This window comes from Plecotus auritus (genome assembly GCF_963455305.1).
Source record: "Plecotus auritus genome assembly, chromosome: 1".
Classification (NCBI taxonomy): domain Eukaryota; kingdom Metazoa; phylum Chordata; class Mammalia; order Chiroptera; family Vespertilionidae; genus Plecotus; species Plecotus auritus.
The window spans coordinates 7,863,157-7,935,245 of NC_137770.1; positions in this window are offsets into that span (position 1 = coordinate 7,863,157).

The window sequence follows — 72,089 nt, forward strand, 5'->3', positions numbered from 1 at the left end:
GAAGTTGTGCTGGGAGTATAGAGATTAAACAAATGTTGCCCCTGGCAGGACGCAGGCATGGGAAGGCTAGAAGGGAGGCCCCGCAGCGACCGGAGGGGAGCCCAGAGGAAGGCAGGGCTTTTGTGGGAGGGTGAAGATAAGCCATCTGTACCACAGGGTGAAGATGCATTTGCCATGTGGTGACCATCTTTCTTGAATCAAAAATCGGGATAGATGATTTGACACCAGGCCTGTCGATGGGACCGAATATTTAAAATCAAGGCTGTCCGGGGAAACCCAGGACATATGGCCACCATAACCGATCATTATCATGCATAGATCAGGCCTGGTTTGATCCACAGAAAAACCAAAGCCAGGATCCGGGCAGATAATTTACATAAATGCTTAGCTACAACTGTGTAAGACCTGCACTTCCTGACCTTATCCATCCGATGAGGCAAAGGCTAGGGTCCTAAGTAGCTCATAGTAATCCTGCTCAAAGCCAGGCACACCAGGATGATGGGATGTCCAGGCTGGAAAGACTCTTAGTGACCACCTGGCCTAAACTTCACCTTGCCACTCTGAGTGGAGAAACTGAGGCTCAGCCCTCCAAAGCACGTGGGGCTGTGATGGGATGGAATTGGGGCTGGGTGTTGTCTGAAGCTCAACTGATGTTTCTCCTCTGGCTACATTTGGAGATATGCCAGAAAAGCCATGAATTATGAGAAACCCAAATACACTGGCCTTAGCCCCACGAAGGTGACATTCAGTAGACCCTTCCTTACCTTACAACTAGGGTGCCATACTTGATGGCCTTGAGTTGAGACATTGCCAGGGTATTGAAGAGGCTCTCAAGATGAAAATGAGAGTGCCAAGCCATTTAAGATGCAGATGAGGTGGTGATGACAACGTTGGCAAAGCCAAAGAGTGCCAAGGACCCTAGTCGTCTTATATTTTGCTGATAATTCTCCACTGGTGGTAAGACTGTGCCCAAAAGGAAAAGACAATAGCAAAGAAGCAGGGGATTTACACATAAGCATTCAGGATTCAGAGCTCGGTCACAGCGGGACAAGTAGAAAATCAAAGGTCCACATGTTGTGACTTTCTCCAAGTTGGCACCAAGGACAGATAGGAACACATCTGATGACTAAGTCCACTGATCTCCAATCCCCAGCCTTTCCAACTCAGGGGACACTGAGTTCTAGCAGTGTATGTGGCAAGTCACACTGAGTACCTTCCCAGCCCCCCAAAAGCGCAAGACACCTGCTCAGCCATGAGGAAGGCAGACCAAACGTGGCTTTCCCTCTGGGTTGCCATCTATAAGCCCAGAGCTCTGAGATTATAATGGGGATGACACTCTCCTCTTGGGGTGTGTCTGGGCTTGGTCTGCATGCCCTTCTGGAATCCCGCAGCAAGCCCACCTTGAGGATCAGAGCTGTTTGTGAGTTTGCTGTCCAGGCTGGAGACCACCAGTGCATTTTCTCTTCCCTCTCTGCTTCCCTTCAGTTCACTTCCCTCTTCACTTCCCCTCTCTGGGCTGACATAAATAGTGCCTTGAATTAAATATAAATTGTTCTTTGCCTAGATGCTGTTGGGATCTGAGACACTCTCTAGATATATTGATCATTCATAGGCATCCATCCATATGTCCACCCATCCAACCATTTGCCCATCCATCTCTCTTACCATCCACCCAGCCAGGCATTTATCCATTCTTCCCTTCAGTTCATATCAGCAGGCATTTCCCGAATCACATATAAGTGCCAAGGATCTATGCAATAGACTCTGGCAATGAAGATAAATATGACCTAGACCTTGAATTAGAGGTATCACTCATCATCTAGAAGGCAGACTTGTAGTTATGTCCTGATAAGTGCCGTGGGGTTTGCTAAGTGCTTGAGAAGGGCAGCACCCAAGGTGCCTACTGTGCAGTCTTTCCATGAGCAGAAGCTGGCCGTTTGCAGGGGCAGGTAGGCAGGAAACATGAAGATGGGAGCTGGTAAGGCAAAAAGCATAGAGATAAGAAGACCTGCCAATGGTTGGAGTTTCTAGAAGGGGAAGTGTGAGGTGGTCAGTGGCAGAGCCAAGCCTGGGGATCTCAGGAGGGTCCATGTCAGAGAGGAAAAGAGGAGCTACCAGCAAGTGTAGATCCTCTCACATGCCTGGGGTCACCAGCCTTCTTGGTCTGCCTGGAACTGAAGGGGTGTCCAGGGTATGGGACTTACTCTCAGGAAAACCAGGATGGACCAGTCACACTATAAATGTGCCAACCTGTGTGGTCAGAACAAAGATGCCAAAGATGTCCACATCCCAATCCCCTGAACCTGGCCATCTGTAACCTTCTGTGGAAAAGGGGACTTTGCAGATGGGTGGATGGGTGGACTCGGTCCTGGACTTCCCAGGGGGTTCCCTGTAATTACCAGGGGAAAAGAAGAAGGGTCAGAGTCGGAGAAGACATCCTGACAGAAGCACAGGTGAGGGTGATGCGGTTGCTGGAAGGGGCCACAGGCCAAGGGGGCCATGTGGTCCTGTAAGTGCTGTGCAGGAGAGGTGCGGGGAGCTCTGGGAGCACTGAGCATGGTCAGGTCCTCAGCCTGAGCAGATCAGACGATGTTTTCTGCAGCTTCCCTTGAGGCATGTGAACTGGAGTTTAAAAGACGGGAAGTTGAAAAGTTATGTCCACATAAAAACCTGCACACAAATGTTTATAGCAGCTTTATTGACAACTACTCATTGAAAAGCAACCAAGATGCCCTTTAATAGGCCAATGAATAAACTGTGGTGCATCCATACAAAGGAATATTATTCAGCAATAAAAAGAAATGAGCTGTCAAGCAAGGAAAAGACGTGGAGGAACCTTAAACACATACTACTCTGTGGAAGTAGCCAAGACGAAAAGGCTACAGCCTGGGTGTTTCCAACTGCATGACAATTTAGAAATGGCAAAACATGACAGTCGGAAGATCAGTGGTTGCCAAGGTTTGATGGCAGAAAGCGAAGAATAACAAATGAACAAACAAATTATCCCGACATCCAATGCTCTTTTTGCATCGATTTGAACCTGTTCCAAACTTGGTATTTCACCTCTCCTCACCAGATCTGAACTCTGCCAGCCTCTGCCAATGGGGTCATGTCTTGGCACACTTGATATCCTTAGAGAGAGAAACAATTAGCAGCCAATACACTGAGCATGAGGTCACTACACTTTTAAAGACTTCTGCCTCCGTATTTTCACGACAGTGTAGATCATTGTTAACCATTTGCGCTCCTTTCCAAGGGCTGCCTTAGAAAAATGCCACCGACTGGGGAGCTTAAAACAAGAGAAACTTATTCTCTCTCAGTCTAGAAGGCCAGAGGTCTGGACAGTATGATACCGACACCCCTGTGTTCATCGCAGCATTATTCACAGTGACCAAGATGGGAAATAATTGTAGAATCCTTCTACAGATGACTGGATCAAGAGGACTTGGTACATATATACCATGCAATGCTTCTCAGCCCCAAGAAAAGACGAAATACTGCCATTTATGACAACGTGGATGGATCTGGAGAATATCATGCAAAGTGAAATGTCAGCCAGAAAAATGCTAAGAACCGTATCATGTCACTCAGATGTGGGCTATAGAGCTGAACATCATGGACACAGGCAGCAGAGTGGTGGCTGCAGAGGGAAGGGTGGGCTGGAGGGGCCTGCTATATGGTGACGGAAGACAGTCTGGCTTTGGGTGGCGGGCACACGGTGCAATCAATATACAGATCTTGTGTCTAAAATCAAGCAGTTCATTAGGCTATGGACTGTCTACACCTGAGCACAGAGACAACCCCCCACCCCCCAGATCCCAGGGACTATTTCTTGTGCTGTGTTCACAGGTGGGGTTTTAACGAGATGAGTAATGAGATCTTGCCTCCAAATCCCTTTTCCCTGGTGAATCCACGGGATGGGGTGGGGGTGCTGGTCTGAGGAAAGCGCCTGTGGCCTGTGTTTATCTCCTGATGCTGAAACCATGCTGTCTCCCTGCTCTACCCTGCCCCCCCCCCCCGCATCCCCCATTCCCCCACAGCCCCCTACACAGAAAGAGCCACCAGGAACCTGCCTTTCCCTGTCTCACTAAAGACCTTGTGACTAATGGCTCAGCTCCAATCCTCCCTGGTCCTCAGACACCCTGAGCCCAGACTGCCACATGGCCAGGCCTCTGTGCTTTGTTGTCCTGCACGTGTAGAGAACTACAGTTACTCTTTAACTTCCATGTAAATTCCTGCTTCTCTCCTCTCACCCAGTAAACAGTGTTTGGTCTCCAGGACTCAGTTTTCTGATGAAAATTACAAGTGAGGGAACCACACCTTCTGCTTTGGGGACATGACCCTCTCCTGGGTGGACACCTGCCTCCCCCACAGCTGCTCCACCTGGCTCCTCCGGGGAGGAAATGGCGAGTCCCCAGGTGTGGAGCGTCTGGCTCCGGAGGCAGAAGAAAACCCTGAGGATGGGCATGATAGGAAAGGTGTGGATTTCTTTTTCTTCTTCAATTTATTTGTAGAATTTTAATGACTAGATGGTAGGGTTCCCTTCCATTTATCTACTTTTTATCCTCTTCTCTGAGGATACACATGGGCCATGAGCTGGGTCATTCCTCCTGTTGTTTCTTTATCATCCAGGGAAATGGCGTACCACCCTTAGACTGGCCTTGTAAGCGGGCTCCCTCATCGTTTTGCAGTGGGTTCCTCTTCTCTGCATGGAGTATGTTAACATGAAAAAGGGGTTCTCTGAGCCCACTCCAGCCTTTAAACTCTGGAAAGTTCTCAGAATATAAATACGGGGGCATACCACTCAACAATTGTGAAAAATAAGACGCTCCCCCCGCCCCCCCATGGTGTGGGTTCCTAATGCAATTGGGCATCAGGATTTCTACAGTGGCTTGCACTGGCTGGATGGTATGGCTCAGTGGTTGAGAGTCGACGTATGCACCAGGAGGTCATGGTTCAATTCCCAGACAGGCCATATGCCCGGGTTGCAGGCTCCATGCCCAGTCATGGGGTGTGCAGGAGGCAGCTGATCAATGATTCTCATCATTGATGTTTCTATCTCTCTCTCCCTCTCCCTTCCTCTCTGAAATCAATAAAACTATATAAAGTGGCTTGCACTATTTAGCATCATACGACAACTGTTGCTTTAGGCACCATTCTTAGGTGTTTTTCGAGGGGCTTCAACCCCTCCCTTGTGAGACAACTCCAGTGCTGACAGATTCTATCATGTCTACAGTCACATGGTCTGTACGCTTTCTTACGCTTTCTTCCCCACCCTTGTCTGCTACACAGCTTCATGGTTTATTCCTTTCTTTGCTTGTGTCCTCACACCAAACCTTCCTCATGTTCTGTGCGAGGTGAGGCTCTGTGGATCAGACAGGCAATGGCTTGAACTCCCCACCTTCTGCTGGAGCTGAGAGAGAAGCAGGCATGGGCCTCTGGAGACCAGGTGGCCCAGGCCCAGGTGATCACGGTCCAGGCGAGACCAGAAAGGGCAGAAGGTGATGGGCTAATGGGCTCCCACCATCCGCCCACGGAGAGCCCAGGGGGCTGGAGGCTCAGCATTGTTAGCCAGGCTAAAAGAGCATTTTAACTCTCCCAGGGGGATGATGGTTAGCCTGGACAATTAGGCCACTTAAACTGACCATATTTTGTGTTAGAAACAAGGGAATTCCTGGCGCAGCCAACCTCAGCTTTCTTAAGCTCGCTGGGTGAAGAGGCTGATGATAGCACAGGAGTCTGCACTTGGCCTTGGTGAGCAGAAAAGGTGCCTGCGAGGAGCTCCCTTGAGAGTCCTGTGTAAGACCTACACTCACCAGAGGGGCCGTGTGTGTGGAGGGGTGCACGGGGCAGGTGACAGCCATTGATTCCAAAATGATGAGGTTATAATAAAGCTCAAGAAGGAAAGAGGCACATTCTAGGGGAGGGGTGAGACTGTCAACCCCAGGACAGGGCAAAGTTCAGGCCACTCTGGGGGACCCACCTTGGCTGGGGAGGAGAGGAGTTGGGGTGAGGGCGGTGGGAAGATGGCCCTTCACTGAGGCTGGAGGGTGCCAAGGAGCAGAGCTGGGCTGAGTTTTTAGGAAGAGGGGCCATAAGGCTTGGGGCAGTGATCTCTTAAATCATAATTTGCATATAATTTATAATTAAAATTACATTTAAATGTAAGGAAGAATGCCTTTGTGCATTTTCAGGTAGACTTTTTAGACCCTTCATGACCCAGGTTTAAATCACACTTCCTCCAAGAAGTCTTCTATGATGTTCCCACATCCATCTGTCTTCTCCACGTCTTAGCATTCTCTGGACACTGACAAAGCTGCATGCTAATTTCTATCTGGGCGCTCTCTGATGTGGGGAAGACAGCTGGGGTTTCACTGTGAGCTCTGGGGGACAGTATTCTTGCTGTGGAATTCCTCTGAATACCCACCAGTCCCTGCTCCTAACACTCCCAGCTAAATGTAGAGTCAGCAGGTTTCCTGCTCTAAGAAAATGAAAACAACACAAATAAAACTTTGCCATGATATATCTGAAATCTCATTTTTTTCTTGATGCAATGTTCTCTCCAATTGCAGGTATTTAGAAGTTGCCTCCATAGCAATGTGTAACAACCCTAAACCTTCAGGTACAAAGCCTTTTTTTTCTTGGATTTCTGATTTATTTATATAGCACTTTTAAGTATACAGAAAACTTCTGGAGACAATTTCACTTTCTTATTCACAAAAAATAGGTGTATTTTCTACCCATTCGACAGATGAAGAAGCTGAGGCATATGAGAAAAGCCAAGGGTGATCCAAATAAACCACAGGAGAGGAGATGGACCCAAGCTATCAACCATCGAATTTTATGCTCATTTTTCTATGATACACTGGCTTTTCTCTTGCCAATCTTACTTTAAAAACACATACAGATGCATTTGCCTAAGAACACTAACTGAGAACCCAGTGAGGTGGGGAAGGACAGACACCACTGGGGCTGAGTGACAGATGGCAAAGGTGTGTTGTCTCCGTGGAATAAGGCGTAGATGCATTCTCACCCTTTCTCCTCGTTTAAGAAATACAATTGGGTAGCAAGGTGTTGTGCTTCTTTCAAGGCCAGTTCAATCTGTTGCAAAGAGCTATTCAGGAAGGAGCAGGGGTGGCAGTGCCCCTGTAATTTTAAATCAAGAGGTGTTCACTACCGCCCTACCTGGTTTGGCTCAGTGGATAGAGTATTGGCCTGCGGACTGAAGGGTCCTGGGTTCAATTCCAGTCAAGGGCACATGCCCGGGTTGCAGGCTCGATCCCCAGCAGGGGGCATGCAGGAGACAGTCAATCAATGATTCTCTCTCATCACTGATGTTTCTAATGTCTCTCTCTCTCTCTCTCCCTTCCTCTCTGAAATCAATAAAAATATATTTTTAAAAAAGGTGTTCGCTATCCAATGTTCCAACGGGAAACCAAAATAACTATTGAGAGCATGATGCTTTCAAGTAAAGCAGGAAGATGGGAAGAAAACTCAACAGACACTTCATCAACAGTTGGTGCTTACGTTTCAGTGTAATTGACCAGCTCAAAAGGACAATGGGATTTGAGGCGAATGCATGCGGAGCTAGAGGTGAAGGCCCTGCCCAGGGACGGGGTGCCTTCCGGGGGAGGAAGGAGCCCTGGGAACTCCTGAACCAGAAGGGCATCCCCTCTGGCTGTGCAATTTTGTGGCGACTGCACCTGGGCTGTGATGTGCAGATCTGGGCTGCATGGTAGGAGAAAGATGCATGCAGACCCGAAGGCATTCAGCCAAGGAATCCAAAAATAATCACAAGAAGAGTGAGATTACCTTTCATGGGCACATACAAAGACCAACTGTATGTACTTACCCTAAATGACAACAGAAGGAGACCAGAAAGGTAATTGAAGGATCGTGACGATCAAAGGGCTGGGGGATTTGCTCTCTCTGGCACAAGGGTCTAAAATTGCAAAAGTCAGAACAAATGTAGGATGCTCAAATGCATGTTCCTTGACAAAACACCATTTTTTCAAAACAGAAAATTATTTTCCCTAGGAAGAGCTCAGTGTGGGGACCCTTCAAAATCTACTCTTCGAAACTATAAAAAAAAATGCATTTGGAAGGGAGGAACCATGTGTGCTCAGTAAAAGAGTAGCTTAGAGGCTCTGCCAGGACAGTTCATCTTACCTCCTGTGGCAACGTGACCTAAAATCATCAGCTCTGTGTGTGTTGATCGATCTTTTACGCATCTCCAAGCAGAGCTTTGGGAATAGACACTGGACCCCTGAGAGTCTTACATCTGGGAGAGAACAGAGAGTATCTCATTGGGAGAAGTTCTGGCATAAACCTCATCGAGAACATGGGTACATTTCTGAAAGTGTGAACTCAGGGACATCCAGAGAGGGAAAACAAGGAGTCAGATCAGAGACGCCAAGTCCTGCCAAGTTAATTCTGGAGTTGATCTCAAGAAAAAGGGAGACCATTCAGAATTGGTTCACAGATACATATTTCCATTATTTCATGCGTTCATTCATGGCACTTGCGATTTAGCAGTAGGCAAGACAGGAGAAACTCTTGAAGAAGTAAACTGCAGGGTGATGTGTGAAGGTTGAGGAGGAATTGAATAAGGTTGGGAAGAGCAGCACATGAGACAGCTGAGACCCAGAGGGAACAGAGCGCAGTGCAGAATCAAGGGGGGTGCACAGGGGCTGCAAGGCCCAGGGGTGCAAGACAAGCAAACTCAGACTTCGAATTCAGGCTGAGATCTGTGTGAACAGTGAGAGGCTTCTGGACATTGTCCTCAAACCAAGGAGGGGACCATTGAAAAATATCCAATCAAAAATGGCATGAAAAAGCGTGCATTTGAGAGCAATCATTCTGGCTATTGAGTGGAGAATAGTAGTCAAGGCGCATCTCAGAATAGTCACTTACACGTGTGTTCCTCCATGATACCATGAGCTGCTGACAGGAGGAAGCTAAGTCTTCTACCTCTGGATCCCGACTGTGGGGGTGGCTCACAGACGTACACGCAGACACGAGTGGCGACTGTTTGCCGGGCATTTTATTGGACCCTGGGCCTCCAGTAGTGATGGGAATCACTTTTGTATATTCTCCCTGATTTGTGTTGCACCCGTTGTTTAATTTTAATCACCTTTTCCTGGCGCAGAAGGTAGTATCCTCATCCCTGTTTCTGTGAATGTAGAGACGAGGAATCTAAGACCTGCCTCAGTTCACAGGGCTTGCTAAGTGGTAGACAGGGAATTGAACCCACAATGTCTAACCCTTCATCCTAAGTGATATGCAAACAGATCATGCAGCTCCCAAGAGGAATAGGGTCCTAATTCACGCCCTTAGGAAAGTGCTGGTCTCAGAGAGGTGGCCTCCGAAAATAAGCAGGTATGTGCCCCCTTTCTCTCTTGCTTGGGGTATATCTGTGAGTTCAAGTCAAGGGGCCCCGCTTTTGAAAGGACATAGCTACCTGCTCAGGAAGGAAAAGCAAAAAAGCCCGAGAAGCGGTGAAGTCATCAAGCAGGTGACTACTTCTTTGATGGTCAATGGTTTCCAGAGTGTTTACTTGTCTTTCACCACAGCCATGAAGACAGAGGCTCCCCCTCCCAGCTGGGATGGTCTGGGAGATCCCCGCGCCGTGTGACGTCCTGGCCACAAGGCTGCCAGGGAGTGGGTAGGAATTAAGCAGTGAAAACTGCCAGTGTGGATCATCACCATAATTGCTTTCTGGAAAACAACACATTTGATTCCCAGGAAAATGTCCTTAGAATTTGCCAGGTCCTCTGATGGGAAAAATAAAATGCCCTTCCTAGAAATTCCTGGTGCTCTGTGGTTTCTAGAAGATTCCGAAGACTCGGCAGAGAAACCTAACTTGGTGAAACGATTTTGGAATCTATGTTAAATTCCCTGCTTCATCAAATGTGTGTGGACTCATTTAAGACAGACAGTAAAACTCAAAGTCTGCACTGATTTCTTAAAATCCTATATAATAAAAGGCTGATATGCAAATTGTTCCCTTGACCAGGAGTTCCATTAGGGAGCAGGGCCAGCTGGCCAACCTCCCGCATCCTCTCCCCCTGGTGGGCCCAGCCCGATTGGCCCTGATTGAGGCGGGCTAGCCGGACCCCACCCGTGAACGAATTCGGGTACCGGGCCTCTAGTATTTCTATAAAACAATGGCTCTAGGGTCACTTGGCCTGGGTTTAGTCTTGCCACTTATTTAAGGTCAAAAAGCCCAGATTTTGTTGTATCTAAAATGGGCCTAATCCTACTACTTCCTCCTAGGTTTGTCAGGTGCTTTATATGTGAGTCCAGGGTTGCCACTTGGCCTTGAGCTTGGCACCATGCTTGTCAGTAATGATCCTGATTATAGCACGTGTGTCAATTCTCTGTAAAGCGTGTTACCACTGAGCTGTTTACGTAGGCGTCTCTCCTCTCTCTGTGCCGGCGCTTCCTTCCTGAATTGATTGACTTGCTGTGCATTCAGGAGAATTCCCTCCAAAGGCTGTTTTGTGCCCACAGACCCCACCAATGGCTCAGGGGTCACCTCCAGTGCCAGGGAAATGGCCGAGGCCCTGGACTTTTTGGGAAGAGGACCGGCGAGCTGAACGGTTGGGGGTTGGTGTGAATGGAAAGATGGCAAGACAACTCAACTCCTGTCTTTTTTTAAAAATATATTTCATTGATTTTTTACAGAGAGGAAGGGAGAGGGATAGAGAGTTAGAAACATCAATGAGAGAGAAACATCAATCAGCTGCCTCCTGCACACTCCCTACTGGGTATGTGCCTGCAGCCAAGGTACATGCCCTTGACCGGAATCAAACCTGGGACCCTTCAGTCCGCAGGCCGACGCTCTATCCACTGAGCCAAACCGGTTAGGGCTCAACTCCTTTCTTGCAATAATTGAAATCATTGCAATCCATTGCCTTCGTGGTTGGGCAGAAACATGTTTTCAATAGTGAGCAAATCTTCAGGAAACCCATTGACCTGAGCAGTCATATAATGCGTGAAGTTAATGGACAAAAATGATATTCATCTTCCGTTTATAATAGCATTTTCTTCTGCGGCACCTAAACTTCGGGGTGCCCAGGACGCTATTGTGGCGACAATGGGACCATTGGCAGACGTGTGACCTTTGTTGTATTTAACAATCATTGGATCTGTGGTGAAATAAAATAAAAACCAACACAGGTTTTGACACTAAGATAATAAATTATAAATTATGAAGTCTCCGCCAACAAGGAGCTTGTAAACAACAGGCTGGTCTCTTAGCAACAGAGCAAGGCAAGCAGGTTGTGGAGAGGAATGGGGGCGACCAGGGTGTTCTGCAGAGACTGCCAGGGAGGACCAGGAACAGAGTGGAGCCCCTGCCGAGGCCCCCTCTCCGCCCATCCCTCATTTCCCCAGCGGCCACCCTGGGCCCTGGGCCAAAAGGTGGCCTAGGATTCAAGAGCCTCTTCACTACGAACCCAGGAGCCCAAGCCAAAGATAGATAAAAAGAGATACGGACATGAGAGTCGGGGGTGGGGAGGGGAGGGCCCCCCACATGCACGTGAGAGAATGAGAATCTGAATAAACGCACTGTGACTTGACATTGTCTGAAACTGAAACTCCCAGCAGGGCTCTCTTTCTCCCTGCCCCCAACTCCTTGGCTTTCACAATCTCTCTTAGGGTGGTTGTCATGAAGGCATTTACACAAGACTCTGACAATGTGCCAACAGGGTTTATTTTTAAATGTTGTTCCCCAAAGCACCAGAATATTAAGTTGGAGCAAATGTTGCTTGGATGCGTAGAGGGGTTGTGGTCATGCGGACATCGAAGAAAGGGTGGTGAGGTCCAAGGTTGGTAGACTATATTTTTAAGTATGTTTTTATTGATTTCTTAGCGAGAAAGGGAGAGAGAGATAGAAGCATTAGTGATGGGAGACAATCATTGATCAGTTAAAAAAAAAATCATTGAGCGGCTGCCTCCTCCATGCCCCCCACTGACGATCAAGCCCCAAACCCGGGCATGTGCCCTGACCAGGAATTGAACAGAGACCTCCTTGTTCATTGGTCAACACTCAACCAATGAGCCACACCGGCCAGGCCAAGGTTGGTAGATTTTAATTAACCAAGGCAGTTGGACTAGAGGACACAGAGGCCTGGAAGCACACGTGTGTGTGTGTGTGTGTGTGTGTGTGACTGTGTGTGTGTGTGTGTGTATGTGTGTGGGTGTGTCTGTGTGTGTGTCCATGTTTGAGTGTGTGTGTGTGTATGTGTCTGTGTGTGTCTCTCTGTGTGTGTTTGTGTGTGTGTCTGTGTGTGTGTCTCTGTGTGTGTCTGTGTGTGTGTCTGTGTGTGTGCCTGTGTGTGTGTCTGTGAGTGTCTGTGTATGTGTGTGTGTGAATGGTGGCATTTTCAGGCTTTGGGAGCAGAAAGAGGTTTTCCTTAATCACTTGGATGTTTACCTCAAGCATCTTCCCTCTGTGGTTTAGATAATCACCTGTCCACATGTCAGGAATGAGAGTCAATAATGTCTCTTAGAGGAGAATTTTTCTTAAAAACAAACAAACAAACAAACAAAAAACTCCCTGGCCTCTTAGCAGCGAAAGGCCTCTCTTTCTGTGAGAGAACTGGCCAGCCCTGCGTTATCCAAACCACAAGGCAAGCGCGAGCCGGGCCCACTTGGAAGGTTAAGAGAATACCAGCCCGGCGGTGCAGGGTCACACGCCTGCATCTCCCTCCACAACCCGGCGCCATGTGCTTTATTGTTTCGGAATACAGGCAGCTGGATAGAGTGTGAGGACTCTCGATTCATTTGGCAGGTCATCTTAAACTTCCCGTGTATAAATTGACTGTTCACAAAGAAAGCGGGGTTTCCCTGCTCTCTCACGGCCTCGTCTCCCTGCGGGCGCCTCTGATGCCATGCGAGGTGGCTCGGTGACTTCCGACGTGATTAGCTCCCGGCCAGAGGTTTTGGGGATAAATGTGTGCTTAGACACTGTCTGCAGGGATGGAATTCTATCTGGGGTAGGGCCCTGGCCCCAGTGGAGAGGGGCTCTGGATCTGTAAGACACCCATCAGGGCCCCCTGGGCATGAGCCCCTCACATGGGCATGTCTAGTGCCCAGAGCATCTCCTGCAGTGAAGACTCCAGGCCCGCTCTATAGGGGGTGCAGAAGGCGCCACCAACTTCAGCTAAGGTTCCCAGCTCAGTGCCAGAGCCCAGCATCCCTGAGCCCATGAGAGACGTCCAGGTCCCTGCTGTCTGCACTGCAGTGGCCTGTCTGGGGGACAGGTCATAGGTCATTGCCAGGTTCCCTTCTCCCTGCTGGCTTGCTTTTTCTTATTTATTTATTAATTGTTTATCTTTAAGTATGTTTTTTATTGATTTCAGAGAGGAAGGGAGAATGGGGGAGAGAGAGAAACCTCAATGATGACAGAGAGAGAGAGAGACATTGATCAGCTGCCTCCTGCACGTCCCACACTGGAAATGAAGCCCACAACCCAGGCATGTGCCCTGACTGTGAATCAAACCGTGACCTCCTGGTTCATGGATTGAGGTTCAACCACTGAGCCACACCAGTCAGGTTCTTTTATTTTGGGTACAAAAGAAATACATCATCCTATAATATCATGAAAAGTCAACAATACAGAACATCTAAAGTCATAAGGAAAATCTCTCCTCGTCACCTATGCTAGCCCCCAAAAACACATTGCTCCTCCTCACCAAAATATCAGAGCAGGTCATGTTAGAGCTGACTTTCCACTCTCTGCAGGGAGTGTTTCTATAGAGGAAGAGCAAACTCACTCTTCCCCTTTAATTTGCTTATAGCGGGTGCATTTTGGAGAAATAAAAAGTAGCCCCTGCCTTTGAGGTGCTTCCCAGGCCTCACAACATCTCGTGAAGAACACTGAGCCCTCTGAACCGCGCCCCCCATGCTCTCTCTGACCCCGAGTCACCCAGGTGCATCTGTCCAGCGCCCCTGACCTTGAATCCTTGGACACTGGGGTCCGAATTCTTAACTGAGCACTGAGCAGTCCTAGTGAGTCTGATCTTGGCCAAAGGAAACTCCCCCTTTCTCCATAAGAGCAGAGTCTGAATATTCACTCCCTTCCCGAGGGGTGTGTTTGCGCCCCAGGGTTTGAGAAACGCAGCTCGGGACTCCCTTCTGCAGAGAGAGGACCCAGGACAATGGACAGGCATGGCGAGCAGCTCCCACTTGCAGTTGAGACTCCTGGAATGTACTAGAAAGGCAGCCTTGGGCGGCTGTCAGCCCGGCCCCAGTAGCTGAAGGAAAGTTGAAAATTCCGAAGAGGCCCGATTTTCACTAAATTCCAGCAAAACCTTTGGGACAACTTCCCACCTGGCGCCTTGGACCCCCACGCACCTCCAAGGTGGCCTGATGGATGGGCCTTGCCCCAGGTGAGGGGGGAGAGCCGGCTGGGCCCAGGTCAGGGCAAGACGGAGCTGGCTCCCTGTTTTCCTCGGGGTGCGGGGTCCAGTGCTGTGCCCCGCCTGGCCCTGCACGAGCACCTTTGCAGGCAGCACCTCCGGGTTCCCGGCCCCACAATGCAGCGCTCGGCTGGCAGGGTTCAGCTGAACACTAAACGCTTGGCTCCGTTTCAACACGGCTGCCAGGACTTGGCAACCAGAGAGCTGCAGGCAAGCAGCGGGCTGCTAAACCCTTTCCCATTTGTAATTAGATCCACACACCCATGTCTTTGAGCTATCATAAACACACAGATGACACGGAGGGCAGGATCCGGGGCTCGGCACATACAGGGAGCCCACCCTCCGCCGTGGTAGCTGCCTCACTGAAACAGTGTCCCTGGCGTGCCTGTGGGGCCGGCGAGGACTGGGGAGGGCCCTGCCATCGGCGAAGGGAAACCGGCGTCTGCGGAAGACTCTGCCCAGGCTCTGGGAACAGGCAGGTCTCGGGCCACCTTGCTGGCATGCTGGGCTGAGAGAGCATGGCCAGAAGAGGGCATTCTTGGCAGTGGCTGGGTCATCGCAGGGAGTGTCTGAGGAGCCATCTCCCCACTATGAGAGTCTCCCCGCTATGCTCACAGATCGCCTGACCAGCCCCCAGAGTGGAAGGTGGGCGCTCTGTCCTGCAAGCAGCTGCTGCTTTGGTCCAAGTTGCTTTGAAACATCTGTCTCTTTAGCTCTCTCTGCCTTGTCTTAGGGTGTCCTTCCTGTGACATACATGACTGCTGCCTCTTATTTCTTCTAAACCTCTTTCCACAACCAACTCTCAGCTTCTCCCTCTCAGACCCAGTCCCTCCACTCCCCACCCCCGCTGTCCCCTGTCCCTCTCCTCAGCTCCTGAGTGGTTCCTAGGGAGCAGGGGTGCAAATTCAAGCGTGTCCCTTGGGTTCCTGCATCGGAGAGGTCCGGAAATAGTTGTGACCTCACAGATTGGCTCTGGGGGCTACATGATGTCATGGGTGCCAGGATCCATCCAGCCAGCCCCCCACACCCAGGGCTTCCTGTTACTGGGAGATGCAGAGGCCCAGCTGACAGATAGCAGCGGCCACGGCTGCTTCTCCTAAAAATGCTGTCCCCGCCCTGTCCCTACTCGCTTTTGCCACGAAGATGCCTGTGCCTCTCAGAGAGCGCCTCTGGGGAGCCGAGCCCACTGCGGCCCGGGCCTGTGCGCTGCTGTGCACGGCCTCAGTCTGAGAGGTATGATCGGAAGGAAATGAAACACTTGAAATGCCAGGAAAGAAGACTCTCAGCTTGTCCCATCTGAGAACACCGAGTTTATAAATAGAAGCATCGCCAGCACCAAACGCGTCGCTGCACACAGCCCTCAAATGTGCAGGCGTGGCCGCGTGGCCTGTTTGTGACAAACCCCTGCACACCGCTGTCCCCCCGGGAAACCACAGGCCCGGGGGGATTGGCAGCATCAGGCCTCTCCCTGTGCTTCTCTGATTCACTCTTTCCCAGGCGGCTCGAGAATAGACCACGTTTTACCATGACAACATGTCTTTTACATTTTACCTGCAGACAGGACAGTGGGCTGATCTGGGAGGCCTGGGTCCAGTGCCAAGGGCAGGAATCATTCTAAGCGGCATCAGGCAGGGGCTGGCCACCCAGGCATCCCCAGTGTCCCCTGCCGTCCCTTCTACTCCCCAATCCCTCACCCCCTTGTCCCCCCACACCTCCAGCGAGGGGGAATTCTCTTTAGTTAGGAGGAGAGCAAGGACGTGAGCTGCACACACACACATGCACACACACACACACATACATGCACACACACATGCACATATGCACACACATACACACATGCATACACACATATACATACACGCACACATACACACACACACACACAGACACACACACACCTAGAAAGAAGAGGACCATGGTGATCACAGGGCCTGGAAGCCAGGCTGAGCCCTAGGTACCTCCAAGGTCCTAGCCAGGCTCCTGCGGGGAGAATCCGGCTCCTTATTCCTGGGTATGTACACAAGAAGCAGCTCACTTCCATGAGAGTGAAACAGTGTAGAATCCGGATAAGGCCCTCCCCGGGGCAAAAGACATCAGGCTGAGGGCTTCCTGCTTTCTGAGATGTCACTGGCTGCCACCTGCATCCCCCGCCACCCCCCGCCACGCACTGAGGGGCCTGCAACCCTGGCCCTTCCTGCGCCTCCGTGGGGCAGGGCCTGGGGAGCGGGAGGGGATGCATGCATTTCAGGTACCGAAGGCTGTCTTGTCTGCTCGGCTGCTGCAGCACAGTACCGGGGACTGTGCTTAAACACAGACATTTTCTTCCTAACCGTTCTGGAGGCCAGAAGGCCGAGGGCAAGGTTCTGGCGTACATGGCTTCTGTTGCGCGGTCTCTTCCTGGTTTGTAGAGAACCCCTATCTCCCTGTCTACTAAAACAAGGCCTTTTCTCGGGTGCATGCGTGAGTGAGGTGAGGCGGTGGGAGAGAGACTTTGAGATTGAGATAGAAAGAGAGAGGGTCTCAGGGAGAGAGAGAGAGAGAGAGAGAGAGAGAGAGAGAGAGAGAGAGAGAGAGAGAGCGCTCTGGAGTTTTGTCTTAAAAGGACACTACTTCTGAGGGATCAGGGATCCACCCTTATGAGCTCATTAACCTTCATTGCTTCCTTACAGTTAGGTCACATCCCAGCCACACTGGGTCTCGGGCTTCCACAGTTCAATGTCAGGAGGTTGCTAACGTTTAGTGCCTCACAAGGCAGCCCCCGCACTATTGGAAGGAGATGGAATCAGACCGGGGCTCTGCGCTCCCCTCTGCTGCCTCCCGGCTGTGCGGCCTGGTGCGAACTAACCCCTTCTCTGAGGCTTGTCGTCCACATTTGAACACGGGAACTAAAAATGCGCTTCCCCGAGAGTGGAAGTGTGAAACACACATGAGCTCCTGCCTGCAGAATGCCAGCCCAGGGAGGTGCTTAAAAAACGGAGGCGTGGGGATGGCTGCTGATATTATTTCTTTTTTTTTAAAAAAAATATATTTTATTGATTTTCTACAGAGAGGAAGGGAGAGGGATAGAAAGCCAGAAACATGGATGAGAGAGAAACATCGATCAGCTGCCTCCTGCACACCTCCCACTGGGGATGTGCCCGCAACCAAGGTACATGCCCTTGACAGGAATCGAACCTGGGACCCTTCAGTCCGCAGGCCAACGCTCTATCCACTGAGCCAAACCGGTTAGGGCAATTTCTTATTTGAGATTATTATTTATTAACAACACCCAGAGAGCCCTGTCCAAAGGCTACCTCCATGCTCTGCTCCACCAGCGTTCCCCGCTGCATCTCCCGCGCTCTGTCCCCAGTGCTCACGGGCATCGCTGAGGAAGTCGGACGTGTAAGAGCACGTGGCAGTGTCCTCCGCCGGGCCCAGGGGACTTGAGCGTGCCCCGTCCCAGGCGAGTGACTCCACGCCTGCAGCCACTTCCCGCTGGAGAATTGACGGTCGCGGCTGACACCCTTGTGAATGAACATGCTCACGGCCACCTGGTCAGGAAGCTTTCAGAGAAGCCAGCGTCCTGCGGGGAAAAGACACACATGCACGCTCTGCGGGGGGAGCCTGAGGTTAAGATCATGCTGCCGAGAAGTGGCGGAACCCGGGTTCAACAGCTACTCGGTCCCAGGGGGTGCGCTCAGAGCATCCGGAGCCTGCCTTAGTCGCAGTGGCGATGACAATGCTGCAACACGAATGCCCAGCTCAGGGCCGGAGCAGGAGCCTGTCCCCTCCTCGCTGGGCTGGGCCCAGGTTCCCACGGGTTCTGCGGACCTGGACTCGGGCCACTCCACTGCGCCTCGTGCTGCGAGCTGCTGGGCGTGCTTTGGGCCTGCAGATCGGCCTCCTGGCCACTCACCATGTGTGTGTTCTGGGTCCCGGGCTGAAGTGGGGTGGCCACCCGAGGCCCAGGAGGACACGCATCCAGAGCACAGAGGGTGCGCCTGATTGTGTCCCACCCGCTGGCGTGGCAGCGGCTCAGCCAAGTCAGGACCAGGCCCGGGAATGAGGAGGCGGCTCTGAGCACAGCAGGGGAGAGAGTGAGGTTCAGCTGAACCATGAGCAAACCATCAGGATGCCCTGCTAGCAAGGACGGTCGGCAAACCAGAAGAGCAGCAAGCGCTCCGCCTCTGCTGTCAGCAGGTCTTTCTAGTGGTTTCCAGCCACAATCCCTTCTGATTGGTCCATCCCAGTTCTGACTGACTGACCGTCACCCTGGTGATCAGTGTCCAAAAGGACCAGAAAGCACCTGCTCCCTAGGCCTGCGGCCGCCAGCACCCATGAGCCTCCACCCAGACCCTCTCCATCTAGGCTGAGCCCGGCCCCATGTCAGCTGTGACATGGATATAGTTTCCGAGTCAGGGACCCTGGCGTGAGAATCACATCTCTGAGCCTTCCCGAATACGTGACCTTGGGCAAGCGACGTGACCTCTCTGAACCTCAGGTCTTCAGGAGGATGGCTCCTGGGCTGTTTGGAAGTGTTCGCTATGGGATGAGTCCAAATCAGCCAAGCCAGGGCCTCATTACAGTCAGTTCTCACTGACTCATCGCTCTCTGCCTCTTGTGTTACCATCAGAACGAGCTTGTCATCTGTCAACACAGGCTGGGCTCCTGGGAATACTGCAGACCTTACTGAGACTAGATAGCAACAGGCAACACAGAGGCCATGCCCCGGGCAGGGGGTTGGGGAAGCTTAACCGCCTTGGCGACCCATCAGGCCACCCGTCACCCTCCTATTTTTGCTCCAGGCCAATCCTGAGGTTAGGACGAGAGGAGGGAATACTAGACGAATGAGGAGCAGAATTCCCGGCTGTCTAGACCCTCCCAGGGCAGACTTTAAAACCGAACCAGAGAGGTTTTCCAGGAAGCTCCCCGCATTCCTGGAGCAAGCAGTCTCAATTTCCCACACTGGAGCTATAGCAGCCAGAAAGTCAGCTATCATCCGCCCCCGGGCACCACACACCTAAGATGTGAGCATGGGCAGTGTCTGGGGAGATTCGGGGAGAAAGTCAGAGAGACAGCGATGACTATTATACATAATATTTCTTTCGTGAAGAGTTGTCACTTCCCCCTCCAGCACAGGAGGAAGGACACAGGGTCAGCATGATCTCCTCTCTTGGACAGAGCAAAGCATCCGACAAGTATTTCCTGAGCACCTACTCTGCACCAAGCAATGAATCAGACACAAGGGCCAGCCAGGTGACACAGGCCAGGTTTCTCTCTCCCAAGAGCCTCATTCACTGTCTGCACCTGAGCAGAGAGAAAGGCAAGAGTGATTCCATCCATCACGCTAACTGGCCCCGTGGATCCTGTCTTTATTTTAAAAATACAGTTTTGTTCATCATGGATTTCTCCCTCCCCCCAATAATTTTGAGTTCCAAAAGTATTGAGTTGTTCAGGAAACATTGTACAACATCCATAGCTGCCAGAGGGAACTTGGACAGTCTCCCATCTTTTAAGAGGACCCAGGGTCCACTCGTTTGACACAACACTATAGGATCCTGTTGTGGTCCATGAGCGCTGGCATCAGCTTTGCTGTCATTCCATTAGAGATGCTCAGCATCGTGTACGGAAAAGGCACCTACCGGTGTCTAAGTTAACGCCAGGTTAGTTATTTCTGTCAGTTTTATGGTGTTTGATTGCTAATATTTCTCTAGTGAAGAGTTGTCACTTATACCTGTCTGCCTCCTGGAAATAACATCCCGAGGCAAAGCCGCTCCTGGACTAAGTGTCATGAGTACAGACCCAGTCACAGCTCCATGTCTGTGGAGAGGCTGAGCACTCGAAACACCAACTGAGGCTAGAATGCAGGAGGGGATGTATTTCACTACCAACAATGCTTCGGACCTATTCAGAAAATACAGAGCTTTTAAAAGCATCACAACCCTAGTTATTTTTTTCCTTAGAATCTGCAAATATACACTCAAAAACGACACTGATCCTTCCTCCACTTGCTGCCAATAGAAAGCTCATTTACTTATCAGTGTCCCACACAAGTGGCTGGAAATTGAGAAATTCCTAAAGAATCTTAATTCTGATCTTACTTCAGAAGAGTCTTCCGTTAGGAACCCTTGAGGCTACATACATCCTCGTCCCTTCTGAGTCTCCTCCTTCGCTTGCCATTGGCCAAATACCCCACCATTACTGACCCCTTAACCTGAACCCAAAAAGGCGTTTGAAATACCAGCCAGTCCTCCTCCCAGATTAATTGTTGACAGCCACAAAGCGTCCTTTGATGTTCCTAGAAAAAGAAGATGGAAGAAGGCGTAATGAGTTGGTATTTTAATGTGTGTGGTATTTCCCACTTTCTCTAATTCTTTTTGAGCTAAGGTTTGAATTGTTGAGTCAAAGAAGCCTTTGGCAGGAGGAGTGATTATATGTTTCAGAGGTCAGAAGCGTGACCTTATGCTGTGAAAGTGCCTGAAGGTGAAATCGAGCCAAGTTCAAAGGGAAGTCTAATGGACTGCTCTTGATCTAACTTCCTTGAGAATTAGTGCCCTTGGACTATCAAGCTGCCACCTTGGGGTGTCCAGAATGGCCCTCAAGAGATGGTCTTTATTTTATTTTTTAAATAAATTTATTGGGGTGACATTGGTTAATAGGTTCACATAGGTTTCAAGTGACAAAACGGCACCATTCTTCTTGGGCAAGATGGCTTCCTCCCTGAACCCAGCTCAATTATTTATTCAACAACATATGTTTATCGGGCATCTACTCACTGTGTGCTAAGCAGCATTCTTCCATGGGAGTTGTGTTTAGATTGTTTAGTCATGGGACTAATGCTGCCTAACATTAGAAGAAGCTGTTTATTCTTTCCACTGTGTTAATGCCAATCAAAGAACATGTCTTTGCCAAACCAATGCCAGATCATTTATGTAAATCATTATTAGGGCCCCATCAAACACCAGGATCTTTCTTTATTTTACTCCCATTGAGTTGTGCTAAATACCCTTACCCCTAATGATGCTAAAATTTCCCTCTGTTCCTTTCTCCTCTCCATTTGCTTATGTTTCTGTGTTGAACATTCTGTCCTATTTGCTCTATTTTGAGGGCCCAGGAGAGGGTATTGAACATTCATTGCTTCTTCCCTTGGAAAAGTCCCAAAAGTGGACCAAAGAAAGACATCATGTGCTAAGACCCATGTTTCTCATTTCAATTTCAACATCCCCCCCTCACCCATTATGTAGATGATCAGAAATATGGACAAAACAAATCTGATTACGTTTTGCCTACTTGACTAATAAAGATAGGGGGTTATCATGACTGAAAGATAGGAAGGCCCTAGTGAGTTTATAGGATGCCACCTCTGTCTCAGGTAGACCTACATGCAAACTCTCTTAATAGGAAGGAGGTGGCAAGTGACACAGGTTGTCAGTGTAGCCATTCATACAAACAACTCTAATAAATTAATCCCTTGGGATAGCAGGACACATGTCACTCCCACTTTCATTTCATTGGCCAAAGTATGTCATGTGGCTAAAACTGGTCTCAATGGGAATAGGGCCCATATGTTCTCATGAGATAAGGGACTGAACAATCTACAGTGACAGACAGGGATAGAGAAGGACAGCAAGTATATGAACGCATCATTACAGTTTAGCACATTGGCGCATCACAGGTGCTCAGGAAATGCTATTTCACTGGAGAAAACTTATATCTGAAACGCATAATCAAATATGGGCGACGGTATTACTAAAGACATTGCTCCCTTAACTGCAAAATGTACCTTTAATGAAGAACTGCTAATGTGAGTTTTCTTAGCTCTAAGTACCCTATCCCTTATTTCATTGGCTACTAGGAAGCTCAGGCCTAAATGAAGACTCCCCTTGGGCAATTACTCAGAAATGTATGGAAACCTTTCCCAGCATTGACCTCATGTGTGGCATCATCATATTTTACTCCATTCTTATTTGCTCAGCTGTACTTTCAGTGTGCTGTCTTTTCCATAAACGACTTTAAAAAATGTGGATTATAAACAAATGAGCTTATCTCCCATTCACCCTTTGAGGCTGTTTGAAGCTCGTCTGCCCACTGGACTTCACTGTGCTTGTGTGTAATGTTTTAGCTGTGCCTTTAAGAAGTAAACGAAAACACATGTGCAAGACAAATCACTCCTTGTCCTCCCAAATGCGCCATGAACTGCCTGATCAAAGGGAAATGAGAGAAGCCACTTTTCAAACAGGGCCCCAGGGTCCCTGAGCCAAACCAGTCTCTCTGGGGCCATGGAGGACAGATCTCCCAGGTCTGCTCTGGCTCGCCAAGGCGCCTGCCGGACCCAGCACCTTTGCCCTCGTCGTCAAGGGGAGGAACCTAGATACAGTCCTTTCTGCCGCTGGCACCGTGGGAAATAATGTCACACACAAGCCCTGCACCCCCAGGAGACACCTCCTCAGACAGCAGGGAAACAGATAAATTGCTGGTACCCTGGGGGTATGTCTCTAACACAGCCTGTCTGATTTTGTGGATTCAGGGCCTGTCTGCTCTCCAAACATAATTTTAGAGCAATTTCATCCTCATGTGTGGGTCCCAAAGAGATCACTCCAGAAGGCCAGGGTGACCATTTCACACACCTTTTTGAGTTCCATGAGTGTCCCTTTCCTGTGACTCGGATAAAGGCAGAATCACTGACCTTGATTTAGGTGTTTCCGTACACTGGCTCAGGCCTGCTCCTCATTCTCCACGTCTTGCTCTTCTCTCCTCCTGCCCATTATCAACCAACATCATCAGTGTGTTTTTTGGCTCCTTAAACTTCGCATGCTATTGTGGAAGCCCACGCCTTTTCAGTTGCTGTTTTCTTGGCCAAGGATGCCTTTTAAATTGATGATGATAGTGATGATGATGATGGTGATGGTGATGGTGATGGTGATGGTGATGGTGATGATGATGGTGATGATGATGATGATGATGATGATGATGATGGTGATGGTGATGATGGTGATGGTTATGATGATGATGGTGATGATGATGATGATGGTGATGGTGATGATGGTGGTGATGATGATGATGATGATGATGGTGATGGTGATGGTGATGATGGTGATGATGGTGATGATGATGATGATGATGATGGTGATGGTGATGGTGATGATGGTGATGATGATGATGACGGTGATGGTGATGATGGTGGTGGTGATGATGATGATGGTGGTGATGATGATGGTGATGATGATGATGGTGATGGTTCTGGTGATGGTGATGATGGTGGTGGTGATGATGATGATGGTGGTGATGATGATGGTGATGATGATGATGGTGATGGTGCTGGTGATGGTGATGTTGATGTTGATGATGAATATCATATGCTCTAGCTAAGTCCTATTTATTCTCTATACCCAACACGTCACCTGGGATCTTTTCTGTTTACCCCTGGGGATGGAGTGAGTGGCCCTCTGTGTGAACTCAACTGATGCCTCCATCTGTTAGAACATTGTGCTTATGAGTCTGGTTACTTAACTAGTCCACAGCTCCCCAAGCCTAACTTTCATATCAAGCTCACCGTTCCTCCCCTGACCACTGGCTGAATAGCTGGTATGCATGAGGTGCAGAATAAGTGCTTGCCAAATGAGTAAGCGGGTAAGTTAATCAGCCCCCAGACAGTTAAAATGGTTCAGTGAGTCACAAACAACAAACCAGCATGGAGATGGCCACAGGGAACAGAACAGGAAGAGGAAACCGCTGTGTGAACTGACAGTGTTTACACCAACTCAGGCCCAGGTGAGGGATACGTATTTTACTTTGCAAAATGTCCTCCAGTTCAGCCATGGTGTTGCAAATGGTAGAATTTCCTCTTTTTTTAATGGCTGCATAGGATTCTGTTGTACAGATAGACCACATCTTCTCATGCATTCATCTGTCTGTGGACATTTAGCTGCTTCTGTGTCTTGGCTATTGTAAATAAGGCTGCAATGAACACAGGGTATCTCCTTGAGATCCTGATTTCAACTCCTTTGGATACAAACCCAGATGTGGGATTGTTGGATCATATGGAAGCTCTATTTATAATTTTTTGACAGACCCTCCATACTGTTTTCCATAAGGATAGCTACTATGTGTTATTAATTATATACAAAACCTAAAATAGTCAAACTCCATACAAGCAGAGAGTGAAATGATGGTTGCTAGGCACTCTGGAGGAGGGAGAAAAAGGAAGGTATTAGTCAAAGGGTACAAAGATTCAGTCAGTTATACACGATGAGTCATCCCTAGAGACCTACTGGACTGCACAGCATGCCCTAGAGTTACCAATACTGTGTTGCATGCTTCAGATGTTTCTAAGGACTGCATCTTATGTTAAGTGTACTCATCACAAATAACAGTAATAATAATAAATAAATAAATCCTATATAATAAAAGCCTAAGTGGCACAATGTCATCACAAGATGGTCACCACAAGATGGCCACTCTCACATAGTTACAAGATGGCCACCACAAGATGGCCACCACCAGATGGCTGGCAGGGGAGGGCAGTTGGGAGGGACCAGGTCTGTAGGGGAGGGCAGTTAGGGGTGACCAGACTGGCAGGGGAGGGCAGCTGGGGGCAATCAGGGAAGCAGTTAGGGTATCATCAGGCTGGCAGGCAGAAGTGGTTAGAAGCAATCAGGCAGGCAGGCAGGCAGGCAGGTGAGTGCTTAAGAGCCAGCAGTCCCAGATTGTGAGAGGGATGTCCGACAGCCAGTTTAGGCCCGATCCCACAGGGGTCCCATCTCCAATATCGGACATCTCCTAAGGGATCCCATATTGGAGATAGTGCAGGCCAGTCTGAGGGACAACCCTCCCCCCCTTCCCATGCATGAATTTTGTGCACCAGGCCTCTAGTAAATAAATAAGAGGGCAGAAGGAATGTATGGAGGCAATAGATAAGTTTATAGATTGGAATTATGGTTTTGTGGATGTACACTTATATCTAAACTCATCAACTTAATTATGTACAGATTTTTGTATGTTAAAAAAAAATCAAGTAGAGGGGCAAGCACTCCCTTCTTCACAGAGTTGGAGGGAAAAGAACGAAGCTGGCTCCAGACTGTAACTTTTAAGCCCACAACTTCAGAGTGTGACATTTAGCTCACGACCTTTGGCCTTGGGATGCCTCAGGAGAATCTCCCGCCTGGCCTCCAATTGGTCAGGGTGAGGACACACCTGAGATGACAAGGAAGGCTATGTAGGAGCAACACCCTGCATGGGCATGCTTTATCAGGGAGAGAACCAATCAGAATACAGTTTCCCCAACAGCCTTAACCGCTAAGCAAACTCTTATTACCATGGGTAGGAAAGTGTGTGTGTGGGGAGTGAACCTGAGACAGTGCGGCCAGCTGCCCAGGAAAAAGCAGACTGGGCTACGTTTCCTCATCATAGAGCAAAGAGAGAGAAGAAGAGATGCTGTCCACTATAGATATCATAAGATAAGCAGTTTAAACTTTTCTATTTACCACATTTTAAAAGAACAAAATATAACATGTGACATTGTCTAATAATGTATTTTATTTAACCCAATTTTTCCAAAATATCATTTCAAACCGTAAAACATCTAACGTTATCAATGAGACATCTTCCTTTCTGGTCTGCGTGCTGTGTTCCGACTCCGGGGTGCATTTCACACTCCCACGCACACCTTCCTGCAGACCAGCCTTATTTCGAATGATGCACAGTCCCATGGGCTCGTGGCCACAGTGAGCGCAGTCCTGGGGAGCGTTGGGTTCAGCAGTGTGGTTTTGTGTTGGGCCATGTCCGTGTGTAACTGACTTGGAGGAAATGGGACATTCTCTTCATGGCAAGAAAGAGACCTCGAGGAGAACCAGAGGTTAGAGGGGTGAGACTTCTGTTCTGGGGTCTCAGGGGCCATAATGAGGGTGCCATGGGATCTCAGGTGAGCCCTGCCCCTCTCAGTTTGTAGTCTAAGTCAGAACCTGCCAAGTGCACAGTGTGGACCAGGTCCTGATGGTCTCTTCTTGAAGATACCTCTATGTGTCTCTTATAACCCTCATAACCACTGGGGAGTTGGGTGGATGGAGACCCTGAGGCCCAGGTATGTCGGACATGGTATCAAGGACCATGTTCCAGCAGGCCTCGGAGTCCAGGGGTTAGGCCCGGTCTGTGTCCAAACCCACTGTCTTGTGAGCCATGCTTAAAGGCCACCCTTTGCTTGTTACTCAATGAAAAGATGCTGGAGCTTTGAAGTGTGTCGACATAACAGATCTTACTGGCAGAACCGCTGCAAGTGGCCACCTTGCCAGCTAGATGCCTCTGTCCCGCACCACTTCCTGCCTTCTCAATTAACAACTGCGCGGGTGCCTTTCATCCTATTTAGGGCAGAATAGAAACACACTTCAAACAGGCTTCTTCCCTCTGCCTCTCTCTGCGCAGGCTGATGTGGGCTCTCGGGCATTCACAGAGAAGCTCCTTGTCATTTTCTAAGAAGAGGAAAAGGGGAAAAATATCAAAACACCAGGCAGGTTGTTATTGCAGCCTCAGAAATAGCAACAGGAGCTGACTTAAATTGCTGGCTCCCCAGAAGCGGGAGCACACCTCTAATGCATTCTCAAGCTGCCCTGCTCCCTGCAGGTCCCTCTCCAATCCGCTCCACCCTTTGGGTCCCCAATCACCTCTCCTGCTGTCCTCAGACTACTGAGGTGGAGAAGGCCCATGCACCAGGGCTCTGGTCCCAGGTGGGAACTAGAGGAACTGTTTAAAGTATGGATATTGTTCTCACAGGCACCTAGGTTCAAATCCAGGTTCCCCACGTATCATGGGACTTTGAGATTGTCTTTTATTATGTCTTCGTCTCAGTTTTCTCTCCCTAAGTGGCATATTAATAATCATACTTCTCCCCAGGGATGCTGTGAGTATTAAATGAACTGTGCAAGGAGTGAACCTAGCAGAACCTAGTGCAAGAGGCATGCTCACTGAAGTCGAGTTATCCTGGCCATTGTGGTGGGAAAAATACAGATATGGGGGTGTCCCAAGAGACACCTTAAAGCCATGTGAAAATGCTTATCACATCTTCCTCAAAAGGGCCAACTTACCACAGATTAAAAAGAAATGGTAAGCCTGGCTGGTGTGGCTCAGTGGTTGAGCAGCGACTTATGAACCAGGAAGTCATGGTTTGATTCCCGGTCTGGGCATATTGCCAGGGTTGTGGGCTCGATCACCAGTAGGAGGCGTGCAGGAGGCAACCGATCAATGATTCTCTCTCATCATTGATGTTTCTCTCTCTCTCCCACCACAAAGCCCTCCTTTGAACCTTCTATTCTCCAGAGATTTCCTCACCTCCTGTCCACTTGTCTTTGCCATCGTCTCCTTTTCTATGGTCTCTGCGAGCTCCACTCTGCCCTGGCTCTCAACTCAGTCCCATTTGGAATATCAGCATGCCAGGTGGTGTCTCTCGACCATAGAGAGCTTCTGGGCACCGAACAGGACCCACCGACCTGCTCATCATGATTATGGATACATGGTTCCTGACCCCAAGGAATTGGAAGTGTAGAAGGGAACACGGACAGGCAAAGATATGAGTGACTAGGAACAAGGAGAGAGCTTTGCTAAGCAAAGCATACAGCCACAGTCCAAATAAGGCATGGCCTTTGCAGCCTGAAGATGTCAAACTGAGCTTGATAGGGAATGGACATCTGAGCCATCAAATGATGTATGTGAAGGAATATCTCCAACTGAAAAACGAGGTATTCTAAACAAACCAGGATATGCCAGGGCATAGACTTGTGGAAGGGGGAGGGATGTTCTCAAAATTCAAATTGTTCAGGACTGTTTTTGAGCATCTGGTCTTTCCTGGGAGGAGAGGATGAGAGATGGTGGGAGTGGGAGATGAAACTTAAGGAAAGGCTTGGTTGAGCATGTTTATGAATTTGAACTTAATCTTGAAGGTAATGAGAGGAAACTGAGGCATTTCAGACCAAGGGATTGTATCTTTATTTCTATTTTTAAAAAAATATAAATCTGGCTGCTGCGTTGGTGAAGAAATGATGAGATTATAGGAAGAGACAAGACTTTGTAAGCAATTTGGGGGATACAGGTGAGAGAAGGATGGAATGCCATCCGTCTCAGAAACCCAGCAAGTGAGATAAGAGAGCTGGAGCAACGGGAAGGTAATACTAGTACATGCACTTCACTTGTGAGCAGAGAGATGCCAGTATCACAGCTGTGAGCACCATGTGGACCATGTGGCTTACCCAATGCTATGACAAGATGTCGCCCAACAGACACATGCTTCTGTGATGGCTGGGATGTGGACCTTCCACACAGGCTTCCTGGGGGTATGACCAAGTGCTACTGGGTTCCTGTTAGACACCAAAGTCATCGTTCTCTCCAGGGTAACCCTGACTTCCAGTGAGGGCTCTGAATTCTCAACGGAGCCCAGTAATGTGACCAGCCATTTTTCCTCTGGGTTTTTCACTTCCTTTTCTTCTGATCTTTCTCATCTGTCTACTAAGGAACCAAGGTAGGCAGGTGGGGGAGGGGATGCTGAACTTGACTTCTTCTGTGATTAGCAGCACCAGGTTCAAATTTATGAGTCCCAGGAGCAGAAGGCTAATGAGTTAAACGCCCTGATTTAATTAAGCCACCTAATGGTTTTGGCTTACATAAATTCTCACCTGATCAGTCCAGCATCTCTTAAATACATTATCACTGGCACTGTGCAGGAAGACAGTGCGTTAGACCCCAAAACGTGAAGCAGATCCTGGTCTTTAAGCACTCAGCTGAGAGCTAGAGAAGAGAACAAATCCGAGGGGTCTCAATAGCTGAATCTTCGATGGTCTCGATGTGACAGTCTGGCAAAGACAATCAATGTCTCCAGGGTCTGGCTGCCTTCTGGGGGTGGGAGACTCAGACTCTCTGATCCATTACTCTGCTTTCTACAAACCCGTCTTTTACCCAAAGATGAAGTCAAGTGCAGTGAACTGAATCATGGTTTGGGTGTCAGAAACATGGGATTGAGTTACTTACTAGTTATGTCAACTCAAGAAGTCACTTTACCTCTTGGCTTTCTGGGTTTTTAACAGCAAAATATGCCCTACAGTACGAACATCACCACAGTGCCAGCATCACCACATGGCTGTGAGGGTTAAAGAAGGTAACAGGCATAAAATGCCTGTCTTCATAATGCATGATCATTATTGTAATTCTCCAAGGTACAGGAAGCAGAAGATGCGCCTGAACTCCTAAGATGGTTGCTGCAATATATTCAGAGGAGGAAAGATCCTGTGTAATTTGACAGTGGAGGCATGCTGGCAGCTTGTAAATCAATCCAACTAATCTCTCCAGCAATGATGCTAAAGGGACATTTGGTGACCAGAGGGTTGAGGTTATTTGCCCAGCCTCGTAACTGGGCAAATAGGTCTCCATTTAAGAATTCCAACTTTGGACTCTACACATAACTCTTCTCCTCTCTTCTTCTTTTTTTCCACTCCCAAGCCCAGGGGAATTAAAAATAAAAACAAATTTTAAAAAGTATTCTACATAGACAAGTAGGCAGGACCTTGGGGGTCATAAGGTGAGGTCAGGAAGTGGAGAAGGTAGAATATTATGCAAAGCGGATTTAAAAAGTCTGCAGTGTGGAGCTGTTTAGTAAAGAGAACAAACAGCGCTCCTCACTACATTCTCTTTTGTGAGAGATGTTTCTGTGCTCCTAAGAGTAACCCTGAATCAGGCCTCATTGGGGTCATGTATAGGAGCCTTACTTCCAAAAGACAAAATATAGAATGGCTAGAGCCCATTCTAGAAAGTTGCTGTTGTTAACTTCATCAAAATGATGGCATGACAGATTGGGAGCTTCCAGGGACAGTTCTCTGTGGCTCAGTGTGTGGCGCTGTGTTGGTTGCATTAATGAAGACTACAAGACGCAACGAGCAATGTCGGAGCTCTAGCCCAAGAATTCCAGGGAAAGGGGTCGGGGTGACTGGACACTGGAGGCTTGTTGGCCACTGCCATGTGGGTCTCCTTACCCTTGCTCTGAGATCAGCATACAGGATTTTGTAGGCACAGGCCCGGGAGCATGCTCACTGTGCATGATGGGGCAGGAAAGGGAGCATTCTTCGATTCTGCTGAGGAGGGAGTCTCTCATTCTTTGAATCCCTAAGGAAATGTTCTAGCGATGACACTGTGTTTGGAAACATTTGAAGTACCTTTCAGAGGTCTCTCGAGGAAGACACCAAGATATGTCAGTAAGGAATGAAGACCCTCAGACAAGGCTTGAACTCTTGGCAGATCAAATGTCAGTTATAGGGGTCTTTCTGGAAGTCTGTGGATGGAAATCAAAGGCAGGTTCTGTTCGAGTGGCATTCAGCAAGCATACCTCAAGCGCTCAGCATGTGCTTGGCACAGCGCCTGTGCCCCCATGGGGAACCAGAGGAAGGACATGGAAGGCAAGATGCCCTGAGAGCTGTGGGGAGCATGGCAAGTGAGCTGGTGATGGACCGAGTGCCTCTACGTGACAGCGCAGCTCTTTGTCAGTTCCATCCTCACAGTGCCACAGTAAGTTTAGGTTAGCATCCCAGTTTTACAGAAAAGGAAACTGAGGCTGAGAGAGGTTACACAATTTGCTTCTGTGTGACTGACAATGACAGAATAAAATAATAATCATGGAAAGCATCATATATGCCACTTGACTGCTCATTGCCCTGAAATGCCAATAGTGTTATGAGTATTTATACTCGGTTAGGACATTCTTGTCTCTGATGCTGAGTACTGTACTATACCCTCATTCTGAAAACGTGATTGTTTTATGCAAACAATCAGCCAGTAACAAGAAATATAGAAAAATAGATAGATAGATAGATAGATAGATAGATAGATAGATAGATAGATAGACAGACATGCTTGTCACATCAAACTTGAGCCCATTCCCCAAGCCAGGTCATTTTGAAAGGCTGAGAAACCACCTCCCTATCCCATGAGGTCAGGACATATTCTCCTGTCCAGGTTTCTAGACCCCTACAGGCAAATTCCCTATCAAACCCTGATGCTTAAAGTCTGGGTGGATTTTGCCCCCTCCAGATACCATCTGTTCATTAAAGTCATCATTACTTCTCCTTGTTCCAAAGAGCCCCGGGCAATCCTCAAATTGTCCTGAACTAGAGAAAAAGCTGCCATAAGTTGAAAGAACAAAGCGTGTTCATCTTCTAGAAAGGGAGGGCAGGGGGAGGAGAAAGGGAAGGAAGGGAAGAGAGGACGAAGGAAGGAGGGAAGGGGAGGAAAGGGAGGGGGTGGAAAGAAGGAAAGAGGAAGGAAAAGGGAAAGAAGAATAGCCAAAGCAGGAGTTCTCTCTCTTCACATGGACTGTGAATTCGGATTCAGGACTGATTTTGCAGAAACTCTACCGCGTGCTTGCTGTCTTGTGCATTGGCATTGGGGGCAGGTTATTAATTTGCTCCCTGAGAGGACGGTCTTTATCATGGAATTGCTGTGATGCTGTCTAGAATGAGTCTTGTCTTTTCTTCCTCTTTCTATCTTTTTTTTTTTTTTTTTTTTGGTGTGAACATTCAGAAACAGAGACTGGCACCTTTCAGCATCCTGCCATGTATTTTTTAGAATAGCTTTATTTAACTGGAAAAGTGAGCGAGGTATTTTTATCCATTGCAGAGGAAAGCTAGGCTTAGGCAATCACTGACAAACTGTGTATTTAGTTACTGCTGAAATCTGTGGGCCTCATGGGGCTTCCTTCCTCCCTCCCTCTTCACAGTGAAATATACACACTCCCTCTCCCCTTCCCACCACTGCCGGCTGCAGCAGGAAGCATAGCTGGTCCTCTCATCCATCCAGGGACCCTGTCCTGCCAGGGACCCTGACACACCTAAGGGCCATGCTGGGAGACCACAGCTGTATGAAGACAGGAAACAAGAGTACCCTTGGGGTAGGAGCCATTGTGAAGTTAAGTTGTCATCTAAGTGTCTTGGTGTTTTTATGTTCATCACATGCTTTCCTGGAAGGAGGTGAGCACACTCCTTAAATAGCAAGCTCAGAAAACGCCAAGAGTAGGCTTTTTAAAAATTCTAGGTGACATTTCAATGGCAGAGTGTACAACACTCAGGATATTAAGATCTTTTTTCCCAGGCAAATCAGAGCAACATGACTCATTGATAGAAACCTAAGCTGAGGAGCTAATAGAGATGGCTTATCTATCTATTTATCTATCTATCTACCTATCTATCTATCATCTATCTATCTACCTATCATTTATATATTTATCATCTATCCATAATCTATCTCTCTGTCTATCTATGTATGATGAACCTATGTATTTATCCATGGATCATCTATTTATGTATGTATCTATTTTTTCCATCCATCCATCCATCCATCCATCCATCCATCCATCCATTATTGATTTATTTATCATCTATCTATGTATCATCTATGTGTCATGCACCTATGTATCTATTTGTGTACCATCTATCTATGTACTAGTATGTATCTCTCTATCCATTCATCTATCTATCCATCTATCTGTCTATCTATCTATCTGGGCTGGGGCATATAAGCAGTTTGAGGAAAGGTACCTGGAACCCTCTGTGGTGGGGCTAGAAATCCAGTGGCCTGCAGACAGGCAGGTAACACAGTGGAAGCCTTGAGTCCTGTGAGACTTGGGAAGGCTATGAATGCACTCCAGGTTAAGGGGAGCAGCCACTGTGCACACAGCCCTGTCAAAGGTGACATTAAGAATCCATGGGGTTCTAGGCTGCATCGCCCCTCTAATTTTTAAAGAAAAATTTCATGTAGGTTCATATCAAAACTAACAACAACATTTTGGTTGGCCTGGGACCAGCCGTGTTCATGGCCATGTTCAGATAATAATAATAATAACAATAATAATAATAACCATTATCATCAATGACTATGTAGAGTCATCTTGGGAGGAAGCGTTGAGTGGCACATGGATGTTCAGACTGGCAGATGCCGTGTGAGTTACGGCCTTTACAGCTCACCGGCCATTTTCACCTGTTCTCTCTGTGCCTCTACACCGAGCAAAAACACCCCCAGACTTCTCAGGTCGTGCTAGGGACTGCAGGTGATTACACGGGAAGCGCCTGGCCAAGGACATGAGACAGAACGTTCTGCACGGTCCCTGGATGTCAGCTGTTAGTGTCAGTGTGGTGGTGGCCACTTCCATGAGAAGATCACCCATAGGACCTTCCAGGAGACTGAGACCCGTAAGCCCCATGGGCTTATCCAGTAGTGAGAGCCAATGATATGGTCTAACCCCTCTGTGCATCATGATTGCTCAGCACGAGCACGCGCGCGCGCACACAAACACACACCAGCACTGTCACAGTTTTTGTAAACCGGTTCTTGTTCATTCAGAAGTCTATCAAGTGTGTTTTTATCTCCACGTTATTATTTCTCCTGTTAAATAATTAATTTAAATAAACCAACATCAAAATATGTTGGAGATAAGACCCCTCCCACAGTCAGCATCCTTTCATGAAGCACTTGCTACTAAGCGGCCACAGATTTCAGCATTTTCTAAATAGAAATAATTCTATATATTGTTTTGCCCAATCTCCTATTCTTCCAAATTGGGAAACTGAAATCGTTTGTCTCTGCTTTGCAGAGACAAAAATTCCTGAAGCAGCCCTAGCCGGCTTGGCTCAGTGGATAGAGCATCTGCCTGCGGACTGAAGGGTCGTGGGTTCGATTCCAGTCAAGGGCATATGCCTGGGTTGCAGGCTCAATCCCCAGTAGGGGGCGTGCAGGAGGCAGCTGATCAATGATTCTCTCTCATCATTGATGTTTCTATCGCTCTCTCCCTCTCCTTTCCTCTCTGAAATCAATAAAAATATATTTAAAAATTTCTGAAGCAAATAGTCAAATCAAATTCACTGCAATATGAATGAATTTATGCTGATTTTGATATTTCTAATTGTTATCTGAAGATAATTTAATCATCTATAAAGAAATTATTGAGATTGTCAGCTTCTTATCACAACAGCTTAGAGGACTTGCTGTGTGACCATCAGGAAATCTGTTCATCTCTCAGTATATCATCCAAAAATTAAGGTTTGATACCCTGGCTGGGTATGGCTAGAGCATCATTCCAATATGCCAAGGTTGCGGGTCAGGGCACATACAAGAAGCAACCAATGAATGCATAAATAATGGAACAACAAATGGATGATCTCTCTCTCTCTCTCTCTTTCTCTCTCTCCCTCCATCTCCCTTCCCATCTTTTTAAAATTCAAATTAAAAACAATTAAGGTTTGTGATCAAAGCCTCCTCCTCCCGCGCCCCCCCCCCCCCCAGCACCTTGAGTTTCACCGCCACCATTTGTACTTCTGCAGTAACCTGGAGTCCAGCACTTTGACCTTGTGACCCACGTGACCTCCAGAGTGGACTGCCAATCAAACACCTGCCAGGGTCACTGCCTAGATGAGCGCACAGAAATATGTTCATCTTGTAAAATCTGTTTTGTTATTGTGGCTATTTTTCCTCAATTATTTCCTGTCGCTCCGAGAAGCTGAAGGGCATCGAGTGTCAGGAAAAGCTCCAGGAAGACACTGTGTAGGTGAGAAAAGGCTTCTTCTCCACAAATGACATTTTCTTTAGGAGTCCCATGTTAGTTTACATTTGGTAATGAAAGACTTGGATCTACACTTACACAAGTAGCACACACTTACATTGGCTGGTGCACACATACCCACATCCACCCTGATTGCCATGTTCAAGGCCCGACTAAGACACCAATGCCACCCCCATGCTGCCTTCCCTGGGGCCCATCTAGAAGCATTTCTGCTCCCCTGCCTGGGCTCCTCAAACTCTCCGGAGCTCTACCTTGGTCTTTCTCATTGATCGATGTCTAATTCGATATGTAGTTAGAAAGTAGTGCGGTGTACTTCAAAGTCTGTGGACATTGATCATTCTGATCTGTTTTCAATCATGGTTTTGTCATGTAATGTGGCATCAGGTACTTACTGAAGGTAATTAAATGCGGTTCTCACCAGGAGAATGGGCGACATGGCATCTGTCTTTCATAGTCTTGTGGAGATCTAAAAGGCCGAGAGAGCCTAACCCATCAGAGCCTTAAATATATATATATATGTTGGTATATATATATATATATATATATATATATATATATATATATATGTTGGTATATATATATATATATATATATATATATATATATATATTCCAGCCTGACTGGCATGGCTCAGTGGTTAGTATCATCCTATGAACCAAGAACTCAGGGTTCAATTCCTGTTCAGGGCACATGCCCGGGTTGTGGGCTCGATCCCTGGTGTGGGGCGTGCAGGAGGCAACCAATCAATGATTCTTTCTCATCATTGATGTTTCTATCTCTCTCTCCCTCTCTCTCCCTCTCTGAAAACCATGAAAATATATATATCCCCCATCATCCTTACCCTAGTGCAGGCTCCTTGGTGGTGAAGTCAATGTCACACCCATTTTTAATCCCTGCAGCACTATGTTGTAGAGAAAAGGAGAAATACTTCATAAATGTTTGTTGAATGAATGTGTAACTCTATTGCTATTCATTTCTAATTTCATATTCACTAACTTTTGAATCAAATTGAGTTTTCAAGGTTCTACCCACCACTATCTGTGATGTGGGCAGTAAAATAAATTGAATGTAACAATATGGGGAAATTAGTCAGAAGGCCTTATGTTACTCGGAAATGAAATGAATCAGATCAAATTTTCAAGACTCTACCCATGAATTATCTGTGATGTGGGTAGTAAAATAAATTGAATGTTAAATTATGGGGGAATTAGGAAAAAGACCTGAAATGGCTCAGTAATGAAAATGGATCCTTTCGTACATGAGCGTATAAACGATGGCTAGACCTGAAGGCCATGTGCTGTTTGCTTTCTCAGTTGTGTTATTCTTAACCTTTCTCCCAACGTCTTATTGGATTCTTGAAAGTCATTCTTTGTGCGCTTACACAATTTCAAAACATCTCCTGCCTTGGGGTTCAAGCTGTGCATTAGGGCTCCGAGAATGTGCAGAGAGATTTCTGAGCAGGTCTCCCATCTGAATAACGTGGTGGGAAAAGCAGTAGAAGCCTGCTCTTCTATGAGAATGCTACAGCCATCCTGAAGGGTTGGCAACCCAATTCCTTTACAATTGCCTTGTTGTGCTGTTTCCTACCAAACTGTCCTTTTGTGATGTACATCTCGTTAAGGGACACGATGGTCCGTCTGAGCCAAGGGATCCAAAGTAGACACTTCCAGCCTTTCATGTTCAGTGGAGATGCCTTCTTTCCAGCTGGGAACCACGCACTGCAGTGGCTGAAATTGTCCCATAGTCTGGGAAGCCCCCATGTCTATCCTGAGTCCTATCCCATCACACTCGGCGCTCAGGGCTCAGGCTCAGAGCCCCTGCCCAGTCCAATCCACACATCGTCTTTGTGATGCATGCCCACTTGGCTTTGGACTCCTGCCCTCCTGATTACGATGCCCCGATGCCCCTCCGCAGTGCGTTAGCGCCCTGCTTCTCTTCCATGAAATCCGCTATCAATTTACAGCCACCTCCGTGTGACCTGGAAAATCTCATTCTCGGCTCCCCTGGGCAGGCTTCCAACTTCCCTGGAGCCTGTTGACCTTGTCCTCCCGGTTCCTCCTGAGTCCTGACAGCATGAACCAGAGAGAAATTAAGAGCTTCCTTTAAACACTATCACTAATGGTGGATATAAATAACACGGCTTGAATTAAAATGAATCTTAGGGTGAAACTGGAATATTTTATGTGACATTCACAAGTGCTAAAAATTTGGGAAACTTCCTGCCTTCCATGTAGCAGTCATAAGACTTACTCAAACCTAGTGGTGCAATGGGGAGCAGAAGCAAACAGAGAAACACCACAGGCCAGATGAGGGCCATGAGCTTGACCTCTAACCTCAGCCTTTCCCCTGAGCAGTTCTGCTTTGGGCAATCCATGATGTTGGGGAGTTCTTGTCCACAGTCCATGGTGAAGGCATTCTAGTCTTTCTTCTGAACTAAACCCCAGTGTGATCATTCTTAACAATGTTTTCCTATTGCCTGGCTGGCATGGCTCAGTGGTTGAGCGTTGACCTATGAACCAGGTGGTCATGGTTCGATTCCCAGTCAGGGCACAGTTTGATTCCCAGTCTGGGTTACAAGCTCAATCCCCAGTGTGGGGTGTGCAGGAGGCAGCTGATCAATGATTCTCTCATCACTGATGTTTCTATCTCCCTCTCCCTTCCTCTCTGAAATCAATAAAAATATATTTAAAAAACAATAGTAATATTTACCTGTCAAAGGAGAAAAATGGAAACCCAGGGAACCTCAGAGACAAAAATAATCACCTTGGTGGTGGAAGCAGCCCCCACCACCATGGATCTCTTTGGAGGCTGTTGGGAGCGGGAATAAAGCCAGAGATGAGATGCAGTGGGTGCCTGGGATCAGGGTTGTCGCTACTTCAGGAGCGTAAAGGTCCCCTCTGTCTTTCACTTTGGAATCCAGCTCCTTGTTTGAAACAATGGGAGTTGTTCAGTAAAGTTAGGGAATTATTATTCATCACAACCGCGTCATATTCTCTGCATGTCTGCATAAGTTCAGCCAAATGTAGAATGGGCGAAGGATGAAAGGGACACAGAGGGTGTCCAGGTATATGACTAGAGTCAACCTTTGCCCCTGGGACTAGGGTGTCAGCATACATCACACAAGACCATCAGCCCCAAAGTGTTCCACGTTCTCTTCCAGCCAAAATGACTCGGTCCACGATCTTGATGCCACGTGGAATGGAATCCCCAGAGTAAACGGACCCACAGCTTGCCCTAGAATGCTGTGCAAGAGCAACAAATGTGGAAAAGAAATTTCCGTTTCCTGAAAGCAAACCTTTGAAAGTCTTCTTCTGCCCCACCTCCGGCAGGTCTGCCTGTCCCACCGCCTTCCTCCCAACCCGGAGGGTAGGTCTCTCGCTGATGTGCTAAGAGCTTCAAACTGGGTGAAAAGACCGCACCCCCTCTGGGTCTACATGTAATTTACACATTAAATAAAACTGCACATGGCCTTGTTTCATAGCATATTTGTTTAATTAACCACCTTTGAAAATGCTTTTTTCTTCAGTTAATTTTCAATATTTAAAAGAAGAACAAAGGTGTCAGTTTATCTGCACACCTGATCATTATATAGTGTGAGGAATAATGACATTACCTAATAGTGGAAATTTGTCCGCCTCCCATAACTAACATTCAGCAGGCGTTGTCCTCACTTTCTCCTCCTCTAGGTGGGTCTCCCTTCCTTCCTAAGGGAAGGGGGTTGGGTTGAGGGGCCGTTCAATGTCACTGTCTCTTCTGCACACTGATGGGCCTAGCTTTACCCTGAGAAAGTCCTCCAAGTGGGTCTGCCTGGGAGGCCCGATTTCTGATTTCTGCTTAAATTCACATTTGTTTCCAGACGCGGAGTAGTTGGCTCATGTAAGAAACAATGGAAACACCCAAGGATCCCGATGAATTTTTACGCTCCTATTTTTAAAGCTGTCTGCTGGCTCTGGGTGGGCCACTCCGCCATGAGTCACAATGACTGTTAAGAACAACAACAATCACAAGCTGAGTGCTCACTTTGCAGAGGGCACGGCAGTGACCTTTCACGGGCTTTGTGGTTCCTTTGCGATGTCGAAGTCGGGCTCATAGCCGCTCTCATGCTGAAGTCTTCCACATCCCCTCCGCGCCTCTCTCATGCTGAAGTCTTCCACATCCCTCCGCGCCTCTCACCGGTGACCTGGGTGAAGGCCGAAGTTTCTGCCCGGGGCCCAAGCAGGGAGGAACAAAGCCTTTTGAATAAAAAAAAAAATATTGCAAAAAGCAGGTTTAAAAGGACAAGGGAAAAAGAGAAGCATTTGTAAAATGCACATCCCATGTTTTAGGCTTGGGGATTTTTAAAACTGGAACATGGTGCGCATACACTCTGATAGTCTTTCATTGGACTTGCCTGGACATCCATGAGCTAAATCTGCAAGGTCATCAGTCATTCTTTAAAGATGTGTTTTTTATTGATTTCAGAGATAGGAAGGGAGAAGGAGAGAGAGTAACATCCACCATGAGAGAGAGTCATCCAGCTGCTGCCTCCTGCATGCCCCTTACCAGGATTGAGCCCAAACCCCGCCCTGCGCCCTGACTGGGAATCAAACCCAGGCCACGCGGTGCGCTGGCTGACACTTACCACCGAGGCACACCTGCCAGGGCAGTTAGGCTAATTTTAAATATGACCAAACTGGGTCTTCTTTTCTTCCCCGTTTCCAAGATGGCGACAGCAAGGCTCAGAGAGGACCACACCACCTCCCCATGTTTCTATTGCTTCACACTCTCTCTGTACCAGTGTCCCCAGGTGTGAGCCTTGACGTGTCCATTTCACCTTTGGGGTACATAAAATCAGGGTGGGTGTGTCACCCTAAATGAGACAGCCAAGGGCGCTGTGTCAGTTCTCTGGGGAGTGGGAGACATACAGAAGATCTTTTCAAGTGACTGAGGACAAACCAACAACGCCCACCTTTGGAGTTGCCCCAGACCAACTCTGCTGGGCAAGGCCATGGCCACGAGGCTGTTTCCCTGGCTGTTGCTACAGGTTTCTGCCCACCACCAGCAGCAGCCTGTGCTTCCCAGGGGTGGGGGGGAGAGTGGGGTTCTGCAGCTGGAGCGCCAGGTGTGCTGTCCTGTTCATACTGCAGCTTAGCTCCATGGGTGACTGGGCCCTGGAGACCCACCTCAGTGGCAGGGGAAGAAAAGAGGCCCAGGAGAAATGAGTGCAAAGATGGAGAGAGTCCAAGCTAAAAGATGATACATCTGGGAATTATTTTTCTCTTATAACAAGAATTTTCCTACCTACAGAGAATTCTGGAAGTAGGCTGGTGCGGGGCTGATTCAGAGGTTCATCAAGGCCCTTCAGGGCCCTGGGTGTTCCCACCTTTCTGCTCCACCATACAGAGCATGTACTGGTAGACAGGATTTCCCTCCTGCTCCCAAGGTGGCTGCAGCGGCTCCGAATATCACATCCTCTTGCAGCAAGGTGCAAAAGCAATAAGAGACAGTCTCTCTCTCTCGCTCTTTCTCTTTCTTTTCGAATATGTGATAGGCATTCATTTAAGGTCATTACCTATAGCATTTATTCCATCAATTCTCCTGAAAACTTGCCTTTTTTCCTAAAGATAAGATGAATGAATCCATCAATTTTACCATTCATCCATCTATTCATCCATCTATCTATCCATCCATCATCCATCCACTCAAACAACCATTATCTCAATAACACATTTCTACTAGATTTGGGGTTAGACCTTATATCTTTTTTAAAATATATTTTTATTAATTTCAGAGAAGAAGGGGGAGAGAGAGACAAAGAGAGAGGAGAGGGAAATATCAATGATCACAGAGATCCATTGATTGGCTGCCTCCTGCATGCCTCCGACTGGCTATGTACCCTGACCAGGAATTGAACCGTGACATCCTGGTTCATAGGTTGGATGCTCAGCCACTGAGCCACGCCGTCTGGGAGACCGTAAGGATCTTGAGATGACTCAGGTAGGTTTCCTCTTGCTCTTCTGGACCTCATGCTCCTGGGGGAGATGCACATGGAAATATCACCTAGTGCGACATTGTGTGTGCTGTCATATGTGTTGGTCCACTAAGCTGCCGGAAGCCAGAGGGACAGGGCTGGGTCTCTCAGCTCCAAGAACAATGTTACTAAGATGGTGACTCTATCCTAGAGCAGGTGGCTTACTGTTTCAGAATTGCACAGTAAGACCCTTTCTTCAAGTCCAATCTTAAAGAAGCATGGCACCGAGCAAGCTGGGGATTCCCTTACAGGTGTCTAAAGCTAACATTCAAGTCATTCTCCCAGGCTCTCATTCTAAACTAAAGATAGGAGCTTGCCACTGTCAACCCACCTCAATTTCAGAGAGACACAATTTCTCCTGGAGTCACACACTTTCTCTGCAAATGGCCCACTTTAAAGGGCAAGGCGATGCTCGGGGTATGAGGGATTGTGTTTTCTTCTTACCTTTGGGGAGAAGAGGGCAGAGAACACCCATTAACACCCCGTGGATAAGGCTTATCTAGAAACAAAGAGAAGCACCTGGGACTCCCTGTCTGGAGGTGAATAAGACTCTGTTTGGGGGAGAGGCATTTAGAGAAAGTCTGCAGGGAAACCAGATTCATGGCTGTTTCATTGTGTGACTAATAGGATTTGCAGATTTCACTCTTCAATGTGTGACTACCTCCACTCCACTGCTCTCAACAAATTAAAATTAAAGAGTAAATGCCCTAAATGCCTACTTCCAGTTGATTTGTTCTTAGCAACATATCAGTGAAAATTGTATTTTAATTTTGACTTTTCTTAAGAATAAATAGTCCAACTGCTTTATCTCTTCAGCTCCTCCATTAAAAGTCCATCTAAATGCAATCAGCTTTATTAGCTCGCACAAATATTAAATTTATTCCAAAGGTGAGTTATCATTGTGTAATTCCATGGCCTAGCACTTGCTGTAGATTCAAAATGCCTCAAAAGTTCAGCTTAGAAATACATTCTCAACAGTTCCAAGGCTAGTTCTGAGCTCTAGTCTTTTTTTTTTCTTTCTGAACAAGCATCTTCTGGCATAGTACTGTATTCATTCCTTAATTCATTCACTAATTTGTTTGTTCCATTCATTTATTCTGCAGGCGTTTACTTAATCTGTATTTTATAGCCACCCTCCTCCCCTACACACACACACACACACACACACACACACACACACACACACACAAGGGCAGACGTTTGAATGAAGCAGCGTGCACAAAGCTGGACCAGCCTGGCTTGATTTAGTTCATCCCTCCTCAAAAAAAACTAAACAAACAAAAAATCAGGACATGAAAACCATGTCGCATCATCATCCGGGATAGATCACACAGATCTGCCTTTACCCAGAAGGCCTAGCTCTACCAAGGGCTGCAAATTTAGAGACGGATGGGCAGCCTTGGCCCTTGGCCACGTCTTGCTGATGCTAAGTGTCCTGGAAACCCCGTGCTCCAGCTTCGAGAGAAGCATGTCTCCTCTGGATGCCCCCACCGCTCCCCAAGTCCAGGAGGAGACCTGGAGACGACTGTGAGCTGTGATCTCATTTTCAATTGCAGGATTGCTGTCTGGGGCTCACCATGAGGGCATTTCTCCAAAGTCTTACGTACTTACAAGTCTTTCTTCCCCTCTTAATTTGCCTGGAGCCAGGCTTTCATCTCGACTTTTAGCCAAGAGGCACCTGCTGAAATATTCATCGGCAGAAACTGTGCCATGGGTGCTTTTCCCTATTTGTCCACTTGTACATCATTAGACCGAGGGTGAGGCGAGTGGAAATGGAGTTTGACACCAGACAGTGGAATCCACTCAACTCTGGGTAAGAGGCAATTAACCCTTTTAAACAAAGGAAGTACTGAGAACAGACCTTTGCAGACATTATCTACCCATCCAGGCATCAGTTATTCCTGGAAACTGTTCATTCTTTCCATATACTTTACTGAATGTCTACTGGGCGTGAATCCCAATGCTGGACACTTGGCAAATCCAGATGAATCAGATTTAGTCCCTGCTCATTAATCCCTCAGACAATCCCTAAGACAACAGCACAAGAGGACATGTGTGGTTATGAAGTTGGGTGCAAAGGCGCATTGAGCATGACTCCCATTTAAGAAGGGGCAAGGGTGATGGGTGCAGCCTTCTGGAAGCGAAGAGTATGTAAGCTGATTCTTGAAGGCTAATGCATGGTTTTCATTTGAAGAGGAAGTGGGTGGCAGGGTGGAGGTTTGGGAGATGTTTAGAGGAAGGGACAGACTCCAGGTAGAATCAACAGCAGAAGCAAAGACAGAGATGCCAGAAGAGGCGTCTCTATCCGTGTGACTAAGAGCAGCCCAGGGTTGATGAAGGACAAGGTATCATTAGGGGATGAGAGACCTACCAGGAACAGCAGCCGGGTTCAGGTCATGGCCTAGCCCGCACACCAAGGAGCTTGAACTCTGTCCTTTATTTCTTGGGGGCAAAGGGGCAGAATTGATGTGCTGTAAGCAGAGGGAGATGGTGGTTATATTATGCTTTGGAAATATTATTTCCCCTTCAGTGGGAGCAGATGTTGCCAACAGAAGATGAATCAGGAGGCTGTTAAAAGAGTCAGGGAATAACAAGGTTATGAATGATGGTAGAGATAGTGTGGATGAACTGAAGGACAGAAGTTCAATCACACTTAGAACTTTTAAAATTCATTGCAACAGCCAGTCACTGAGCCCCTGAACCTATTCTAGGTAAGAGCAGGGAATAATCTATTAGGGACAGAGTCTATTTTCTTTCACACAATTTAACTTCCTAAGTGGATTCAGTGATCCTGCCTAGCTTTTCAGAAGAATCAGATGGTGATCACTGGGTTCAGAAGAAAAGAGATGAAAGAATAATATTGGTCATTCACCAAAGGCAAGAGGGTTGAAAAGCAGAGAACGGATCCTTTAAAGTTTCATGGATGTGGGCTCCATGAATGTGGATACAGTCTCTACCCAGCTCTCATATGTCATTTCTGGTTTGTCTTGCGCTGGTAAGAATCACATGAGTTTTTCAAATCTCCTCGGATGAAGGCATGACTGAATCAACTCAGACCAGAGCAGCAGCCCAGAGGGTCCAAGGCAGAGATGGCTGTCCCGTTTGATGTCCATGGCCCTATCGAAGAAGGCCAGCTCACATGCCAGGTGGCTTTTTAACAAAGCAAATCTCTGATTACTGGCTCCATGAGGCTGGCATTTATGCGGGAGGAACTATTTATTTTTCACATTTCCTCTGTAATGTGGATGATATAGGCCCCATTGCCGGTGAGCCCCATAGGCAGTCTCCGTTTTTGTGCTCGTGCCCACGTAGATATAAAAGCACATCTGAATTTTGCTTGGAGTTAAATCACTGTGAATGTTCCTGGCTGGATGCGGTTGGATGGGAATCTGGTACCAGGGAAAGCTGGCATGGTAAACAAGAGTTTGGAAGTTACTTCTGCAAAATTGAATCACGTGTATATGTATGTGCATGCTGTATGTATGTAAGTACATGATCCCTACACACACAGGGATACCTGAGGTGGAAAGGGAAGTCGCTGTCACTTTGGGGTTGCTGGTACAAGTTCACAGGGGCCATGTATTTCTGACCCCGTGTCCTCATCTGTAGAACAAGGGTGATTATGTTTATGAATAAAACACTAGGAGCTCTTGGCATGAGAGGAATACATGGTTGGAAGGGAGCAATTTTATGACGAGCCACAGACAATGTGCAATCCCTGGCCACCCGGGCGGTGCTCCTGGAGCCTTCCCATTTCACTGGGAGTCGGTGGATGGAAAATGCCGATGCTCACTCTAAACTACAGAAACGCACGTTGAAGCTGCCGTTTGGGTAAAGGATGGAATGGAAGATCCGTGGACATGGCCGGCTGCCTGTGGGATTCTCACCAGCCCAAATGCAATCAGAAATCCCAGGCTACAGCATGGTTGGTTGAAAAATTGTTCCTGCGCTGTGCCACTCGTGCAAAGCCCCACATCTTCTGACCGGGCATGATGAGTCGTGTCTGACTAGACTGGAGTCCTACCTACTGCTCCCACACCCAAGGTGGAGGCTACAGATCTATACTAATAAAAGGGCAATATGCTAATTAGACCAGGAGACCTTCCAGACGTCTTTCCGGACAAAGCCTTGGTGGTGGGGCCGAGGTAGATGTGGTTGGGGATGATCAGGCTGGAAGGGGAGGGCAGTTGGGGGCGAGCAAGCCAGCAGGGGGAGGCAGTTGGGGGTGAACAGACTGGTAGGGGGGTAGTTGGGGTGAGCAGGCTGGCAAGGGAGGCATTTGGGGGTGATCAGGCCGGCAGTCAGAGTGGTTAGGGGCAACCAGGCAGGCAGGTGAGTAGTTAGAAGCCAGCGGTCCCAGATTGTGAGAGGGATGTCTGACTGCCAGTTTAGGCCTGATCCCACAGGGATCGGCAGTCGGATATCCCCCGAGGGGTTCCAGATTGGAGATGGTGCAGGCCAGGCTGAGGGACACACCCACCCCCTGACCCATGCATGAATTTCATGCACTGGGCCACTAATTTTTCTAAAAGAAGTTTTTATGAGCAGGGACCCAGGAATCTCCACAGTCTCTCTTGGTATCATCAGTACCTATATCCTTTGTTTCATCAGTGGTCTATTGGTTCATCACAAAGCATCACAATCTTGTGGCTGAAATCAACACAGCTGTGTTATCTCGCAGTTCCTATGGATGAAGAGTCTGGATCCTCTCTGCTCACATTCAGCAGGTGGGAGTCAAGATGACAACCAGCCGTCTTACGTAAGGTGACCTAATCAAGGGAGTGACTGTCTCATCTGCTTCACCAGCCATGCCCACCCTCAAACAGAGGGGATTATCAGGTGTGCCACCTGGGGGTGGGCATCTCGGGAGCCCTTCTGGAATTCTTCCCACCATCTGTGTGATTCCTGGTGTCTCCTAGGTCCACATCAAGGGAAAATAGTTCTCACCTGTCCAGTCAGGGTGTAAACACATTTTAGAATGGAGGTGATTTTAACCTGGGTTTCGAAGGAAGAATAGGAGTTGTTGAAAAGGAAAAGAGGACCATCCTGGGCCCAGTGAGTGATGGGATCTAACCAGGTGTATTCGAGGTGTAATACGCGTACCTCCTGCTTTTCTGTCCTGTGCTTCTTTCTTCTGCCAAGGACACTAAGTTTGTCCCAAGAGCCTCCATTTTCCATGTGTTATGCCTAAATCTTACAATGTAGACAGAAAGATAATTGAAGAAAATAAAGTATAATCGCCTTCCTCCACTACTCTGACACAATAAGAATAAACACATATTTAGCAGTGCATTTCCTATGTGTTAATGCGTATGCAAATTACCCAATATTCTTGAAAAAAAAAAAAGTGGATTCTTGAGTTCTATCTCCAAAAATACTGATTCAGCAGAACAGGTGTGACAGCCAGGGATCTGAATTTTGATAAGCCCGGGGGATGTTTCCAAGGCGCGTGGTCCAGGGCACTGCTTGGAGAAACATCAGTGTAGCGTTTTACCAAGACCTTTCACAGACACGGTCACTTTCTCCCTGGGTGCAACATGCTGCCCATTTCACAGATAAGGTGACTGAGGCTTAGAAAGTCTCCTGCCCAAGTGACTTAGCCAATATATGGTAAGAGCTGGACACAAATTCAGATATTCTCTGGCGAAGCTCAAGCTCTGTTTCTCACCGTATCCTCGGATGGCATTTATGGATGTGGGTGTTGATCTGATCTACTGCCAACTGGTGTCTGAGCTTTTCCGTTGTTGTTGAGACTCCGTTTCCTTAATACTTATTTGAACTAAACCAAAAGGGCTGCCTTTGCCTTGATTCCTTTAAAAAGCCTTTGTGGAACTCACATTAGCACCTCCATAAAGTCCTAAAAGCTGGGCAAACCACTCTGAGTTTAAATATGGAAGCCGGAACCCTAATCACAGTTTAATAAAACTAAATATGTACATACTTTATGGTCAATCATCCAGACCATTTACAGGGTCCCTTGGCTTTGAAATGACTAAGTCTCAAATGGGGGCGTAGATGAGCCGGGCTTGACATGACATATATTGAAATAGACTGCGGAGCGATCACTTAGGGATGAAAACCGTGCTTCAGCCCCAGTGAACCAAGGCTAAGAGGCAAATTATTCAATTACAGTAAATTTACAGTAGCTTAATATTTGATAAAAGTGGTTCTTCCATCATCAGAGCATCTTATTGAAAACCCTTGAGCAGCGAACTAGCGCCGGAAACTCTTAAGATGTTTTAACCACTTATTAAGAAAATTCATCTAGCTTGATCTTTTATGAGCAGTCTGCTTTGAATATATATATATATATATATATATATATATATATATATATATATATATATGCATTTTTTGTAATTGGCAGGTACTTTGTGCAGGCGCCGGTGGCCTCAAATTAACCTGCTAATTAAACTGCTCCAAATTAACCTACAAGCGGGGGTGGGGTGGATGGGGCGTGTGGGGGCATCCACTGGGGGGAAGGCTGTCTGGGGCCGAGAGCCTGGCGTTGCAGAGGGGTGCCGTGTCTGTCCTTGGACTTGGAGGTGAGGATGAGTTCCCTAGGACTGGCCCCACTGAGAGGTGAGGTGTGTCCAGCGAGGGGGCAGACTGCGCTCTGAGAAGGGCAGTTGCACATCACATGACAAGTTCAAGGCAAGGTTGTTGTCTGTCCAAGGAAGCGCTAAAGCGGGCCCTCGCAAACTTTAATGCAGAGGAATCCCCGAAGGATTTGGAGAAAATGCAGCTTCTGATTCAGCCCACCATTCTGCATTTCTAACCAGCTCCTGGTGAGGAGCGATGGGCGCCCTGCACCCTCCCCTGCCTGAGGACCCTGTGTGAGTCACAGAGATACAGCGGGTGCTCCTGGCATCACCTGGATGACCTGCATGTAGACCGACCGAGGCTCCCAGCTGAGACGTGCATCGCAGGACAACAGATCACAGTGGACACGCCCCTGGTGGAGTCTGAACCTGAGCTTGATCAGTGTGCAGGCCTGTGGTTTGGGGTATGCTGGGTAACCCGTCGGAGAGAATCCCAGGCCACTGGACCTACGGTGGGACACAGGGCTGGTCCATTTGCTTGGCTCCTCCAGTGGATGCATTTAAATACAAATGCCTGCACTGCAGCCTGGAGTCCCCACTATGGAACTGAATATTCCCTCTGCCCCAGCCCCTCCTTGCCAAGCCCTCCCCACTCAACCCCCACCCCACCCCCGCTGGTAATGTTGATGCCTCTACCTTCCAGAACCAGAGCTCTGCTTCTTAATCTGGGTTTAGTTAAACCTCCCCTCCTGCTCAGGCACTGTCCTCAAATATAAAAGAGGCAAGAGAGGGGGTGGAAATGCTAATTAGGCCCTGTCACCATTCCAGGGACTGTAGGGAGAAGTCCCAGCATGCAAATCAGGTTAAAGCTGCCCTGAGCTGTTCAGGGGGGCAAAGGCGGCGGCGAGGCAGGGGGCTGGACTGACAATCGCGGGGTGAAAAGGTAAGAACTGGTGCTCAGCCTCCTCTCTGGCCTCTATCCCGGCCCCCACCCCGCGTCTGTTCATCCATTCTGCAGTGGCCCTCATGCGCCTGAGCGGCAGGACACCCAGGAAGCAAAGTAGAATTCCAGGAGGTGCTTGTGTGTGCCAAGTGTGTGTGTGTGTGTTTAAATAAAACACTTTCTGCCCCCCAATGTTGCAGCTGCATTCAGAGTAAAAGTGAGCTAAATGGCTTTATACACACACACACACACACACACACACACACACACACACACAGCCACCATTCAGCTCAGTATAAATGTCACAGCGTCAAATACCAAATACAGAGAATTATTAACGTAAGTGGCCTCCTATAATAAAGCTCATTATTAATAGGCCTATTAGCTCGGCATTCATTTCAACTGACAGCAACTTCTCTCTGAGGCAGCTGTTGGCTCCTTTTTACATCTGAGACCCCTCCTGACATCTCCATGTAGATTAAGAGGCAGAGGCAGGGGTGGGGGAGGCGGGAAGCGGGGATGGGAGTCATGTGGATTATTTTAAAAGGGGAAGGGAGACTGGAGTTACTATTTATTGAGCACACAGTAGAAAATAATGGTGAACATCCCTAAGCATGTGTCACGCGAGTTACATGTGTTATTCTATCTGATTCACGGAAAACACAGGACACCAGGTGCACTTGAATTTCAGAAAAACAACATATTTTTAGTGCATGTCCTGAGTACTGCCTGGGGCATACTTAGAATAAACATCAGGTGTGATTTATCTAACATTAAAAATGAACTTGGAGTCCCGTGTCTTTATTTGGTAATTAGAGAGCAAGTTCTATTGTGATCCACATTTTACGTGTAGAGGTACTGAAGTTTAAAGGGCTGAAGTCCAAGGTCAGACCCCAAGTTGGGTTAGACTCCCTGACTTTGAACCTGATTCATTTCCAAGCTCATTCTCTGGCCACTGTTCTCCTGAGGCTGTCTACCCACCCGCCAATCATGACACATAGCTCATACATTCATCTTCCCATCCATCCTCCCAGAGTTGCCCATAGCTGTGCTTATTGTACCCATTCTGCAGATAAAATTGAAGTTCTGAGCAGTTAGCTAACCACAGAGTCATTTCAGTTATTTGTTGAGTATTCATTGAGTGTCTCCCCACGCCTGATTCTCTGCTGGACCCTGGGTACATAAAACTCAGACACAGGCTCCGTCTTCAAACCCTGTGAATAGAGTAAATGGAATAAGTGAAATGGATATGGGGGTGCATGCTCTCTACTCCCCAAAATATTGAAATCAGCATGTCAGTTTCTCTTTTGAAAAAGGTCTCACCTGGTAAAGACCATCTCGGGCAGATGTCATTGCCTGATCCTTATGTCCAATCTTAAAGGAAATCCTGGATTGCCATATAAGAAAACAATGTCAGAGTTTCAGCTTAAACATATTGTAAAAGTCCTGGGGGAATGAAACGTAAGTAAAAAATATGAGAAATTTAATAAATGGGAATTTGCAGAGACCAGTTTAATATCACACAGAAAATGACATGGAAAGATGGTCGCCCCTTCATTCTTCAACCTGAGCTCAGGATCGAATGATGGAGATCAGATTAGCTGACATCTGCTTACTCAATAGTTATTGGATGTTAGTAGACAGCAAGCACTGTACATGGAAAGCGTGCACTGCTGTTAGGGCACTCTCAGCAGTCACATACCCTCTCTGAGTCTCATGTTTCTCACCTGTAAAACAGGAAGTGCATAGTAGATATCAGGGCAACGGGAATGTCTTGATCAGAGTTGACTTGGAAAAAATGATCCTAGTGGAAATGGCAACAATGATTTGGAAAGAGAGAGACACACACAGAGGGAATGGAGGTGGCAATTTCAAGGTAAGTCTTCTCTGTGCAGCTTTGAAGGCCAAACGTTTTGCTAAATAACCTAAATTTTGCTCAGGAATATCTGTGGACTTATGGTTCCCAGGGAGTCAGATTCCCCAACAATTTCTCGGCTAGGGCTTTTTAAATATATTTTATTGATTTTTTTTTACAGAGCAGAAGGGAGAGGGACAGAGAGTTAGAAACATCAATGAGAGAGAAACATCGATCAGCTGCCTCATGCACACTCCCTACCGGGTATGTGCCCGCAACCAAGGTACATGCCCTTGACTGGAATCGAACCCGGGACCCTTGAGTCCGCAGGCCGACGCTCTATCCACTGAGCCAAACCAGTTAGGGCCCAACAATTTCTCTAACTTCTAAAAGTTCTGTAAACTCTCTCTTTTTATTTCATTGCTGAAGTTGTCTACTTTCTATGATTACATTAAATATGTAATAGCTTGTTTTCTTTTTCACCAATTACATCATCTATGGAGATGAAGAGTCCAGGAGAAATAAGTTGAAAATCCTAGGCTCACTCAGTCATTAATCATTTATTTTATTTTTAATCCATTCTACCTGAATCCCATCCACTGATCTTTTCATCTTTCTGTCTGTCCAATCATTCACTTTTCTATCTATGTATGTTCCCATACACCCACTACTCACTCGTCCCTCCATCCATTTCACCATATCTCCCCCCTCATCCATCCACACATTCACTCAGCCACCCACTCATTCATCCATATATCAATTCAGCCATTCATCTATCTATCTATCTATCTATCTATCTATCTATCTATCTATCATCTATCATTCAACCAACCATTTTATTTCATTTACTAAATGCTTACTGAGCATCAGTTATATGCAATCACAATATTAGTATTGACCAAGCCCAGTCCATTCCCTCCAGGGATCTCACAGCTCACTCAAGGAAATGAGCCTTTAGCAGCCAAGTTACAGTAGCATCTTAAGAAGATCCAGTCTCTTTCTTTGGATATTTTCAAAGTCCAAAGGCCAAACAAGGCAAAGAGTATTCAACTCTGGGCTACAAAGAAGATCTTAGCCTTCTTGAGGCAGTAACTCGGTTGCCTGACAAGTTTTCGAACTACATCAGCAAATGAAAAATGGCAGAGAGTATGTTTGCTTCACTTGGGGTCCATTCCAACGTCCCAAATCCCAGGTGCCCAGAGGGTGAGTGAGTGCCTTTGCTGCCCAAAAATGCTACAACTGAGCACAGTGAGTGTGACACCAGATGTAACAGTCCAACAATTTCCTATTTAAAGTCCGGTTCTTTTTTTTTTCTTGTTTCTTCATATTTCAACTAAGTCCAAAGTTATTCATCCTGGTGTTAGGCTCTTAATTCCTGGCTGTGCATAACAGAGCGGGAAGAGTTGTGCTGCTCGAGGACCTAAGCCAATGCTTAACCTTGAGTCTCCTTGGCTCTGATTTAAAGACGTTCAAGCCCTTTTTAAGAGAGAAAGACGTTTCTCATTCTAAGATTAATATCCTCACTCTCCATTCCCACCTGGAGGAAGTGATATGAGGATTAGAGCATGTGTCTGGGTCAGAATCCCCAAGAGAGAACCGACCTTCTGTCGTCCATTCATTCTTCCATGGATTGTGCATTCATTAAGCATCTACCATGTGCTGGACACTGTGATGCCAACAATGACTCTCTTTTCCATGAGAATCGTGCAGCCGATTAAGCGCCATGTCAAATGCACACCTATAGCTCACGCTGACTAAGAGCGATGGGCTGCCAGCAGAGTACAGCTATGAGACATAAGAGCAAGGAAAGATACCAGCTCATCAGCACACACGTGTGTAAGAATCCAAGAGGTGTTTCCTGATTCATTCATTCCTTTAGAACAATCTTGGTCATCTACCATGTGCTCACTCTAGGGCTAGAATGGGTAGATAACAAGCAGCCTGTCTCTGCTCCCTGTGGTGTCTGTAGTTTAGTGGGATGGAAGCGTGGCGTGTTGACATGGATTAGATGGTTGAGGTCTGGGAAGAGGAGTGTTTTTCAGGCAGAGGGAGCCATGTGCACACCCGCCACTACATGGGTATGGGCAGCAGGGTGAAAAGAAGACAGTGAGCTCAGTGGGACCATGAAAAGTAGCAGCCAGCTCAGGTCTTCTGTCAGACCTTGGAGGAACATGACAGCATCCCCGAGTGATAGACGCATAGGAGCCTCTGAAGTTGTTTCAGGAAACAGCGCCAGATTGCAGGGCTGACCCAGCAGGGAAAGGAAAAATGGAGACTGGCTCTAGGAATGCAGAGGAAGCAGTCCCAACCATAGGAGCAAAGGACAGGGAGCCTGACCTGGGGCAGGGGCACACGGTGAGCGCCACGGGAGGATGTGAGAGGGAGGACAGAGAAGCCAGGCAGCCACGGCTGCCTAGATAGAGCTGCTGAAGTCAAGAGGGACAGGAGGGATGGGAACCTGGGTGCTCGCAGGTGCGGCTCATGACTCCTGGTGCAAAGATTGGCACTGGCTTCCTCCTCCCTGAGGGGTCGGTGTGGTCACATGCCTGAGGCCGGGCCAGTAGACCATGAGTGGGAGTCTGGTACGTCACTTCCACCCATAACCGTGACAAAGACCCCCCACCCATACACTCTGCGCTCTCACTGCCAGAGGGGCCAGGAGACAGAAGAAGGGGTTCCCTGAGGGCTACCTAGCGGGGGGTCAGCAGGCGTGTCCACCCCAGGTCAATGAATGGGAATGGCTCTGTTCCAATAACACTACATATGAAAACAGGTGAGAGGCCGACAGGAGCACCTGGATTGTCATTTGCCAGCCCCTGGCCCAGAGCAAAACACCCCCATCCAGTGACCTCATTGGACAATGATAACAAGAGACAAGATGCAAAATTTTATTTGCTAACCTTCTGAGACTTGGGAGTTGTTTGTTATCCTAGTTGGCCTTGGCCTGTGGAAGAGGAGGGGAAAAGACTAAGCAAATGCCCCATATTCCTTGGAAAATGAGAGAATTTATGGGGTATACAGTGTGAAATACCACCCCAGGTTTTAAACAATCCTTTAAGATTGAGTGACTGGGAATCTGTAGGAAAAAAGACTCCAGATACCTAGTAAATTCTGGGCACATGCAACCTATGAATCGTCCAAGGATTCGGTATTTCATTGTAGAGACCTGGCATGAATGGCGGCTGAGGGCCCCTTGTTGTGACGCGGCCTGGAAATCGGGCTTTAGACACATTCGTTCACTGATGGAAAAGTTTGCGGCCTGCATCCAGGACTCACAGGAAGACAGGAAAGGAGCGGTGGCTCTGCACCAGAGGTGCGCTGACGCAGTCTGTCGGGAAGCCCTCAGGTACCTACATCATAATTTAAACTTTGTCCAACAATGCGGGTCATTAATGATAGAGCTCCCCCGCTGCCTGCTTCCACTTCTCCTAGTGAATTTCACAAAGCGAAAATGTGTGTGGGGGTGTGTGTGCGTGTGTGTGTGGGGGGGGGTATGGGGGCTCGTGTATGAGTATGTGTGTGTGTGCATGCCTATGTGTGTGCCTGTGCCTGTGTGTGTGTGCGGTGGGGCTTGTGTGTGAGTATATGTGTGCATGCCTGTGTGTGCATGCCTATGTGTCTGTACATTCATGCCTGTGTGTGAATGTCTGTGTGTGCATCTGTGTACATGCCTGTGTAGGTGTGCATGCCTGTATGATTGCCTGTGTGTGCATGCCTGTATATGCATACCTGTGTTTGCATGTTTGTATGTGTTTGCATGCCTGTATATGTGTGCATGGCTCTGTGTGTGCAGGCCTGTGTGCTCTCTCACTCAGAGTCAGGAGAGATGGAGCAGGAGGAGCTTGTGTCCATAGCCTGGATAGATTGGGTTGGTTTCCTCGTGTCCCATCGCACAGGGGCCACACGTTTGCCTCTGCAGTCACTTGCAGGCTCCTCAGGAGCTGTAATGGACCTCTTAGTGAGACCAGCTGCGAGCGCTCCCAATCCATCCTCAGCAGCATCCTTCAGGGCAGATTGGAAGGTCTTCTTGATTGACTTGGAATTGAAAAGCAAGAAGACAAGAGTGTCTTTCTTGCTGGCACCCACTGCCTTCTCTTACAGAGACCCCCCTCCTGCCTGAGTGACAAGGAGTTTCAAGTCTCCCTAAAAGCCCAGGAACCAATATTCCAGCACTAGGTCACCTTGAGACAGCACGGTCCCTCTCCCAGGCTCTCTCAGCTTCTCTCCAAGGCACGGGAAGGTCTGCAGTTCACGCACTGAGCTGTTTATGCTATGTATCCACAATGATTTCAGATTGGTCCCAGAGAGGTGAGAGCAAGGGGCCAAATTTCAGGCTACTTGGGCCAAATCGAGATTTCCAGCTGATTAGCTGTGTGAGGGCTAACAAGTCACACCCTTCTCTGGGCTGTGGCTGCCTCCTGCAATGTACAAATTTAGAGTTGCATCAGATCTCTGTTTTCCAAAATGTGTTCTAAAGGATGTTAGTAATTAATTGGACAAGGGTTCCGATGATTAATTTCATCAGGGATTGCCTTTCAGTCCTAATAAATGAGGTCAGAAATAACAGCAGCTTAAACAGAATGGAAATGCCAGCCCATTCAAGTGAAGAAAGTCCAGAGGTAAGCAGTGCTGGGCTGGTATGGTTCCTCAACCTTTCTTCTCTGCCATCCTTAACCATGGCTCCTAACTTCAGAGTCGTGCTGTAGCTCAAAATGGTTGCCAGAGTTCTAGCCATCATGCCTCCATCCCATGGACCAGGAGTGAGGAAGTATGAAGCCTGGTGGACAGAATGGTGCTTCCCCTATATCTCTCACTACCCTCTCAATTGCCTTTCCTGAAGTCCCTTATGACACTTTCATTTTTAGCTCATGGACCATAATGTAGTCACATGACCACATCCCGCTGCAAGAGGTGATGGGAAATACAGCACTTCAGTCTGGGGTATTGCCAATGTGAATGAGCTCAGAGTTCTGTGACCAAGAGTTGGAGAGTGTGTGTTCAATGACAACTCACCATCCAGGAGGCGTGCAGTACACTGGATTGTTGCAGAGTAGAATTCTTTTCTCTGTGCATTTCAGAGATTTTTATATGCCTATGGACACTCTCAGATTTCCTGTGTGAGACATGTCCCATAATTATTTGATTATAGACTTCTTTCATTGAAGAACTTCACATGCAATGAAGTCTAAGACAACTCTGAGGAAAACTCTATGTGATGATATTAAATGCCCTTGGTTAATGACAAGGTGCTGGATGATCTAGATGAGGGGTCCCCCTCTCTCACCAGATACTTTGAGGGCAGCCATGATTCCCATCCATCTTTCCCTCATGCCGACCTCCTGGGTGCCCCTGACAACCTCAGGGATGATGAGGGAGGCCTCTGTGGGCATTGGCCTCTGCACTTAGGGGGACTCGTGAGGATCCCTTCTTCCTTGTCACATTTACGCATGTGTTGGTGGGTTTGTATTGAGATGAGATCATGGGGTGTTAGGCAGCAAAGTCTTGATTTGATTCACATCAAGTGAGGATGTAATTGGAAGCAATCAGACTGAAGTGTCCCATTTTAGGAAAAGCCCTTGATGCAGCGAAACTTAGTGACAGTGCAGTCATGATTTAAAGGGCCAGTTAATTAGAAAAGAAGAGAGAGAATAAGAAAATGATTCTGCCACGTGTTCCCTTTATGCCAGGCTCTATTTGTTCCATTCACAAGGTGATGATACAGGATGATGTCCACATACAATCCTAAGTTTCCAACTTTCCAGGGGCATCACTGTTCCATTTATACATGTTTGTGAGCCCCTGCTATCTTGGAAGCCCTTCATCTTTGTCCTTCAGAAGCTCACAGTCAAGCAGAAGAGAAGAATAGAAACAAAAGTCAGAAAACAGTTCCCAGGTCCTTGTAAAGGAGCAGATGGCGGGCAGAGAGGAGCCAGGTGGTGAAGGGGTGAGTGCTGGAGGAAGACGTGCCTTGGCTACTGTGCTTTAGACTTTCTGGAAATTATTTGACTTATTTGTGCCTTAGTTTCTAATAAGTAAAATGGAATAGAGAAGAATCCCCCACCCAGCCAGTGTGGCTCAGTGGTTGAGAGTTGAACTATGAACCAGAAAATCATGGTTCAATTCCCAGTCAGGGCACATTCCCAGGTTGTAGGCTCGATCCCCAGTGGGAGGCATGCAGGAGGCAGATGATCAATGATTCTTTCTCATCATTGATGTTTTCGACTCTCTCTTTCTCTCTCCCTCTCCCTTCCTCTCTGAGAACAATAAAAATATGTTTAAAAAAAAGAATTTCGCCCTAGCTAGTTTGGCTCAATGGATAGAGCATCAGCCTGTGGACTAAAGGGTCCCAGGTTCCATTCCTGTCAAGGGCACATGCTGGGGTTGCAGACTTGATTCTCAATAGGGGGCATGCAGGAGGGAGCCAATCAATTAATGCTTCTCTCTCATCATTGATGTTTCTATCTCTCTCTCCCCTCTCCCCTCCTCTATGAAATATATCCTATATAATAAAGAGGTAATATGCAAATTGACCATCACGCCATCACAAAATGGCTGCCTACAACCAGGTCAGCAGGGGGGTTAGTGAGGGAAGACCAAATGACTGAACAGCAGGCTGCGTGGGACGACCAGGCTGGCAGGGGGGCCATGAGGGGCAACCAGGCCAGCAGGTAAAACAGTTGGGGGCAACCAGGCCAGCAGGGGGGGGGCAGTTAGGAGTGACCAGGCTGGGAGAGGAGGATAGTAAGAGGCGACCAGGCCAGTGGGGGGGCAGTTAGGGGTGACCAGGCCAGCAGGGGGGACAGTGAGGGGTGACCATGCTGGTGAGGGGGGGCAGTTGGAGGCAATCAGGCTGGCAAAAAGGGCAGTTGGGGGAGACCAGGCTGGCAGGAGAGGCAGTGAGAGGTGATCAGGCCAGCGCAGGGTGGGGAGGGCAGTTAGGGATGACCAGGCAGGCAGGCAGGCAGGCAGGTGAGCAATAAGGAGCCAGTGGTCCAGGAGTGTGAGAGGGATGTCCAACTGCCGGTTTAGGCCCAATCTCTGGGATCAGGCCTAAACCAGCAGTTGGACATCCCCTGAGGAGTCCCAGAGTGAAGAGGGTGCAGGCTGGGCTGAGGGGACCCTCCCCCCATGCATGAATTTCATGCACTGGGCCTCTAGTATATATATATAAAAGAATTTCCCTCTGACAGGATAGTTTTCACTATAAATCACTCACCTAGCATTGGACCTGGCATGGGGTCATTCAGTGGTGGCTTTACTGTTGTAGCTGCCACTGTTGTTCTTAATGTTATTTACTCTTCTTATTATCGTCATGGAGCCACACAAAGGAGAAGAGGACAGTTGGGGAGAGGGGCTGAGTGAAGAATAGCTTCATACCATGGCAACTTTGGACTGAACTGCAGAAGAAAAAATGTTCCAGGAGATGAACGTATCTCAATGGTCATCTGGACCAGCCTGCCCAACATTTCAGACCACATCTGTGGTCTATGGCTGTGCTCTTATTGGCTACCAGCGGCCAGTTCCAGTGAAGTCCAACCAGCAGACATCTTTCTTTAGCTGGCTCTGTCTACATATTTAAATTTGAATGATTCTCTCCCATTTTAAGACTTTCATCCCCAGTCCCAATAGAAGTTTTGCCTGATGTCTTTCTGACCATCTTCTAGGTAAAGATATAGCTAAAAAGAGAGACTGTGGCCCAGCCCTTTGGAAGGAGTGAGGCCTGAATCAAAAGCTCACAGTGAGGCAGAAGGCAGAAGGTGGAGAAGGGGCTGGATCATGGGCCAGGTGGGGGAACCTGGGCAGAATGTACCAAATGAGAGTGTGCCACCTCCATGGACCCATTCAGAACTGGTCACAACTCTTCTTAACCATGACAGGACCTTGGGCAAAGGACCCCCACCTCCTGCAGCCTCCAATGTCTTTGTTTCAAAAGGAAGGTGTGGGTTAATGGTGTCAAGAGGATCTGATTCCAATTACCCGGTTCTCCAGAGGCATCCTAGGAAGGCTTTGTGGGGAGGAAAAGCATCTTCATCTATAAATCCACATATGTTACCCAGAAGCTTCTGGGGCTCTTGGAATTTCTTGTATGAAGTCCTGCTATCCAGAGGATAATCCCCGACACGGCAGTTTCTTTTGATAAGCAGTTACGTCATCTCTCTAGATGCTACCACCCGCAGCCTCAGCACACAAGGGTTGTTTGTGAAAATGCAGGCTCTCGGGTTCACCCCAAGGAATATGGTCTATTCAGTTGCAGGGGCCCCATCTTTCTGCCCCTTCCCTCTGACTCAGAGCCGAGCAGCAGGGCTAGTTGGGATTTCAGTTTTGTTCTCATGTTTTAATTTTATTTATTTTTCAATTGACATACCATATTATATAAGGTTCCAGTGAACAACTTGGTGATAAGACATTTATATAACTTATGAAGTGATCACCCCAATAGATTATGTGCCCATCTGACATCACCCATGGTTATTACAATATTCTTGACTCTATTCCCTATGCTGTAGTATTTTTAGTACATCCATGTGACTGTTTTTATAACTGCCAATTTGTACTTCTTCATCCCTTTCACCTTTTCATCCAGCCCTCCCATCATCCCCTTCCCTCTTGCAACCATCAATTTTGTTTTGTGTATCTACTAGTATGAATGTGTTTCTGTGTTGTTTGTTCATTTATTTTGTTATTTTTATATTCCACATATCAGTGAAATCATTCAGTGTTTGCCTTTCTCTGTCTGACTTATTTCACTTAGCACAATATCCTCTATGTCCATTTATGTTGCTGCAAATGGCAAGATTTCATTCTTATTATATGGCTAATATTTCATTGTGTATATGTATCACACCTGTCAGAATAGCTACCATCAATAAATTAACAAACAGCAAGTGCTGGTGAGGATGTGGAGGAAAGGAAACCCTCATGCACTTTTGGTGGGATTATAAATTGCTGAAAGACGGTATGTAGATTCCTCAAAAATTAAAAATAGAACTATCAAAGGACCCAATAAATTAAAAACACACACATTACTTCAAAGATGTATATACACTCCTACATTCCTTGCAGCATTATTTACAATAATACAATCATAGCCAATATATGGAAGCAGCCCAAGTGTCCATCGATAGACAAATGGATAAAGAAACTGCTTTCAGCATTTAAAGGAAATAGCTCCTCAGTCCTCAGCTTCCCTCCTGTGCTCACTGAAGTTCTTAGTAATGTTTCATGACACCCCACTTCACAAACGTATGAAAGCAAAAATTAAAGCAGAGCTTTTGTGATGAAGGTTAAATGATTTTTTTTTTCATTTTAAGGCTTCTTGAAAACATTAAATTAGTTTGTCTATGTCCTGTGTATTGTTGTTGTTTTTTTCATTGATACATTGGGAGTATTAATAGGGAACATTTTCCATAAAGCCAGGGGACCGACCATCAAAAAAGGAGGCAACCAGAATGGGCACAGGGACCATGTCCCCACTAGCAGAGGCACAGAAGATGGAAAGTTGCACATTGAAAAGAGTTCTTCTTGCCTGTCCAGCTTGGCTCAGTAGTTGAGCATTGACCTATGATCCAGGAAGTCTTGGTTTGATTCCTGGTCAGGGCACATGCCTGGGTTGTGGGCTCAATCCCCAATGTGGGGCATGCAGCAGGCAGTCAATCAATGATTCTCTCTCCTCATTGATGTTTCTATCTCTCTCCCTCTCCTTTCCTCTCTGAAATCAATAAAAGCATATTTAAAAAAATAAAAGAGCCCTAGCTGTTTTTTCTCAGTGGATAGAGTGTTGGCCTGTGACTGAAGGATTCCAGATTTGATTCTGGTCAAGGGCACATGCCCAGGATTGCAGGCTTGGTCCCTGGTGGGGGGCATGCAGGAGGCAGTCAATCAATGATTCTCTCTTATCATTGATGTTTCTCTCTCTGTCCCCCCTCTCCCTTCCTCTCTGAAATCAATAAAACAATATCTATTAAAAAATAAAAGAGTTCTTCTCAGGGTAGCCAGTGCATCAGTCTTGAAGGCAAATGTCATCTGTGTGTGTCTTCATGGTTAAGAGCTGCCACGGTGGCCAGGATGGGTTTCCCAGTGTGGGCTAGACTCCCAGCACCACACTCAATAGCCATGCAACGTAGCCAGTCTGGATTAAAGTCTACATATGAAATGATCATATATATTTTATGGAATGTCTGTGTGCATTAAATTAAATAGCAGTTGCCTGTCATATAGTAAGGACAAAAAAAGTATTGACGGCTTTCTTGTTTTGCTCCTATTCTCGGGATGGTTTCATTCATTCAAGTCTTTTTCCAAAATGTAGTTAGCTTATGTGCTTTGGCCTAGAAAACCTAATACCAGCATATGAACTACATTTTTTAATTAACAAGTCTATATTGAACATCTTTTCAGTTTATAAACTGTGCTATGTACCATGGGAAATGTAGAGTTGGTCCTTTATGCTAAAGAAGCTTAGTTGGAATGGCAAAGCAGAAACACATGCGTAATTTAGTCTACAATGGGATGATAGGAAGGGTGCCCTATGGCCATTTGGGACTCAGGCATCAATAGTAGAATGATTGGCATGTGTCTGAGCTCTTCAAGGCAGGCAGCTTCACTTCTTCATCTCTGCATGCCCCAAGCCTATAGTCAATGACACAAAGTGGGACATCTAGTGAATGTGTCTTAGGTGAATGGATGAGTGGATGGATGAATTAATGAATGAACCGTGTTCTATTTTTTATTTCTGTGACTGGCATTAGGCTCACAGATTTTGTGGTCAGCCATGTAAACAAGGCAAAGTATAGGTACATTTCTCTGTCCCCAGGTATCTGGAGCCTCAGCTGGAATACTTGAGTGAGGAGGGGCTCAATGGCTGGCACCATCTGAAGGCTCATTCATTCCCATGCCTGGTGCTCAATATTGGCTGCAGGCTGTCACTGATGGGGACACCTCCATGCGGCCTCCTTGTGTAGCCTGGGCTTCCTCACAATGTGTAGGTTCTATGAGTGACATCTCTCAAGACAGAGACACAGACAAGGACTATATTTTCTTTACCTACCTAGTGTCAGAGGTCACACAGTATCACTTCTGGTCTCTTAACAGTTAAGTCCACAGTCACAAATGCTTCCCAGTTACAGGGAAGGGGACAAAGACTTCCCCTCTTGCTGGGAAGTGCTAATGTTTTGGAAGAACATATAGAACTAGAAATATTGTGGCCATTTTTGGAAAATCCTCCATAAATGTAACACATCTGAATGGATAAATGAATGAATGAATTCTTCTGATTTCAGACGCACTCAAGTTTGAGCTGAGGTGGGTTGGAACAGATTTTTCAGCAGCGTTGGGACAGGGAGGCCTGGGGAGTAGAATTTGACAGAATGTTGAAGACTTAGTAGAATTTTGAAAGTCAGGGGGGAATGGCCTCTTGTGGACTTAGGATGTTAAGGAATGATTCAGAGGAACACAAAGCAAACCACTCGAATTGGAGACCTGGAAACATGAGGGGAATGTGAAGGAAGACAGGACTGGAGGAATCTTCAAAGCTGAGGACCATGGCCACGGAATGGATTACCATGCAAAGCTCATCTTACCATTTCCCAATACTTCCTTGGAGACAGTGCAGGGACACATGGGCCGTGTTTCAGGTCAACGTGTAGTGAATCAGCAAAATCCACTTGAGAGAGAAGGGGAGAGAAAGGACAGGCATAGAAGGCTGATTCTTGTGACTAAGGAGATGAGGAAAACTGAACAAAAAAGACAATTACTTGACTGCTTTTATCAAAATGACACTTAAATCTTTTCTTTCCTGAAGAAATGGACAAGGAAAAGAATGAACGTATCCATTTTCTTTATCTTTGGAGGCCAACACAGAGGTGGAAAGTGCTCTCCAAGGAAAGCGAGGTAAAGTCACTGCATATACCTAGCTCCATCCCCTGAGCTTGAAGTGCAGGCTGGCCTGCGAGGAACTTTTATTTCTCCCTCTGATGCTAATTGAATGTGCAGATAGAGGTACCAAAGTGACTATTACATTAAAATGAAGTATGTCCCCCGAGTCCCTGTTCCATCCATTCGCTTTCCCACTGTCCTCTACCCTGGCAGAATGATAACTTTTTCTGGCCAACGAAGACCATCTTCAGTTATTATTTCTCTTTGTCTCTTTTCATATTTTCTAATGGAAGCATTCCAGTATCTGCTGGCGAGAAAAGAAGCCATCTGAACTCTGCTTCTTCCTCTCTCTCATTTTCTTTCTTTCCATGTCTCTCTCTTCTCATCAGATTAGTGAGAAAATTCAGCATTGAATCTCTTGGCTCTGCACAGCCTGGGTAACACATGGAAGAGGCTAAGATTAAACCTTAATTTAACTCTGTCTCTCACCCAAACGTCACCAGACTCCTGGCCCCGTCTGACTCTTGATAATTTTCTAAGAAGCCCGCAATGCCCGCTCCTCCAATGTGACCTTCTTTGCCTGGTGGTAAAATCAAAGATGGAATTAGGAAGGAGAGGAGTGTGTGAAGAAATGAATATGTATTGAGTTCCTGGCATATGCCAGGTACTTTAAATGCATTATCTTTTTTGATAGAACAGCCCTAAGAATAAATATACGGTTTTCTTGCACTGATTGCTAAAGTACCGATTGCCATTGAGGCTGGATTAGTCCTGAGTGTGCCCACTGACCAGCACAATCCAAGTGACCAGAAGTTCCAACAATGGCTCTCCAAGTAATTGTTGCCATTCCCCCTTTTCAGACAGGAAACTCATGCTCAAAGAGGTTCAAATAACTCATTATCCTTCACATATTCAGCAAGCGAATGAGTTGAGACTGGAACTTAGCTCTCCTGGAGCTCAAAACTCATGCCTGTTCAAGCTGCAGTCGTGATTTTGAGTATCTGCACATAGACCCAAATCCTATTCTCTCCACTTCATTTGAGGCTCTTGGAATATCTGATATTTTCCACTCAAAATCAATATTAAAACAAAATGTCTTCAAACAACATCCTGGTAGAATAGAAAGAGTCAGTCATGGGCTTTTTGTTTGTTTCTGCTTTTGGAAATTTTAGAATACCCACTCTAATAGGATCTGGTGATTAGAAATGGGCCAGGAGCTCTGACCAGACCTGTGTCTGGGGTGAGAGATCCAGTCCTTTGAAGGAGGAACGTGGTACCCAAATTGGAGAGTAGCGAGGTAATAGGACAGCAAGAAGCTGTCATCCAGCACTGGTGAATCTCAGAAAGTCAGAGAGGTAAAACCTAGGGCTGAAGCATATGACATTGAGAACCCAGGGGCGATGCAAGAATTCTACATTAGATAAGTCCATCAGCAAGCCCAGGTTACATGCATGAAAATCCATTCATCCTAGTGTTCTTCATTATGTTAGCCAAACATATGTAAATACCTATATAAACATTTGTATGTATACATATCCTATATATAAAAGGGTAATATGCAAATGGACTGAACGGCTGAATGACCAGTCGCTATGATGTCCACTGACCACCAGGGGGCAGACGCTCAATGCAGGAGCTGCCCTCAGCCTGCAGGCCCAGATTGCCCAATTGTGGCCTGCTGGCCAACCTTTCAGTTCCTTCCCCCGGCCAGCAGGCTCAGATCACCCGATGGTGAATGGGGAACCAGGGGTGGGTGGTGGTGGGGGACAGGGCAGGCCCGGCTGCTGGCAGCTAGGGAAGATGCCCCTGATCACAGGCCAGGCCTAGGGACCGTACCCATGTACCAATTTCATGCACTGGGCCTCTAGTAATATATAAATGAAGAATCTTCTGTATAATAATTATTGAGTAGATACGTATACAGCTCACACTGTCTTCCTTGAGTACTCAGGCTCTGGATCCAGACCAGCCTTTCTCAACATTCTTGCCCAACAATGTCCTGCATCCAAAGCTGCCTCTGTGGTCCATGCAGCCACCCCACACCCCACTGCCCTTTCTCAGCACCTCCTTGTAATTGCTTGTTCCAAGGTCACCCTCCCTTGGGAATCTGTCCATCTTGGAGGGTGGATGTTCATCTTTTCCTCCCAGTAATTTCTGTGCCTCAGTCCATGCCTGAGATCTCCTGGAGGCATAGACATGCTTATGCGAGAAATGAACCAATGCCACCTTAGGTCTTAAGAGCTATTCTCTTCATATCTTGAAGTGTCTCTTAAAAGAGGACCTCCTTCACCTAAAAAGAGCTTTCCACCGAAGGATAATTAATTTGGAAATAAAAGTGCACGTAGGAAGCAGTGCACGGAAAGAAGGAAGGATATATATACTCAGACTGTCACCACACACAGGCTCCGTAGGACCATTTCATCATTTAAGAGAAAGGCAGAACCACTGTGCATATAATTGAATTTAAATGGTGAAAAGCATATTCCTTCTCACTGTGCATTAGAGATACTATTTTAAAAGTATTTCTAATATAAACACATTCTCTCCAGCCCTCATTTTTCCCCTTTTGCGCCCGCTCTCAGGCACAAATTACTGTTAAGTTGGGCTGAATAATGAATGAAAACAGTCAGTGTCATTAATGACAAAGTGTAATATTGAGCTGATGAGACCTCTTGTTTGCAAAGCTTTTTTTTTTTTTTTTCAAACATTTCTCCACCAGGATCCCTGGAAAAAATGATTTATATTCAACTGAGTATCTAATTGAAAGCTTATGAACCCGTAGAAATGTAGACTAACAGGTCTGATATCCTGAGCAAAAAATATAGGAATAAAATGCCCTTCTCCTCGGATGATCACACTTACTGGTGTATGGCAGTCTCTCATTCGGAAGAAGAGCTTCCACTTTGCAGCTAATGCAAGTCGCACACAGATAAGCTCTCGGCTTATTAGTGTCCATCATGGCATTTGGAAAGGGTTTACTTGAGTAGAAGTTCATTTCGCCCTGTTACAGTTGCTGAAGTGTAGCAAGCCCTGACATCAACTTCCTGGCAGACACATGTTCGTTGAGCTGTGAGGGCCATACAGATGAGCATCATCTTGGAGAGGGACTTCCAATTCCCCATGTCCAGATGACCTTGAGGCAGTAAGGAGGGTGGAGTGGGTCCAGGGTCTGAAGGGTAGGGTCTAATTGAGGGCTGTGAAGCTCCAGGAGCCCTTGATTTGATTTCCAACTCTAGTCATTTCTAGCTTTATTTTACTTTTCTGCTAAGTAGGTGTCACTACTTGCCTCATCCTGTGCATTTTAGAGATAAAAACATTAAGGCTCTAATGTGGTTCCTAGAACAGTCTACTCAGAAGATATGTGGAGGAGAAATGAATTCTAGAGGTAGAAAAGCCATGGGTTTGTAAGACCAAAGGCCACAAGAACTTAGAAGTATCTGCCATAACAATGATAGTCAAAATTGTAGTTAACTAGGTGATAGATATTAAACTGTGCTAATAAGTTTAGGTGCACCAGCTTCATTAAAATCATCACAATTCCTAAATAAAGAAGATTCTATGCATCTTCCCAATGCTTGGATGACAAAATAGAGGCTCAAAGATATTAATATCTCATCCCAGTTCAGAGTGATGTCTTAGAAACTGGCAGACCTGGGACTTGAACTCAGGCCAGTGTGACTAGTGCCCATTATCTTGGAGCACACCCATCACTTGTCACCATTATGGGCCACAACACCATCACATATTTTCAAGAAACATGTCTCTGACCTAATAAATGTGTATTTTCTACCATTGTGTGGTGGTTGTTGGAATAATAAACAAATGCATCTCAAAAACTTCCTTGTTTCGCCTTTGCTGCTTCAAAGCTCTGGACTAAATTCATTGTTCAATCACAATAATTTTATCGTACCCCACATTAAATGGGTTCGCCTATCCTTCTCTAGGGATTTTAAATTTCTGGTTTCATTTTCACTGCCTTAAAGGATATTTTATTATAAGCATTTCTTCTGGATCATTTTTGAGCATAGCTATATAATTAAGAAGAACTTTTACATTAATCAACCTTATCTTGTTGTCAGGTAAGATCCCTTTGTAGATCAGGAAACAAAGGAAGTTAAAGGACTTGCCCAAATAAGTTAACTGGGAAGTTCTGAACCAACACACTTTCTAACTATCCCTACTCCATGGTCAGTGATTAGTCCATTCTGTCACATTGCCTATAGCATGTGCAGAAGAAATATTTTTTCAAAATTAAATTTGCAGCAGACAGGTCCCAGAGTGACCACAATGAACAGAGGTCATATCCACCTGGCATGAGATGTGAAATTTAGCTGCGATTGTCTATTGAGATTTGAGAGTTGTTTTTTATTCCAGAGTAATCTGGCATCTTCTGACAGGATCAGCCTCCCACCATGTTCAGTTTCCCTGACCATGGCCATAGCCATTCCTTGGAAGCAGCCTGCATTCTCCTGTCCATTCTCTACTCATCAGACTCCATTAGCTATCCCAGCTCCTCTGCAAGCCTGATGTCTCAGTCAGGCGTCGCCAGGGAAACAGAACCAATGGGATGTGTGTATAGAGGGAAAGAAACACTTTAAGGAACTGACTCAGGTGCTGTGGGAGGCCATCAAGTTCAACATCTTCATGGTAGACCAGAAGGCTGGAGACACAGGAAGCGTTGCATTCTTGAGTCTTAGTCTGTTGGCAGAAATCCCTTTTCTCACAGGGAGGTGGGTCTATCTGTTTCCTCTTAAGTTCTTCAACTGATTGCATGAGGCCCACCCACATTACGGAGGATAATCTGCGCTACTCAAAGTCCACTTCACTTAAACTAATTCAAGCTAAAAAGTACCTTCACAGAAATATCCAGAACAATATTTTATCAAATATCTGGGTACTATGGCCCAACCAAATCAACACATAAAATTAAACATCAGACCTGGTTAGACCCAACTGTTCACTTTCTCTGCATCTGCCCCCAAGGAGCTGATTGTGGCTGGAGAATGTTACAAAATGAGGCTGAGGGGATGAATTTCATTAAGTGACCATGTCCGACTTAGGCATTTAATCTAACTGAACAACCCTATATTTGTCATGTAAATTCACTTTCCCACCTGTAGAGCTGATGGTTTCACGGTTATTTTCTCAAATATCCACCCACCTTCACCGCACTCTCTACTGCTGACCCCACCTGACATTTCAAAGAAGGTGAACACAATCAGATACAAACTTTCCACCTTAATTTCTCCAGTGACACTGCGTGTGTCTGCATCTACAATGTCTGGCTTCCCCCAATGATGGAGGGGCGCCCTTTTCATCCCTAAGACCAACTCCTTCTCTTGTGCACACTGCCCCATGACCTCTTGCTTCCTCAAGGACTAAATTGTTCCAGTATTTGTTTATTTTAATCATCATCATCATCATCATCATTTTTTTTGCTCTATCAGACCATTCTGATCAGCCCACAAATTCGCCATAAGATAGCCTCCCAAAATAAAATCCCCCACGCTCTCCCTTCCCCTCCGACTACCATGACTGTTGTCTAGGTGTGCACAGCAGCATCCCCACCCCCAGAGCTTTCTATAAAGTGACAGCAGCTGTCCCTCCTCCTTATTCACTGATGACCGCCTCAGCAAGGCGCTCTGCAGACCGTCGTAGCTCAATACCTCATTCCCCCTGTGCACTGTATGTTTCCTCTTTATGTGGGGTCACCTGATGGAATTACCACTATGTATGTTTGTGTCTATTTATTTACTTACTCCTGTGCATGCTGATGACCTACCTCAGCCCCTGAGAATAGAAGTGAATTGAAGGCAGGTTTTTGGACCCTGTCCACAGCCCCTGCCTGCCCACCACCATCCGAATATTCCATGGCTGAATGGCCACTCTTTCGAGGCAAACTGTAACCAGCTTGAATTCTCACCTAGAAGGGAGATGGGGCTACATACAAAGCAGCATCCAAGTCTGCAGAAATGCGTGTCTGGCTCCAAACGGCACTTACCGATTCACATAACCCAGCAGGGCTCTGAGCTTCCCAGGCGAACGCACCTGCGTGCTCAGGTTTGCCTGGAATGCTCGGGGGGTGCCTGCTTAATATCCACCCCCAGGTGGGGCCGGGGGAGTACTTCCAGGCGGCAGAGCTGCCTCCACCAGAGGCCAGCGCCCACCCCAGCTCCCAGGGAGGAGAGCTGCCTGCAGCTTTGAAAAGAGAGGACATTTTTTGTGGCGTCTCTCCTGTTGTTGTGATAGCTGTTGATTTGGTTTTTACTTTCAGGTACCCAGACCCACCGAGGTTACCAAAACATAAAACCTCGCACCCGGCCCCAGGCATGGCACCCTGCAGCCGAGCACTCTGCAATTTATGTCGCTTCCTTGGGATAATTTTCCAGATGCATGTCTGCGGGGTCTGAGGGCACACGCATGTTTACAGGTTCTGAAACGGAATGCCAAATGGCCCTGCAGAAAAGCAGGATGGCTTGACGCTCCCCGCGCTGGGCTGAGAGGCGCCCGGCCTTGCCTGCAGGATGTGCGCTTCTCTCTGGCTCTGCAGTCTGAACACAGGGGTCCTTTCCTATGTGGGGTGAGGGTGGGGGGCGGGCAGAGCGGCTGGTGCTGCCTCTCCCATCTCCACAGGTGCTAACTAACCCCTTTGTAACACCTTGATCACTCCACCCACTCAATATAAGCGAAGGCAACACTTATGGCCTCTCACCCTGCTCGCCAGGGCCCTGACTGCCTTGTGGGAGCAGCCAGTGCTGTCCTCCTGAGATGAATAGGTCCGGATGCACGCTCCACACCCGGGGTGCCTGCCCCCATGTTCTCCATTCTAATGCCATACCGTCCCAGCAGCCCCCACAGGAATGGACACAGCTCCCGCTTTATCACGCCCAGCAGCTTATCAAAGGCAGCTCGGGGCCTCCCGCAGAGCTGGAAGTGAATGCTGGCGGCTCCCTGCGAAGTTCATCACGCAAGGCCCAGTGGCCCTGGTGCCAGGTCACGGCCACGGCCTCCGCCAGGCCCAGGGAAATGAAACTCCCGGGCCCCGCCGAGCTGGGGGACAGGATGAGGCAGACAATGCTCTGTTCTCACTTCCTTCCCCATTGCATTATCATTTGGGGAAAGGTGATGGGATGCAGGACGCGTGGCCGCTGGAATCCACAGGCTAAGTCAGTCTGCGACTTTGCAGCTGGCTGTCCCATGGAGCGGTGACGAAGCCACGTGCATCTAATTGATGGTCAATGTCCCACCAGGTGGTTCATCTCCGCCTGGTCCAGGGAGCATGCTATTCATAAAAAGAGTCACAGCGTCCACCGATGGACCCCCGGGGATGCCAGACACTCCCCTGGGGCTTGGTAAGTATTGCCCGGCCCAGTGCTCACAGCGCATTAAGCTGATGAGAACCTGAGGCTTCGAGAGAGATGACCCCTGGGCCCAAGTCCTCACTATGGAACTGGGGCTCCAAGGTCACTGTCTGAGCAGCGTGTGGGGCGGGGGGTGAAAAACGCAGCTTCAGGCTCCAGTCCAGCCTGAGAATCTGCATGTTGACAGGACTTACCAGCACATTTTAGTTTGCGAAACAATATTCTACGTCACACAGCACATGTCCCAAACCCGGGTTCCTTTCTGTTAGATAGGGCTGGCTCTCAGCTAGTGGGAACATAACGAAAGCATGGGCTAGCTTCTAGCAGGGAGCTGTTACTGAGGAATGATAGAGCCCCGATCCTGCTGCTGTGAGTGTGTGTGTGAGTGTGTGTGAGTGTGTGTGTGAGTGTGTGTGTGTGTGAGTGTGTGTGTGTGCAAATGTGTGTGTGAGTGTGTGTGTGTGCAAATGTGTGTGTTAGTGTGTGTGTGAGTGTGTGTGAGTGTGTGTGAGTGTGTGTGTGCAAGTGTGTGTGTGTGCAAGTGTGTGTGTGTGTGTGTGTGTGAGTGTGGTTTATTCCCTATCAGGGTAGGGATACAGCTCCGGGTGTAACACTGTCTCTGCTGAAAGAGGGGACAAAAGTAAAGGTGTTTCCTGCATAGTGAACGGCTGCCTGTGGCAAGTTCACCTGTGACCCTAGGGGATCACTTCCCTTTCCTTAAGATCCCGATGCTTTACCTGGACTGTTTGCCCGTAGCAGCAGCCACAGTACTTGCTGCTGACGATTGTGGCGTCCATCCGTGGCGGACTTGTGTTCCAGTCCTATGGAAGATCACATATGCTGTGACAAATAAGCCCAAGGCATCCTATCGTGCAGCCTCCGTCCCCCCTCCCCCGCCCTCTCGTGACTGTGATGGAAGGGACTGAACCAGAAAGCCTGGACCACGTGCATCTTCTCCCGGGTCTGTGCCCAGCGCAGTCTGGATTTGGGGGCACAAACTTAGAAAGCTTCTTTGGAAAATCTTTATTGTTTATAAAACATAGTTTCCTCCGTGATGTCATCCTCACACATACGCCCTGTGAGGTGTCCCAGACACACCATCTCCCTTGCCTCTCCCCGAGCAACTGCTCACCCACCTTCCAAACAGCCCCCCGCTCCCCTCTGGCTCCTGCGTGGCCAGGCTCCAAGATTGCCAGGTCTCACAGAGAGAGTTCCGGGACGAATTCTCCCTTGTCTTTTGTCTGCCTGGTTTATTTATTTTCTGCTTTTAATGCCTTAGTGTCCACTTACAGAAACTCCAGCAGCAATCTCTCTTCTTGAATAATGAACACACTCAGCGGGGAAACGTGGGTGCCTTATTCCCCACACACTCTCGTAATTAAGAGAAGGCAGGAAATACTAGTGCACCCCCTTTTTTATATATATATTTTTATTGATTTTTTACAGAGAGGAAGAGAGAGGGATAGAGAGTTAGAAACATCGATGAGAGAGAAACATCGATCAGCTGCCTCCTGCACACCTCCCACTGGGGATGTGCCCACAACCAAGGTACATGCCCTTGACCAGAATCGAACCTGGGACCTTTCTGTCCGCAGGCCGACGCTCTATCCACTGAGCCAAACTGGTTAGGGCGTAGTGCACCCCCTTTTATTGAACACTTACTAGATGCGCACACAGATCCACATGACATATACATGACGCACACACACACATGCATGGGCACATGCACAAACACACATGTAGACACATCACACACTCATGCACACCCACCCACATAATGTTACCGATTCCACAAATGACATCTGCTATTAGGAAACTGGCTGTGCAGTTTAGACAATGGATGCTTACCTTTACTAACGAAACAGTTAACATCCTCTAACATGTTCTGCATTAATATCAACAGCCCTGAGGACATTTCTCCCCTCCTCCCCGTGTGGAGAGGGAATCCTCCTTCTAGAACACAAGCCCTGTGCGTGCCTCTCATTCTTCATTTCTTCTGGCCAGTCTCCCCCCGCTGGGTGCGGGTTCCTTCATCTCTCGCTAAGATGTAACTACACCATGTGCCCTGCCCATCCTGAATACAAATGGCCGCTCTGAGCTTTCAGAGATGCTCATGTTGAAAAAAAATAATAATCACATCGGGTGGGGATTACTTCTGGAGCATTACATTCTGAATCTGACTTATTGTAGTTGCCTTCTTGCCAGTAAAATTTCTTATTGATTACAAAATTATAGAGTGCTGGCGGCTACTAGGGAATCCTGTGTGTGCGGGGACGACAGCAGCTTCTGAACAGACCAACCCGCCAGCGAGCAGGTGGAGACAAGTGCTCACATGATGAACTTTGGGGATCAAAGCCCCAGGGGTTTATCGTACAGCGGGAGGGGCATCCATGGGAGATTAACACCAAGGGGATGGATGCGGCCACTGTGCATTGCCATTGCCTCGAGGAAGGGACATTTCTGCCCTAGCCAGTTTTGCTCAGTGGATAGAGCATCAGTCTGCAGACCAAAACGTCCCAAGTTC